This window comes from Aphelocoma coerulescens, chromosome 2 (genome assembly GCF_041296385.1).
Source record: "Aphelocoma coerulescens isolate FSJ_1873_10779 chromosome 2, UR_Acoe_1.0, whole genome shotgun sequence".
Classification (NCBI taxonomy): Eukaryota; Metazoa; Chordata; class Aves; order Passeriformes; family Corvidae; genus Aphelocoma; species Aphelocoma coerulescens.
In genome coordinates this window covers 39,648,549-39,720,637 of record NC_091015.1, presented here as the reverse complement: position 1 = coordinate 39,720,637, position 72,089 = coordinate 39,648,549, and the positions used below count along the sequence as shown (strand labels likewise).

At 38.7% G+C, this 72,089-nt stretch overlaps 2 protein-coding genes across 2 annotated transcripts in view; both read left to right on the top strand.

Annotated features, from left to right (window-relative positions):
- The first annotated feature begins 33,295 nt into the window (after positions 1-33,295).
- Positions 33,296-51,762, top strand: TMEM196 (transmembrane protein 196). Its single transcript, XM_069004743.1, has 4 exons — positions 33,296-33,456; positions 45,291-45,347; positions 47,163-47,417; positions 51,700-51,762. Exons 1-4 carry the CDS (start codon positions 33,310-33,312, stop codon positions 51,760-51,762), a joined length of 522 nt encoding a protein of 173 aa, XP_068860844.1. The 5' UTR covers positions 33,296-33,309.
- A 16,885-nt stretch (positions 51,763-68,647) lies between these two features.
- The window catches only part of POLR1F (RNA polymerase I subunit F), a 3,667-nt gene continuing 225 nt past the window's right edge, over positions 68,648-72,089 (top strand). The window contains exons 1-4 of the mRNA XM_069007081.1: positions 68,648-68,913; positions 68,993-69,134; positions 70,259-70,467; positions 71,846-72,089. The exon at positions 71,846-72,089 is cut by the window's right edge and continues 225 nt beyond it. Of these exons, the coding sequence (XP_068863182.1) occupies positions 68,663-68,913; positions 68,993-69,134; positions 70,259-70,467; positions 71,846-72,089 (846 nt within the window). The 5' untranslated portion in view covers positions 68,648-68,662. The remainder of the gene's footprint in view (positions 68,914-68,992; positions 69,135-70,258; positions 70,468-71,845) is intronic.

Sequence of the window (72,089 nt, the reverse complement as noted above, 5' to 3'; positions counted from 1 at the left end):
CATTATGTAATAGTCACAATGTTAAGCACTAAAGAACATAATACCTTATGGCTTAGATAAATCATCTGGACATTTGCAGTTGAGTTTTTTTTCCTTCAGCTCCTAAAATACCTTTGAAACTTTTGGTTAAACTGTCTGTGTTCTGTACCTATTTCTTTTTTTGTTTTGTTTTGTTTTTGTTTGTTTGTTTGTTTGTTTTTGGTTTTTTGTTTGTTTGTTTGTTTTTTCTAGCACATTTTCTTTTTCTATATTTTACTGGTACAGGTTCATGCTGTTTTCCACTCCTGCCCAGATGCTTGGTTTGACAAAACAGACTTGATTTAGTGTAAGTTATAGGGCTTGTCTGGACTCTGTAAGTCTTGCAGAGCATACTCTGACCAAAGTGTCTCTTTTAGTGAGAGAACTGGGTAATAGAATTGTTTGGTTGTTAATTGAAACTCACATTTCTCATTTAAAGAATGTGAACAAATAGATAGGAACATTCTCAAGAAGTGCATCATTTATGCTAGTGAAGATACAACTGTCATCCCTTTAAAGCATTTCATAGTTTGAATCTGGCTGGTATCTAAGTAATGTCAGGCAAGGACTGAAAATAAGAATGCAATGAAGAAGTATCAAAAACATTTTATTCTTGATACTTAAAAAGAAAACAACTGGATTATTCAGACATGAAACTTATCTGGGACACAGGACTGTTCACTGCAGGAATCTAGAGATGGTCGCCTCCTTAGTCTCAAGGGAAAGACAGATTTATGTTTGGATGTTTGGCAGGCATCACCTGACTCTGTTATTTAGATACAAATCAGAGGAAAACAAGTCAAGAGGAACTGTGAGACCTCTTCTTCATGAGCCTGTTGTTTCCCTGCATAGAAACTTGCAAAATTTTCAGATACACAACAGCACCACCTCAAGAATCCGTTTTGATAATTAGCTATTCAAACCACAAAAAATTTTCTTTAGTGTCTAGGCTAAATATTCCTTGCTGCTTGAATCCAGTGCTTATTTATTTTATTTGCAGCTTATTTCTCTTCCTTTTATGGCTGCTTTTTATTCTGTTGATAACTGTTACTTTGCTAATAGACCTGTGGCAGACAAGGGAGGTACTGTAAGGTATTCTCCACACAGAAGCAGACAGATGACTAAGGAAGAAAGGACAAGCAGAATATAAGAGGGAGCTCTTGGGATGCATGTTGCTGGTTTATATCTTCAAACCTTTTCTACAGACAAGTGGTGTGTGCCACTTTCTATGTGACAGTGGCTCTCGGCTGGCAGTGGGGTTATCTGGAGGGTCTGGACAGGAGCAGGCAGATTATTCTGAGTAACCTGCTTGAAGGCATTAAGGCTCTTCTCTCTCCTTGACTTTGGTGCAAGTGAACGAGCAACATAAACAGGATTAGGGTTAGGTCTAGATATAGGGTTTGCCTGGGAATGCCAGGGAACATGAACTGCAGTTACTGGTGGGTTCCCATAAGTTTTCTTCCTGACTATTACATCTGATTCTGCAAGAGGAAAGACAAACCTGACATGATTTATTCTGGAGAAACTAAGATCTCTCAGTTTGGGACTCAGTAATGCTGAATAGAGGTAGGGCTGAGTCATAGTGTAGGTAGGTTTGCTGACCTGTCTTAAAGGTCCTAAAACTTGATGGACTTAATTTATTTCTCTAGAATTAAATCAAATACTACAACTATAATCCTAGATTAGGATATAAAATTCCAAGGTACAACTTTGGAAGTAAAGCACATGTAGCATTCACTATTTGGATATAGAAGGTCTGAGCAGCTCCTGTTATTTTAAGATCTAGACACATTAATCAACCTAGGCTTATGGCTGGTTCACTTAGGATCCAGAGTAATATTATTTCTGGATATTCCCAGGGTATTTTCACGGTATTCTAACATGTATACAAGATTAGGTTTCTAATGGTGGAGTTAGGATTTCGTTAGGATTCTGAAATGTAGAGAGTTCTAAGCTGCAGTAAATTCTGGGTTTAGAAATGTTCTCTAACATAACCTTTAGGAATTGTACATGAAAGCAAGTAATATGGTAAGTGACTTTCCATCATTTCCATTATACTGTGCCAGAGTTAAATCTGGAGTTTGGGGTAAAGAATACAAAGAGATTAAGATTCATTTTCATATTGTGGTTAAAAAACATGTCAGGGCTAAATTTAGGACAATATTATTTGTACTTATGAGATTTTAGGTTTGTTTATAGTTTTGTGGGGTTTTGTTTTGGTTTGGTTCGGTTTTGTTTGTTTTTGGTTTTTTGAACTACCCTTCAATCTGTGGCATGAGGTAGGATTGGATATAAGAAAAAGTGAGCTACTGTCATTTTGGAACCACTGCTTTTGAGGAAGTACATGGATAGTCCATATAAATTATTTCAGGTAGAACTCAGGATGAAATTAAAATGCCTAATTTATGCATTTAAGCGTTTGTAACTGCTTGTGAGTAAGGTGCCTAAAACACTTTTGTAGTCAGCAGGGCTCCAGTTAATAAATGATTCATCCAAGACAATTCATACTGAATAGTCAAAGAAGTTATTACAATTCTCAGGAACAAGTGACTGCTTGGGTCATTTAGGTTTAGGATTTGATTTGAGTATGTCTAGGGATGGCATACAGCCATGCAGCAACTAATATAATTTCAGCTTGTTCCCTTCATTCAGAACTGAGCTACTGCTTTAGTCGATCATGAGAATTTTTTTCCTTGCACGTTGTGAAACCTGTAACCTATGATTCAATGTTAAGAAGAACTTCAGTGTGTTGATCAGGCAACTAATGCAAATAGTACTAGAACTAGGTTAGCAATGTTTTTCAAATCACAGGCTGACTACTGTTCAGCTTTCCCTGAATGTATAGCAACCAACAATTATAATAGCAATAATATTAGTAGTAGTAATAATAATAATAATAATAGTGCTTTTTTCTTTTTAATTTTTAGCATTAGTGCTTTATCAATAAGCCTCTCTCTTTACTTCCTTCTTCACCTCACCTAGATAACTTGATAACAAAGATGAAGCATTTTAATAGCATCTACCTTGTCTTAATATTCCAGTCAAACCATGCTTTCTGCTAAGTCATTCATACAATAGATATCTGAACGGTTTCATACCTCTGCATAAGGGGAAATCATAATAACCTGAAAATGGTTTTGTAAAAAAAACTTCACAGAATGAGTTACTCATACATTAATGACTCAATCTTCACATTTAACATTATTACATCTGAAAGAATGAATGCTTCTGGACAGGTTTTTAAATCTCTCAGGAATCGATGTCTCGGCTACATTATAATCTCACACTGAATTTTATGAAATTGCTGTTGTGTTCATAAGACTGCAGCTCAGAACTCACTTTTCCATAAAATTATAAAAATTGCCAACCTTGTAATTATGAACTTTTGAGCACAGAAACAAAACAAAAGATAGCATTTACAGATAACCTCACTGTATCAATGAAAAGTGCAGTTCTAAAAGATTTCAAGTTCAACTAGCCCTCTAATTATGTCTCAAGAAAAGGATATTTGCAAACTCTTGAAGACAGAATATCATCATCATAAATACAATAAGACATGATCAGAGAGTGCTCTTTCTGAAAACCTTAATACCTGTTAATGAAGAGCCTTTAGCATGATTTTTAGCTAGGTAGAAGTAGAATATCATTAACTTGCCCTCATATTGAAAGGATTGCAATTATGAAAACATTATCAGTTCATCATTTGTCAGTGTAAAGCAGCATATCACTCCCTGAGCTTTGTTGGGAAGATGTTTGTGTGCTATGACACTGCTTTCAGTGTCACAGCTAAGGCCCAGCTGGTTTTAAACATGCAGCTCTACATTTAAATATGCAGTCAACACTGAGACACCCTTCCAGAGCCCAGTCTTTCCACCTGCATAGTTAGGCTACTTAGATGAGCTTCTGTACAAACTAGACATTTATGTCCTCATAACAAAGTATTAACAGGCTTCAATCTGAAATACTGGTTATGGAATTATGATCAAAACACAGATTACTAGAAGATTAATGTGACAATCATGTACAGCATGTTTTGGTCCTGGGTCACTCTCACAGATACCTGCTGCACTGGATGTCAGTAAGATGAGAGGTAGGAAGAGCATAGTTCAAAATGAAGGTGAAGCAGGTGGTGTCTCTGTGGGTAGTAGCTACTGTGACCCTCGTTTCTCAACAGCTCCACACAGCACATGAGCACGGGTGGGTAACGTACACAGACAGCATCAACACTTGTTTGGTCAGGAGCACAAAAATAGTTTCAGGAACACTGAAGCTAGCACCAAAGGTCTGGTTTCCAGCCTTCACACATCAAACCAACATCTCTGCCTAGAAAAGCTGCAATATTGTGAAAATACATGCATATGGTAAATTTTTGCATGCATCGAGACTTCCCAAATCTATAGAGAGACCAACACTGAGGCAGTAGTTTGAACCAGCTGGGGAGAGCATGCTAGCCTGAAAAGAAATCATCATCAATCCCAACTAAATCAACCTTGAAATATTAATTGCCCTAAATTACATCAAACCATGATGTAGGCAGTGCAGTCACCTATCGTGCCAATGGAAATGCAAGACAAATTTAAGACAACACTGATATAAATGACTGTGTAACTAAAGCTTTTAAAACCAGTTGTATTTAATTCCATCAAACAGTAAACAGCAAAACTGCTTGCTTGCTGTATTTCTCTTAATAAGAATATCCTTTAATGCCAATTTTTCTTCTATTGTTAGCTCACATATTAAATGAAGATTGGGAAGAAAACTATGATGTTTCATAGCACTACTGACTGTGTGCTCTTCTCTAATTCATCTATTCATGCCCGCATATAAAAGAGAGCAAAACAACAGACAAGCAGGCATTACTAGGATCAAAAATAAAGTACTCAACTGGTATCTCTTCAAATATTTGTAAAGAGCATTTACATGCATGGCAATTTGAGGACTCTCCTTAAAAGAAAGTGACTTTTATTTCTACAGAAGTCAAAGACATTCTTTGAAACACTTGAAGCACTGCCTTTGAACTCAGATCTAGAGAAAGTAACCTGTGAGGTTCTGTAGGCCTATTGGTCCTAGGAGACCTGCTCTCTAATCTTTTATTTCTGAACTTCCCTTGTGTAGAAATCATGACTCATACCACATTGTTTTATTTTGGAAGTTGCATGTACAGGAACCAGAATCTTGCAAGTTTATATTTTGAAATATAATTTACTGAAGAGAGTGAAAAAGTGTCACCAAACTGGTGACATGCAGATCATCATTCAGGTTCAAAGTGATTGGCCATTGAGTTTGCTGGTATTTTGGCATAAGTGAATTTTTATGGAGCATTTTGCTGCATTTTTGTAGCAGAACCCAGTTCCAGTTGCTCTCAGAAATCTATACCAACTGCTTTCAGACATTTTATATATATTTCCCTCTTTTTCTGAGGCAGGTCCATGGACTTCTTGTATCACAGGAAGGAATAACCTCTCTTATTTCTCTTGCAGAATGATAACAAAAATTTCTAGGACAGAATTGTTTTGTCATATGGAAAGAGTTCTTTGTTATATATTCATCATTAATCATCTTCTCTCCTTGTGTGAAATTTCTTGCTAAGCTCAAAGCAAGTATATATTCAAAATATGCCTGTTGCACTGACTTAATTTTTTCTGTTTTCTGTAGCAAAGTGTAAGTGTGAAAGATAGGTATCTCACATTTAAACAATTTTATAATTTCTTTTGTTTTTCCTTAGCTTTACAGACTTTTGTCACTCTTGTGATACAACTAGAAAATTGAAGAATTCATGATGCTCCTATTCTTAAAAAAAATAAGCCAAGCCACTCACAAAAGCTGTGAGGCAAAAATACATTTAAATTCAAATCCAGTCATCACAGGTACAACATAGTGCAACAGATAAAATCCCAAACCCACAAGTATCCAAAGACTTCATTGGAATTTCATGTCTCATTCTTGTCTTTCTTTTTTTTTTTTTCTATTTTTCTGGCGTTATGGATGAAATAATTGACAGTGATAGTGTTCCTGTCAGAGCTGTAACCAGTCTGAAAATCTTTACAGTTATGCTGAGCTCATTGTGATGAAATGTAAAACAAATCTCAGCAATACTTCTCACAATGGGGAAACATTTCTCACCCAAGATTTTAGGCAAATATTCTTTCAGTCTTTCCTGAATCTTCATTGCTTAAAAGCCTGTGTCATTTTGGATTCTGCTCTGCTATGTTGCAACATGTTTTAAAGAGTTTACAATTGAGTTCGGCATTGGGTGAAAATTTGCTTAGAACTGTGGAAGTGTAAAACAAAAGTGACCAACATTTTTTTTTACCATTTTCACTGAACTTAGTTGAAAAATACTTTTATTTGCTTAATTGGAAATGAAAATGTAAAATTTAAAAAGATAATCCAAACAAACTAAGCACAAAACTACCATATTAAAATGCTAGTTTGAGGTGTATTGTTAGCTACTTTACTACCATGGAAATAAATGTAGAAGCCTTAAATACAGAGATAGCTGACTTTCTACCTTATATGGTTTAGTATTCAAATAGATTGTGTTGGCCAGAATCAATTGTTTAGATGACAATAGAAGGAAAATTTGAATTGCATGGCACACATTCAGGACGTCAGCACTTATCTCTGTGTTGGTCCCTGAACATCATGCCACAAAGAGATTGTTTATAAATTTAGAATATCTTCCTTTGTCTTCTCTCCTTTCCTCCTTTTATATCCTCCCCATCACACAGCACACTGATACATTTACCTGTTCTGTGCCTCTCTTGAAAGAACTTCTTTTTTATTACGCTTCTCACTTGACTCTTTCTCTAGACTTAAATTTGAAATTTGCAAAGCCCCCCTCAATGTGGTTGAATTAAGGATTTATGAGACAAATTAAATACAAATGGAAAAAGTATTTTCAAATTTTTCAAAAAGTCCAGCTTGTGCTGCTTCAGAAGTGTTTCTTCTGAATGGCTTAAAAGGGATTCCTGTGGAACTGCAGATTTACTTTTTATCTGTGACATCAATTTTATAACTTATATTCTTTTCTTTTTCAGCTTCTGCTCTCCCATAGGGTTTTTTTTGCCACTTCTCTGAAAAATTAGCCATGTCTCAGTAACTAGTAGTATTACAATCACACCATCTGATTAATATTAAAACCTATCCTGCATATTTCATATTGTCCTAAATTCCTGAAGCAAAAGGGCTTGGGGGCAATAATAGAGGTGTTGGTAGAAAGTTTTCTTTCCATCCTTTTATGTATATAGAGAACCAAATCGCACTGGAGTTCATTAGTGAACCATTAATGTAAATGCTTATGCAATGTAACAAAAGAAAAACCTGCTTCTCATTGAACAGGAAGACTAGCAACATCCTAGACAGGACAGCCAAGTATGCAACTATCTACCACCCCTACACGTACATTTGTGAGGAAAATAACAGCATAAAAATGCTCTCTGTGCAATGCTGAAGGCCTGGGTTACTCACAAATCCCTGCTTAGCAGAAGGCCCTCCTCTAGAGGCTCTCATCTATTGGCTGCAGACAGCAAGCCGGCTGCCTCCAACATTCTGCTGGTCTCAAGGGAAAGCATTTAAAGAAACTGCACACTTTGGTGTACAGATCCAGGCAGACCTCTCACAATGAAGGTATTAGATGACCAGAGGAAAAATGCACATGCCTACATGGCATTGTAAACTGAACAGTAGAAGTTTTTGGCTGTTGTTTAAGAACAGTGCCAGCCATACTTAAAAGAATGACAGTGAGAGGATATTAGCTCTAGAGCATAATTTAATGCAGGAGTTCCAGAAACCTTCCAAAAATCAGGAGCTGAATGGGATAGTTGTTTTCATTATTAGAAGAGAGATACATTTATTTCAAAGATTTATTTTTGGTGTAAGAAAGAATGAAATCTGGGCAAAGCTGATGGCTATGTTCCTTTAATGGTGCAAAGCACTGAGAAATCAAATATTTTCAACTGTAGTCTGAAAAAAAATGTTCCCCATAAGTCAAAAATAACCAATGAAAGGATATGGTAGTTAGACAATCAGGAATCTGGAGTGAAGGAACGAAGTTTCCTGCAATCTAAATGTCTGATTCTACTGTAAGTCTAAAAGATGTAATATAAGATGCCATATAAGATATTTAAGACAAAATGCAATTAATTATTCTACCTAAAGGTCTGCTTTTCCACTAGTGTTCCTCTCTATAGCTATTCATTCTGATGAAAAGGGATTGTAAAATTTTTGATGATATAGGACAGCAGGTGTTAATTGAATAACATTTCATATTTACTGTGCATAGGAAGCACACATTTACTGGCAATTCAGAGCAGTTGTTTTTAAGATTTACATCCAAAACTCAAGACATCATGATCACACTTGCTTTTGTTTTTTTAAGGATTTTGTTTCCCCAGTAAAGGCTGTGGGCTGGGTTTTCATTCTACTATAAGAGTGGACAAGAAATTAGGCAACTTTTGTCTTAAAATGATTCACTGCTTTCCTCAGAAGAAGCCAAAACTATCAGGCTCTTTTGCCCTGCTTGTCATATTGGTTCAATTATCACTTCCTGGGCCATGCTGTGGGTTGATCAATGGAGTTATGCAGCTTTGGTTTTCACTCGCTTGGCTGGCTGAATGTTTTCAGTGATTTTAGTACAGTGATGAACAAGTCCCTAAGTAAATTGAAGTATTGTCCTAGCTCTCCTAGAAATGTTCTTCAGCACAGAACTGTTGCCCACCGACCACAAACACAAACCAACAGAGAGTCAGTTTATGCGGTGCTTTATTCAGGGCCCGGGGACCTGGGGACTAGTGTCCCAAATCAGGCTTCCCAAAGGCCTATCGTTTCACTCAGCTCTTTATACAGTTTCAAACATTGGCACACATACAAGATTTAATCTTCAAAGTAAAACATACATCACAAGGATTAACAATTGATAATCATACCCTACGCCATATCTCTCTATGGTTGTCTAGTCTTAGATAATGCTCAACGAGCTCCTACCACTGAAATCCCCCTTGCATGCAACATATATCAACCCAGAACAATTTACTTTTAGACAGGTTCACCGTGCCCAGCTAATTCACTAACGGGTTCACCATGCCCAGCTAATTCACTATTCCTAACCTCCCCACCCAGTACATTCTATTCCTGTTTCCCCAGAGAACTATTTCTACACCTGAGGCCTTACAGCCTAGCAGAGCCTTAGCCTTACTACTTCTAAAATCCAATATCCTATTCTTTTTGTAACAGAACTATTGCAGTATGTTGTGAAAAAGCTTTGTCCTTTCTTATGGCATCTGGGGATTCCCAAATGCTGACTAAACTGGCAGCTGCCTACGTAGAGCAGCTGTACGTAAAATCTTTCAATACCAGCCCAGGAGGAAAACGGAATTTACTGGAACCAAGAATGTCATGGCTTTTATTTGTTTATTCTTACAAATATGGGACCATCCTGCTAGATGGTTCAGCTCAGGTCGTGGCTTCAGAAAACAAACCAAACTTCCTAGGTTATATTCAGGCCATGTTTGTACTTCAGATATTTTGATTTGGTGTTTTTCTATCCCTTGGGTCAGGTTATCTGACCACTTTTAGACAAAATAGCCAATTTAGGCTGCCTCTGTTGGTATGAAGATTATCCCAGATAAGTTTTTTGTTTTCTTTCCTTTGGCTGGGCACAACTGTCTATATTCTATTTATACTTGATCAAGATGAGAAGCAGAAAGGAGCTCTAATTCACTATGTTTGGGTGTTAAGAAATTGCCATAAATTAGAGCAGCCCTGAGGCTGCCCTAGGTTATGTACAGGCAGCTTTTAGCAGCAAACTAAAATGCCTGCAGTATATACAGTTCACTTTCAGGGATAATTAATATCTTCTGCACCAACTGGATGTAGGCTGAGGAGAGAATCTGGCTCAGTGTACTGTAAATTATAGCAGACAACCATGGAATAAATTCTGCTCGGTAACCACAGCACTTCAAGCCCTTTACCTTTTCTGTCCTTGCAGGAATTCAATATGAAAGTCAGGCATCAAAGTCAGTGGGTTGGATTTCCTCACTCTGATGGATCTGATTTTGAAGTCAAATGTTTTTCCTTCATTTTGTTACTTTTTAATATGAAAAACTCAATTGCTTTTCATTTGTGATCAGTAATCAACTTCTAAATAGCCCACCACACTATATTATTCTGCAGAGGAATTGACATGTGGATCAAGTGTTAATAAGATATAGAATTAGCAGATGAAAACTCTGGTAGTAACCATGCTGACATGTCCCTAACCAGTTTGTTCCTCTGACCCCTCCCTATCTTTTAATACACTTGATAAACTTAATATGCCATTTTTGCCATATTGTAACTCACTCTTCCTCTTCTCCACACCTCTTTTATGTTTTATAGCTAGAACATCTGTTTCCATTCTTCCTGTCTTTTTAGATTGTCTTTTGTGGCTTGACTGTAATGGCAACCTGAAAAGAGGAAAATTCCCAAATCCTGAAACTTGCATGGCTGTGCACTGCATTTAGGAAAGAGTGACACTTGCAGTTTAGGCTAACTGACTCTTTATAAATGTTATGTGAATCTTTTACAACTGTAGCCTTAATTTTCCACTTTGAAATATTCATTGCAATGGATTACTCTGCACCATGTGAAATTCTCTAGAGTAGCCCTTCATGTTTTCATATTTGAATTATTCTACTTTTACTTCCCCATTGTAACAGTTCCTATATATTCAATAACCTTCAGGTGAAATTATTATAGGAAAATTACATAAATTTATACCCTTGATGACTTAAAATCATTGGGATTATTAGAATGAAAAGAAAGGCCATATGAGAAAACTGGAAAGAGTAGATGATACAGATAAGAGTTTTCTATGTAGTTTAATCTTATCCAGAGATTTCCTCAACAGTTGACATATTTAAAAGAATAAGCCATTCATCATCAGATTTTTTTCTTTTTCTTCCAGTGATATATATTATATATATTTATAGAAGTGGTAATAAGGCCAGTAAAAGCAGACTGCTAAAGTATTTGACTGTATAGTTCCATCCTTGCCTGTCTCATGACTTTCTGAGCTGAAAGAGCAATGAGCCTTGATCTTCCTGCCATGTGCACAAGTTAACAATCATTGAACACCAACTAAAACTTCTAAAATCAGAATAGTCTGAGGGACTTTAAGAAATTTTTCAACTGTTTCATTTTTCAATGTTTCCATTTTTGTCACTTCTTTGCAAATATTATGATAAATGAATCCAGTTTCATTCTGTTTACCAGAACAGTGACTTCTAAGAGAGGATTAAAAAATATTTTAAAAATGAAAGTTTATCCTTTGTTACTGTAAATATTCATGCCTGACTAAGATTAATGTACTCATCCAGGATTGGGGCAGAATCATACTAGGTGATCTATGTGCTGAATCATCTCAGATTCGACTCTTTCATGGTGAATATTTGTATAATTATATAAAATACTGAGTTGGGTCTGTTTAAACTAATGATGAATCATTTCTAATTCAGTTTGAGGAAGTAAAGCTTGAGTTTTTCAGTTTTATTACTAAGATTTGCTTCCTCAATGGCAGAACTTTCCTCAGGGGAAAAGAAAAGACTAAAATAAATGACACAAGACAGACCAGGGGCCTTTGTGTTGATAAGCAAGAATCTGCAATATTTCCTTCCTCATATTCTCATGAATGCATATTGAAAGCCATCCTAAAATCAAATGGCAATACAAGTCAGGAAGAGACTTCAGGAAGTCTCTTATACAAACTCCTGCTCAGAACTGGACCAGCTCAGTGATCAGACCATGTTGTTCCAGGTCTGTGTCCAGCCTCATATTAAAAACTTCCAGGTGTATTGACAGTACAAATTTTCTAGGCACCCTGTTCCACTGCTCAACTATTTTCATGATCAATCTTTTTTTGTCTGTGTTATATCCAGTCTGAAGAGCTCTCTGAAGCCTCTCATCTTGTGCCTGTTGCCTCCCAGCCTCCCACTATGCACAACTGTACATACAGCTGTGAAGAGCCTGACTTACCTTCTCAATAGCTTCTCTCCAGGCCCAAGTGGGGGCTTCCAGGAGCTATCTCTTCTCCAGATTGGACAAGGCCAGTTCTGTCAGCCTCTCCTAACAAGGCCAAGTCCTGCAGCCTGCAAACATCTTGGTGGCCCTACACTGACCTCATTCCATTTTATCAGCATCTTTCTTGTCATGAGGATCCCAACAGTTGATGCAATATCTAGATCTAATGATTTGTGCTCTAATGAGTGCTAAGTAAAGGGGAGTACTTACTTCCCTCCATCCACTGACTCTACTTGTGTTTATATGCTCCTGGATACTGCTGACCTTCTTTGCTGCCAAGTGAGCACATCTGTCTCATGTTCACAGACTTCCACAAATATCCCCAGAATTACTTTGCAGCCTGGAAGTCTGCAGTCACTGCTCTTGCTTCATCCAAAAATCCAGCCACATCTACTCAAAGCTGTGCATTTTACTTCAGTTCTATGACTTGCATTAATAAAGACCAGAGCAGAAGCAAACTTATACACTTAAATTAGAAACAAATTGCTTAGAATATTCAGCATTGTGATAAATAAAAATGTAGGTCCCTGTGTGGTGTAAATTTATACTTATGGCAGCTAAGCATGCGATCAAAACATTTAGCATTCCATTGTTAGCTACAGACATTAGTGGGATATTGGTTGCATCTTCATCTCTTTCTCTATTAATCTGCTTTAATTAGACACATGCAGGTTTAACATACCTGCACATTTGGTTCTTAAGCTCTCAGTGAATTAGACCTTGTTTTATATTAATCTCTGCTGTAATTGAATTCAGGTAAATATCACAAAGTGGTACAACTTCGTAGACAATAATGTAGTTATATTAACTTTGAATTTGATGCATGTTTCCCCCTCACTTCGTTTTACTGTTAGATATAATTCCTTGTCAATATTTTTATGTGTGCTACATAGACAAGACTTACTATGCACAAATATGTATGTGCACAAATATAGGAGGAACACCTGTCAAGAGTCAAGCTATATCATACAACTCCATCTGGAGTTCTGCTTTGTCTCAGATGAAGCTATTACATATACAAGACTGCATGAAAATGTATATCATGGTTTTGCTTTGTGACCTTTGGAGTGATGATACCAGAAATGCTTTCTGAAATGTTGTCTGCTGTTGTTCAGGATTGATGCATTTAAATATGATTTTATTAGATAGTATTTTATTCTGATACTTACTCTCCTGTTCAGACTTTTTCATTCTTCTGTAAATTATGTTACCTGGAATTCTCCTGCTAGAGACTACAACCTCCTTCTTTTCATCCACCTGCTTAAAATTAGGAGCTTTCTGTTTCATTTTTCTTCCCCAAAATGTAAAATGCTGTAGTTTGTAGCTTTGTTGACAGATTCACTGAGCTGGAGGATGTCCTTGGTGATTGAAGTAATGTTGCAAGTTTTTCATTTTAACAATTGTTTTGTAGTTTAGAAAACTATAGCACAGCTCATACTGTACACCCAGTATCCTTCTCCCAGGGCTCTATTGATTCTTTTGTGGTACCAAACAAAATAAAAACAAAGGGGGATGTTGACTGCTCTAGGCTGAAAATTTTTTTTATTCATCTTTGTATGGAGAAAATTCTGGAAGTTTTTCTTCTTTTATATGTTCGTCCTTATCTTTGAGGGATTGTTCTACTAACAAATACTTTTTCCTCACTTTTTGAACTTGATTAGGACTTCTCAAGATAGGAACTTTAAAAACTGAGGCTGGGTGTTACATAAAATGGTCAGTATGGCCTTGTACACACCATGTGCTTCTTCCTAGCCAGGACACATTTGAAGGAGAGGAATTGAGGAAAGTGCCCCCAACTAGCATTTCATTCTCCCTTCATCTGCAACAAAATATGTTGGATTTATCATTCAAAATCCATTCTTTTGCAGGTATGTTGTGATGGTTGAAATTGTCCAGCTGAATTGGTGTTGCAGGATATGAAGTTCAAATGTTTTCTTAAGGATTGGATTTTAGCCGAACTCTAAACCTAATGTTTAGGAGCTGGCATGATGATTAGAGCTATTTCTTCTGTAGAGACAATGATTAATTTGCAGTATTATTGGGGTCGATAATAGTTGCCTGTTTTGATCATCATTTATTGCAACCTCACTGAGATTTGTGGCAGATCTCACAGTTGATTCTCATCGTCTTTTGCTCAAGCTGCACTTCTGCTTTACATAGTCACTCTAAGAAAACTATAAATACGCTGATGATCCACAAAGGAAGAAGGAGCTAGTAGGAAACTTCTAACACAGTAGCTCTATTTCTCCAGCATTCAAGAGAGTTACCTGCTTCAGAATAAGCAAAGGCTTGCAGAAAACCTTTCGTTAGCTTTCTGTAAGCTGTCAGAGAGAACTGATTGTTTCTCAGGCCAGCCTACAATTACTGATCCCTCTGGCTTATCTCCAGTACTATTTAGAAAGACTTGTTCAGGCAAGAAGACTTCCCAATGTAATTTAAAGCCCAATCTGGCTATCCAGACAGATCTTTGATCTCCTGAGTAATACAGAGAAAAGCCTGTCTCCTTCATTCAGTCTAACTTCTTTTCTGCAGAGGCAACTTTTCTTGGAAGTATTGTCAGACTCTGTCTAAAAATTTTTATGTCTTCTCCAGCTGGATTACCAAAACACTCACCATTGACAAAACAGTCCTTCCACCAAGGCCAGCAGAACCACAGTGAGCCTCTAAAAGGAGAGGTCCTGAAAAATCACATCTCCTGTCAGCCATCTGAGTGCTCTTAGCTATAACAGCAGGTACTGTGGGCAGCTGTCAATGTTTATGATTTTCATTCTGATGTCATCCAAAACACATCCTACTGTGTGTCTACACCCCCATAAAGTCAGGCCTGAAGGACTTTTTTCCCACTTTGGCATTGTTTTAGTACCATCAGAATTTCCCACTGAGTCCTTGACTCAAAGCATTTACTTATGCTACAAAAGCAGAATATTTGTCTGTGTTCAATATAGATAAATAGTTTGTCTTGGGTTGACATATTGAGAATTCCACTTGACTAATTTTTTTTAATAATTATTTTATACTCTGACAACATTGTCAAAGCTCTACTGCTTGTGCATTGTAATGCATGAAGAACTGGAAGTCTGGCAATAAGCCTCCATCATCACGGTAATGTAGAGAAACCATTTATCCCCACAACCACATAGGATTAATACTGTGAATGTTTTACTTCTTGCATTTAAGTAAACAGAAGAAAAATCTACAAAATTATGTGGCCAGGCAAACAAAGAAATTATTTATTGTATTTGTTCATGCTGATTTCATTAATTTTTAATGTGCATTTTGTAGAAAACACTCCATTAACTCTACCAAACTAGAAACCTAGTGTCCAAGAAGAATACAAATAAATGTGATTAGTTAAGTGGACTTGTATTTAAATTAAAAAAGTTACCATGAGAAAATACAGTTTCTTTCTGTTCTTTCAGTTCTGTCACCTGGCAGAAAAACGAATTGCACCGTTGATATGGTTCACTAAACTAGGGAAAAAAAACAGGGAATGGGAGCTTGATGTTTAGCAATTTCACCAAAATAAACAGTGAGCACAGAGTCAAGTGATTTGCAAGGCCAAGAAAATATCCAGAAAATACCAGAGGATGAGCTTTACCAAAGAGGAGAGAATGAAATTCTTGTATCTCAGCACAGCACCAAGCACTCATTCTGTTATTTGGCCAGATCAAGACTAAGCATGTTGCACCCCTTCTGAATCAGCAAGAAATATCCCACAATCTCTTGCTGTGCACACTTTGGATGCTTTGAGGTGAACCACCTTGCCTGAAGACACTGAAAAAAATGACTGGAGCACTTGGTGTGTTTAAAACATTTTTTAAGCCTTATAAAGTATATATAGCTTCTAATTTGCCTTGGAGTTTATTTAAGGCTTTCTAGAAATAACATTGCAAAATATCAGTGTAGGATGTTTAATTACACACATAGCAAACAACATTATTATTACCATCATCACCATCATCAGGTGCCTGAAGCCCATGTGTATTTAGATAGATTTAATTATGAAAAGGAAGAGCTACTTATTAACAGAAACAAAAAAAAAAATTAAACCCTTCCAGTACTTCTCCCTTTTTCACAAAGGTAAGGCAAAATCCTTACTGGCTCCAAACCTTCTTTTTGTCATGTTCTTTGTAACTTTGCCACTCTTTTCAGGAGAGATTTTTATAGTAGATGCCTCTTCTGTCTTTCTGTAGATTTCTAACCCATCAGTTCAACGGTATGGGATCTTGGTGATGAGGAGTGTTCTGTGAAATATAGGGCTCTTTTAAAAAAAGATATTTCTTTGTATTTCAGAGTAACTGCACAACAATGTCTCCAGATGGACAATTACTGATGGAAGACTACTTCTAGGGCTCAGTTTAAAAAAAAAAGAAAAATTAAAAAATTTAGTATTCTCAAAAAAATTGGGCAGGTCATGACTTTCACAAAGTTTTGATTATTACTTTCAGATTACTTCTCCTTACATAATAAAGATGCCATGAGAAGTGAATCCTCAGAATAAGAAAAGTGCAATTACAGAGTGAAATAACTAAAAGGCAAGGATAAACAGAGGCGGAGGACACATCAGAGACAAAGGAAAAGCTTTTCTAATCATATATGAAAAGGAACAAAGAGAGAAAAATACAGAGTTATTCTGGGTCATTGAACAGATTTGCTGCAGCATTTTTGTTTATACTGAATTTTTTCTGAGCCCATAAAGAAAGAGGCTACTATACTGCATAACCCTGGGCATGTGCAGTCTTCAAATAAAAAGTGAGCAAGATCTCACAATTTGTGGTTGGAGGAATTCATCTGTTATTGTATAGAAAATAGGAAGGGCTGGTCAAATTTTGACATGGATTGAAATATTAATATCTTACCCTGATGTTGATAGTTGTCATCCTGCATGTTTGTATGCCACCTGCTCCCAAGAATTAATATCCCTATACTTAGAAGAAAATAACCCCCATAGGTAGCTTTGAATTGAAATGAATGTAACTGAAAACAGAAGAAACAATTGAACATTGTTATTAGGGAAATAATACTTGTCTTTCTGTCAGTAAGTCTCATTTATATGAATGCATCTTTAAGTAGTAAAATTTTCTCTCAGTTTAAGGAACCCTAATATATGTTCATACCTTGAACCTATGTCATTAGGTTCACTCACACACCTGGCAGTATGTAGAACTAACAAGCTATCTACTCTCTCCCTGTTTCTGTCATGAATTACTGTCAAATCTACTTTCTTGCACTTTGAAAGTGTTAAAATATACACAAAGTACAAAAAATAGCCAGGAAAAAATATAGTCCTTAGAAAAAATGAGCATCACATGGTGGGTTGGCCCTGACCTGTGCAGCCAAGCACACAGAGCCACTCACTCATGCACTCACTCACTCACTCCCCACCTTCTAGCAGAACAGAGGAGAAAACAGGCAGTACAAGAGAAAGATTGTGGGTCAAAACAAATCACTCAGCAGTTACTATCATGGGCAAAGCAGACTTGTCTTGGGGAATTTAACTTAATTTGCAATATTTAATTACTTTTTCAGGTATTGGGAAACAATGAAGACAAACATTCAAATGCTGAGGGCTGCAGTGGGCGCATATGCTCTGGTGCAGGTTGTGCATGGGCTTCAGTTACCTTGGGGTGTCCCTGCTCCAGCACAAAGCACCTCCTGCTCCTCTGGCCTTGTGACTTTCTGTAATTTCTGAAATATGATTTCACTGCATCACTGCAACCTTCCCTGGTTTGGAGGCTACATCAGCTCCACTGTGTCTTGGGATGACTTTGTGATGTGTATCCCCTATCGCTGCCCCATGCCCAGAATATTTTTTTTCTTTTTGCCTTTCTATGCCTTTACACTGAGCCTGAGAGGGGGAAAGAAAAACTGAGCAAAATTTTTTCAAAGCAGTTTGTTTTCATGTTCCAAGGTCACACAGAGATAGAGACTTTTTTTTCAGTGTGGCAGGAGAGCGAGAGGGAAGGGAAGCACCCATCTTGCTCTTCCTTCCAGCCATCTTTTGGCAGGTTTTTTTTTCTCAGCTCCTTTTCCTCCAGAAAGTTGAACTTTTGTTTTTCCTGGGACTTCGTTTTGTTCCTTTTCTCTCTTCTGGACTGTTTCAACATCAGAATACACCGGGAGGAATTCCCACCAAGGCCTTGGCCCTGGAGGTGGGCCCACCACCCCGCCCCAGCTCCAAGGAGGGAAAGAGAGATCTATGGAAGAACTCTGAAATTTTCCCAGGTTTCTCTCAGTAGAGCAGTAGGTTTTATCATTTAGCATTATTATCCTTTTCCCGTGTGTTTGTTAAATAAATAGTTTTATCTCCTTCACTTTCCTTCGAGGAAAATTTATTTTTCCCGAACCTGGTGGGGGAGAGGTGATTGTGACCTGCCTTCTCTCAGAGGATATATTTCTAGATTTGGCCAAACTGGCACACACTATCAGACTGAGTTTTGTCCTGCCATGGGTCCATTGAGGTGGCTGGAGCTGACTGTGTCTGGACCAGAGCAGTCCCTAATGTCCTCCCCCAGAGGTCAGTCATTAGGATCCCCCCCAAACAGGCCATTTAGCAACATGATTGCAGAGCATCAGGTTCCATGAAGCCATGCTTTTGGAAACCAATTAATGTGCTTGTGAAAAGGGCACAGCAGCTGTTGCCAGACCAATGTTCTCCTCAAGAATAAAGTTGAACCACAGGGCACAGCTTGCCAGAACATGAGTCTCAGCTCCTTTGGTCTTCGACAAAGTCTCATGCAGGCTACTGTTCTTCAGCAGCGTCCCTGCAGTCCATGAGGACCTGAACATAAGCAGAGGAGTTGAGTGTTAATGGAACTGGAGACACAATGTACTCAGCAGGGCTCAGGAGCTGGCCTGATTGCCAGACAGCCCTGGTTAGCCTGGCTGGCACCAGCGGTGAGGTGGCTTTTGTTCCCCCCTAGTATTAAGACAACCTACAGCTATGCTCAATCTGCCATCGATCTGAAGGTTATGAAGTTCAATGCAAAGCTGTTGGTGGAGGTTGAAGTCTGTTACTGACAAGAAAAACTGGTACAGCCAGCATCGTTAGGGTGATTAGATGCATATTTATACAAACAAATGGCATTTTTGTAACAGTTATGCTATCAGAATTGCTCTGTGCCAACCCATGAGTAGGGACCCATTAATGCTCTGTGGACACAAAGCACATTCCACTGGCCAAAATGAGTTGCAGCACAACAGTGGAGTGCAGGACCCATTTTTCCAAGAAGCTGAGAGATCAAAAATTATTAGCAGCTGCAATAATTAAGTGTTAGCTCTTTAAGACCGCAATCAAATATTCACTCAGGCCTCGAGGATCCACTGAGTCAGTGTAGCTAGGCCAGAACAGACTGCAATGAGTGCTGCATGGGGAGTTGGATCAGCCATCTGTTTCCTACTCCTGGGCTCCAAAGGATCAGGAGGAGCAACGGTGTGTGTCTTTTGGTATGGGTTCAGATCAGTACATGCCATTGCCACATACTTTTGTTGTTTTGTCCCACAGGTTAGTGGAGAAAAGCCCAAGAAGAAACCCCTTAGAAAATCAGCTTCAGAGTAGCTGATTTGAGAGTAATTGGTTTCATAAAAGTGATGAGAAGCAAACTTCTTTATTAAAGATTCTTCCTGACAATTTTAGTATTAAAACTAAAAATTTAAAAACTGAATTCCATCAAAATACATAATAAGTAGTTAATACTGAAACTATGTATAGGAATTTTATTAACTTTCTGTGGAGCTTTAGCTCAAGGTATTCTCCACCTAAAAATTTGTCCTCAAAATAAATAAAAAGTCGCCTGTAATTTGCAGAATCAATATAAAATGTTTTTAAAAAGGAAGTGGCATGTTGAAAAATGCATGTGACTGAAATTTTTTACATACTTAACTGAAGTTTTTCTTAATAAGCACTTTTCCATAGAATGAAAATGTTTAGACAAAGATTAACCAGGAAGACCACAGAATAAAAATTAACAGCATTGGTTTAAATAATTTATTACAGGGAGGGAAAACCTAGTTTAAGATTTAGATGATTGAATCCACCTTTACACTGCCAATGAAAAGAATAAATACAAAATAAGAATATCAATACTATGACTCAGAAAGCAGATTTTGGTCCGCAGTTCCACTGTTCCACTACCTGTTAGCTTTTTTTGTCCATGACACATATTCTTGAGGTGAGATGACTTTATTCCAGTTTTGGGACATTTTAGAATCGCTTCTTACTTTCTACAAGAAAGCATGAGCATGAGCTTGGCAGGTGAAAAGCAGAAAAGAATGAGCTCAAAGACCTATTCTCTGCTGCCAGGCATGAGGCTTTACAAGAGACACCAGACCTAGGAACGTCAGGAGCCTGTCTAAATAATTGACAACTACAATGAAGTGAGGGCAAAAGTCATTCCCAACCAGACTATATTTAAAACTGCTAACCTGAGAAGGATTCATAGTCTAGGGAACGTGTCTGAGACTCATCTTAAAAACCCTGCTGTGCGTTTCCAAGTTCAGTCATCGGCTGTGGAACAACTTTAAATGAGAGATTTACTGAGCCAGTTACTGCACAAAACTGGCATGGAAAGTTGCATTGTACTAATGAAAACACAGTATCCTATGTCACATTATGGGAAAGCTGATTTAGAAACCATCTGCAGTCACACAAAACTTCTAGCTGGACTTACAAATCAAAAAGAATTAGTGTCATTTATGATTCAAGGTTGTGATTTGCTCAGAAATCAATCAAGAGCTAGATTAGCTGAGGATGTAATGTTAAATTACAGTCAATACATAGACAGATGGAACAAGGCCACAAGATCCAAAGGGTCTGGTGGTTGTGTGCCAAACCACTAAATGGGCACCAAGTTCAGGGGCCAAACTCTTCCCATTGTGAGTACGCCCTGCTCCTGACAAAGCTGGTGGGAGCAGCATGTCTACACTGCAGGGCAGAGAGTTTGACAAAGATATATTTCTGCAAAGAAATCTTTCTTGCATTATTTACAAGTATTGTTTGGTACTGTGGGGTTTTTTTCTGTTTTGGGGGTTTTTTTTGTTGCTTGTTTGTTTGGTTGTTTTTTTTTTTTTTTAATAAGCCTGCAAAGCTGTGGGCTGTTGAGAAAAGAGATATTGAATTAATTCCTGGTTCCACTAAAGTATTAGGAAAATTCCTATTGACTTCCCCAGGGTCAGCTTCACTCTACAGTACAGTCCCTTGTATATCCTTGCTTGGTGACACCCAAATAAAATGTGCTTTGCTTACAAATCAAAACATTTTTTTTAAGCTGTTAGCTCTTTCAGCTCAGCATGGTAGATGAAATACAAGCTGTGCTCTTCTCTGCATCTCCTATTATTACCTGTCATAAAGAATCCACAATTAGGGTTTAGCTGGCAATTTTCCTGCTGATATACAAGGCAGACAAAAATCCAGGTTGTTCTTCCAAATCTGGTTTAGCTCTATGTTACTGATAGAATAGCTTGTGGTGGTGGTGGTGGTGGTGAAACAGCAAGCAAATATTTACCTTCATCTACATAGCCAGGTAAGAAGCCCAGCGAAATAGCTGGGATGGACTCCTACCCAGTAGAAAGTTAATATACTCCACAATGTTGCTGTCACTGAATTTTTACAATCTTCCAGTTGGATTTACCACTGCAGCTATTCCAGTGTACCAGATCTCAGCAGACATTTTTAAATTATTTCAGGGACAGCAGGATCAAATCTTTAAGAGCTGACACCACTTCCTGCAGACATACACAGGAAGAAGCTGATAAATTAAAGTATTTTTTCAAACAAATGTGACTTTAAAGAACACAAATCAAAGAGCAGTAGTCTATACCACAGTATTGGCATTTCTAAAATACCACAGTAATCTGTTGAAAGACTTTTACCTACTACGGAGAGAGAAATAGAAGATGAGAGAGGATGAGTAGGAATGAGTAGGGAACCAGATACAGGGTTCTGAATATGAAGAAGAACTATTTTTTTCTTTTGCAGATTGACCAGTGGAGCAGGAAATGTCTTGTACCTGGTTTAGGATTTTAAGTAAGGCAATTTCCTTATGTGTGGAAAACTAGTTTTCAAGTTGTATGCAGAATAGACAAACTAGCTGGCCTACACCTTAATCTTTATAGCTGTGGAATAAAACCAGTATGATAACTTGTGGAAGGTGTAAGAAGCCCCTTCTTTTTTGAAAGGTGTTTCTTTTTTGAGAGAAATGCTTCTAATTTGATTTCTGTCCTATTGGAACAAAGTCAAATTAAAATATTTTCTTTTGCCACAGAACATCATCATCAAGTTAATAGTTATTATTATATGGAGAGTAATTTCACATTGATCCACAAAAAAATGGAAATCAAAATGACTAATAGGAAATAAAGAAAATAGGTCATATTTTTTAATTAAAAATGTTACTGAAATAAAGTAATTCCTATGTAGTTTATATTTTCTCAAAAGAACGGTTCTCTTAAAATTATTTTACCCTGAATATTTATAGAGATTGTTTGTTTTTGCATTAATGTTCAAATAATTTCAAATTGTGATTTATGCTTATATGGCAACACAAAGAGCTGAAGCCAGTAGCATCTATTAAAATAGCCTGTGTCATAGATTATGCTGTATTTCCCTCATCCAGAGGCATTTTCCTCTGATCTCTTTGAATTAAATTAATTTGAAAAATGTTGTTCTGGAGTTAAAGTACAATGAATAATAGTCATTTGTTTTGGAAACTGAAAAACAAGAAATAACTTCAGTCCTTTCTGTTAATATACTAATTGTTTTGTTTATTTAAATTAACAAAACTGTATGCCTACCGACATGTTAGGAATTCTCAGGACTATGCAGCATTTTCTCTGCCCAGCAGCAAAGATTAAAATTATATAATCTGTAATTAATGTTTCTTTTCACACACTTTTGTAAATGGAGAGCAAAGAAATTGAAACCAAAAGTCATTCATTTATTTCCAAATAAGGAAAATCTGATTTAGTGGTTCTCCAGTTAATTGAAGGCCTTTATCCTCTTGAAACAAGAGGGGAAGTCAGGGATATGGCCTGTCCTCAAGAGCCCAGGTGGTTATCCTGAAGCATCTCACAAAGAAACCTTAAAGCTTAAACATTTGGGGACCTTCCCTTTAATGAGGATACTCTCCTACTGACAGGCTCTGGGCTGAAGCATCGCCATGTGTGTCCATAACCACAGAATACTGTGCCTTAGGCTGGCATGACAGCCAAATCCTACTGATTCAGACCCGGAGTGACAACACTTACTGCTCTCTTCCATGACAACAAACGGCACTGGAGTGAGGCACAGTGCTGACATGTAACAAGAACCCGCCTCTGAGAAAGGGCATGCTCTACATCAAATCAGACACAAAGAAAAGCACAAGGATTATTTCTGTCTTACAAATGGGAAAGGCTATTTTCAGGGAACAACAGATTCTTATTTAATAAACTCCAAGCTTAATGGGAAGCAAATATTCTGATTATAATACATATTTAAATCTCTTTATGCTGCTCTGGAAATGCAGGTGTTATGCACGAGCATGTGGTGGAGAAACTACGTACCTGGTCACAGAAGCACTTCCCTTCATTTTTACACCTGCTGATGGCCCACTACTTTCAGCTGTATATTCCTAATTTACAGTGATATAAGGGAATAGGAAATATACCTGGATAAGGCTTTTTTCTTATTTAACTTTAAATGTGACTACGAATTTGGCTTGGTATATCACTAGCCTTGTAGATTTTAATCTGATGAATGTTTTCTGGTTTGGGGTTTTTTTTCCAAGTTGTGATGCCCTTGTATTTGTTTTTTTTCTTTATGAATATTAAATAATATGGCCACATAGAAATAATTTACCTGTGTTTGCATGCTAGAAGTTTTCAGTAAAGTGTTTGTTTAGATCAAGTAATATAATTCAAGTATAATTTCAAGTAATATAATTTGGTTGACATATTTAAATTATTTGAACCAAGGCAATCATATTCTTCTCTGAGAAAATTTTCCTTCTATATCAGTAAAGAGGACTACTAAATAATTTGAAGCACTGATGAAACAAATATAATATAAAAAGAACATCTCCTGTAAAAAACCCGATTTTTTCCTATATATTTCAAATTCCCTGTCTTGGTTTGTAACCTTTATCTACAGTATGTGGAACCACAGATGAATTATGAATGACAGGACAATCTTCCAGGGGTGACAATTTTCCCCAAGGCACTATAGCTCTGAGAAATAGCTGAAAAATAAAAAGTTGTATGTGGTGTGGTAGGAGTTGGTAAATTTAGAAACCTTAATTATTCTGGTGTTAAATATGGGTGAGGATGTTTTTATTCATGTCTATTTCTGCAGGGTAGGTTTTTGGGTGATAATTCATTGGTTCAGCTCCACCAGATTTAAAAATGATTAATGCACTCAATGATTAATATGAAGCCTACTTAAGTCTGTAAATGACAAAAATTTATTTTTTTGACCTATGTTGAGTTGCATTTGACCACAATAGCTAGGAACTGATTAAAATATGCTTATTTCAATAATATTTTATCTTTTCCTTCCGATTCCAAAATATCATGTTGTAAGCAGAAATCTATGCTGTTATTTCTAGAGTGCTATTGGAGGGAGATGAGGTAGCACAGCAAGAGGAAAAACACGTTTTCTGTTTATTATATTGAAGTGGCCTCTCTTTCTTTCTTCAAAATATTTTTTTCATAAAAGCATCTATTTCTGAACTGTCACCATTTTTCATGTAGGCATCTTACAGACATGATATAATTTACATTATTTTTTTCACTTTAATCTTAATAATAACTTCAAGATATTTTTATTAATTATATGTACATTTAGCATTTCGTTTTCAGAAGGAAAATATTGTTTAGGAGGCAATTCATTTAGATCAAGAGTTAATTTTTGGGAAAAATATGCAGTTCAAACATGTTAAAAATTATTCCTGATATGCTTGGGAGGAAAGTTTCATATTGACTGTACATCCTCAAATGGTTGGTAGGTCATAAAAATAGTTTCCTTTTTTTTTTTTTTTATGGTAGTTAAAACAGTCAAAATATGTAAAACATGATCAGTGACTTCTACGAGTATGGTTTAAACTAAGAAAGTTTGGAACAAAGCTGAGGGAAATCACGCTTTCACGAGAGGCAGTCTGTTCAGTCCCAATGGAAAAAGAAATGTGAAAATCAAATGGGAGTGAAGTGTCCTAGAGATGGCTGAGATTACCTAAGGCAGTGCTATTCCTCCCCTACTGAAGGTCTGGTTGACTCTCTCTCTCTCTGAGTAGCTCAGTCCCAGCTCTGAAAGGAAATGTCAGTCCCATGAAAATAACCTGCACCCTTCCAGCAGAGACAGGAGACAATTGGTGGAGGTCTTTTAAATACACACTTCTTAGGTTACCCTTGTTTTATTTTAAGATGTTTTGATTTTCTCTACACACACACACACACAAACCGACCCTCAAAAATTATTATGCAGTAATCAGCAGTTTTAAAAGAGTTTACTGTAATTATCATAGAGAATAGACAATGTAAAAAAATGTATCAGGAACACATATTGGGGTATGAGCTTTGAATCAGAAACCAAAACAGCTGTGTGTTCACCTTTTCAAGGTGAACTCAAAAGTACTAAGCAGAAGTGAAAATACTACTGTAATACAACCCTTAGAAATTATTACAAAATCAGTCTTTACTATTAGCTAGAACTCACTGTTCCGCTGGTTGGGAAGGTATGACATCTTTTTGATTGCTCAACTACAGTAACTGCTGCCAGATGGATGCAATTTTAAGATCATTATTTGTAATCCTTCCTGTGCTCTCAGTACTTTATCTTGAAACAATTGCAATTAATATGTTCCTCAGCAGTTTTTTGCTGAGATACATTCTTTTCTTGCTCACCCAGGATAAAACGCTACGAAATTAATCATCGTACAGTTTAGCTAAGGAATATAGCTTTGTTGATGTGCTGGTTTTTTTAACATTTCATTAGAAGGAGTTGAAGAGCTGATTAGCAGTACAGTATGATAGCACAGACCATAAAGAGTCAGATGCAAACCAAAGCACACTATCTTGTCTCACCAGGTGCAGAGTACTCACCTGGGTGAGCAGAGCTCTCCTGGAGTGAATTATGTCAGTACTTAGGTGAAGGGAGATACTGTCTATGGGACCTGATATTGTTGACAGATATTTGTGAACTGGTCTGACCAAAACATGCGGGAACCAAATGCACCAAGGGCAACCAGCAGCCCAGAGATGTCTCTAGGGATGGCTGTTTCAGACATGCTTGCTTTTCAGAGCTGTAAGGCCAGCATTCTAATTTATAATATTATATCTGTAGCATATATTCTTATATAGTCCAGATGTGATTTTATAAAGTGAAAGAGTGAGCCGGGGTAACTATGGCTTCTTCATGCTGTTAGCATTGGGTATTTCTGCATAAGCCCCTAATTCCCTGACACTGATGTGACTGGATAACTTTCCCAGCAGGTCTGCTGCTGCTAAACTTTCAGCAATCTGCAGATATGATTGGCCAAAAATAATCTGAGTTTTATAGATGGATGTAACAGGACTTTAGTCTAGCAATATACCCTGTGTTTTTTCAGCTGTACAAATTACTTGTAAATGTTGACCAATGAATAGCCATAATACAGCAATACCCAATTCAACTTACATTTCATTCAGTTGTAAGATTTTTACCAACTAGATAAGGAACTGGGTCAGACTACAGGTCTTCCATAAAATCATGTGTTACAGTAACTAACAATTTGCTGGGTATAGTCCAAGAAAAACTATGATTTCCAGACATGTTGACAAATCAGTCTTTCAACTCTGTGCCCTCTGAGCTTACTATTTTGGACTCTTTCTTCACTTTCTTCATAAAGTGTGTTTCTAATAAAAATTATTACAGTTTGGCAGAGAAAAGGGGATGATGGAGGCATGTACAGTTCAAAGGAAATCATTTTGTTAACCATTAATTCCTATTTTTGCTTAACATTGAAAGAATGTGAATAATTAAACTTTAGTCCCTAAATACTTTCATTTTTATTTTAGACTGCTAATGATTTTTTTTTTCTGTACTGTACCTTGGACACAAAAAACTTAACAATTGTTTTGCAAAGAACAATGCCACAAAAGAAAACCTCATTTCAAATCTTCTCAAGTAACAGCTCATATGCCCTATGGTCAAGGACTTTCTTCAACACAATATATCTCATCACTAGAAAAAAAATTACTCTGTGAGAGACAAATTCTGATCTAATTAAAAGAGCTGGTAAAGGAAAAAAACCACACTCCTTACTCAACAGCAAAACTATCCTGAGAGGCTTCAGATTAAGGCTCTTAACAGGGTTCCCGCCAGCTGTTATCTCTTTCATGACTCATCCAAAACCTATGAGCAGCCAACAGCTGGAGCTTGGTCTCTGCCTTTTTCTACAGTGTATTGAATGCTGAAAATGGGAGCAGATACTAGTCCTGAGGTTCTCAAGTGCTAGTTTCTGGGATAGCACTATTCCTGGTCACTGTAGCAGCACAAATTCCTTTCATGCAGGAGTTCTGTGGTGTGTCAGGGCACTTAACATGTGCAGGTCTGCTCTAGCCCTCACTCAGGCTGTGCTCCCACTTAAGCAAATGTGAGCTTTGGGAGTCTACATGATGGAAGCTGTAATGACTCTGATTCAGCAAAGCCCTTCAGTGCATATTTAGCTGTACATGTGTTAGACTCACCCTCATTCAGAAATGTGTTATACATAAGGTGAATTCTGAACTCACTTGAGTGCTGTACTGTATGAGGGCTGACATTACTAAGAAAATTTCTAACCTTACTACTTGAAAGCGCTGCAGTGTTCTAAAGTACAATGGCAGATCTACAATATACTGAGGCGTTACTTAGACACCCATTTCACAGCATTTCAGGTTTGAGAATGCTGTATTACAGTCCTCATTGTAAGAAAATATTTTGACCGCTTTCAGATCAGAAGAATTTAATTAAATCACGATTTAATGGGTTTCTGTGGAATACGAAACTTACCCCAAAAAGGGAAGGCCGGAGACTGAAAGATGGCAGAATGTCAGATAAGTTATGTAAGTCATGCAATTCAAAGCACACGTTAATTTACTATCCTGAAGAGACTGTTTACACATTCTGTTTATATAGCAAGACAGGAATGATGTTATCTCACTTTTGCTTTGTTTTGAACATCCAAGGTTAATAACAGAATCACAGAATAGTCTTAGTTGGAAGGGACCCACAAGTCCAACTCTGAAGTGAATGGCCCATACAGGGATCCAACCTGCAACCTTTGTGTTATTAGCACCATGCTCTAACCAACTGAGATAATAAAACAAAAAAAAGGTAACTAAGTCAGTATTTTTCCTCATCATTGCATTGAATAAATTATTTGGATTAAAGATTTATGTTCCTTTTTTATTTCAGATCCCAATCCTTTTTATTTTCAGTATTCCCAAACAGCAGAGTAAATTGGTGGAGATTCTTGCAAGCAGTGATGACACAAATGTCATTTGAAAACTACTCAGTTTGTTGCAGAGGACAAGATGAAAATGAGATATGTTCAGAAGACGTCAGTGAGATACTCGCGGCATAGCTAGGAACTGTCTGGAACTTTAATATGCTCACACCTACTATGGTAGTGCATTACTGAAAAGAGCAATTGCTTCATGGTTGTAGGCAGGTTTCAGAAATGGTCTGAACAAAATGCTCATTGTCTTGGTAGATTTAATAATTATTGAGTACAGTACAAGAAGGAAGTCCATGGCGATGGCTTTTTCTTTGCAGAGCTGCTATATGCTGATCCTCTGCAACTGTTCATGCTGATCCTCTCTAACATCTCTCCACAGCTTCACAGCTTCAGGAGTGGAACTATGAGATGTACAGAGATGTGGAATAACTTCCTGCAACTGTACAAAGTAGAAGTGAGAATGAAAATATGTGCCAAGTAATTTTAGATTATGTCATCACATTTTTTTGTATGTGTTATAAGCCAATGCCTTAATGACTTGATCAAAAAAAACCCCAGTTTTGACCTAACAAGCTTAACAGTCACTTCAGTGACACAGATCCTAGCTTTACTGGGCCTGAACTACTCATTCAGCGGAAAGTTTGCCTGAGTATTGAACTTTGAACAGACAAAATCAATGACAGTCCCTTATCTTCTGTATAAGATTTACATGGGGTTTGCTTCTCAATTAGAACACCAGCACATATTAATTTAGAGTATGAACAAACCAGGGAGTAAAATTTACTAAGAGCTGGTTCTGCAGAAAAAAAAAAAGAGAAAAGATAAAAAAGAAAAAAAAAAAGGAATGCTCTAAAGACTGTTTTGCACACATTTCTATAGATAGGATGCAGTTAATACAGCTGGTTTTAGAATGAAATCAGTAGGCAACTCTTCATAGAACCCAAGGCAGTGTGGCACTCCAAACGCTTAAAAGCTGTTGGTTAGAGTACTGGTTTTCCTTGGTTTTTCTTCAATCAAACTTAATTGAAGGGATCCAGGTGACAAAACAGTGTAACAAAATGGAATCTGCAAAGTAAGTTGAAAGCATAAGGTACTTGTGAAAAAAAGAGGATTTGCAAGCTGCCCTTGAGGCTGATTTTTTCCATTTCCCAGAGAATGTCCTGGTAGAATTCATTTAGTCTATGTCAAATATTCCAAGATAGCACAACTGATATGCCTTGGTACTGACAAGAAAATAAATCCATAAGGTAAAAGAGTAATCCAGCTTTCAAGATCACTCAAAATTGTGTTTATTTCTCCAAAACTGCTAGCTTATACCTGCATATTAGGAACATCATATTTAGGGAGTATTTCCCCTCTTGGACTGCACAAACTTATTTCTCATTGTCTAAGCAGACACAGGATGGTGTGCAGTTTCAATTTTATTCACAATTTCCTAGGGTGAACTGGATTCAAGGGCCTGAGTTCTGATTTAATGCTATAGGCCCAGTTCTTATTCATAATAAAAATCTATACAGTATTGTTTTTGAGACACATGAAATTAGGAAATCAATAAACTGAACTACTTGAACAGAGTGTATTCAGTTATGAATACATACTCAAGTGTTACATAAAGCTGGTAATTTCCAATGGAGAGGCTATAACCTTCTTAGGGTCTCGGTCATCAGAGACATGTAAAAGGGACTAAGTATAAATGAACCTTTGCGCTCTGATTTCTACTTCTTCATTGCCAGTGCTATGTCATCCAATTACCCTTCATCCTGCTGTGTGACTAGAATATTTTTTTGCCATGAACTGTTTTTAAAGTCTCCAATGACAAAAAAGAGAGAAAAAAGTTTTCCTTCAAAGAAGTCAAGAAGAATAAGATTGATGTCTTTTGTTCATGAACCCAACAGTTTAAATTAAAAGATCCAAACCCCTCATGACTCTAATTAATTTTACTTTGGAGATGGGATTTTAGTATTTAACTTTATGCAGTTATAATGAAAACTTCCCTGCACATTGAAGGATTTTTTCCTTTTTTTTCCTTCGTATTTCATCATAATCTTTTTGTTACTGGAGTCACAAATACAGAAAACATTTTAAAACCAGCCAGCAAGCAGTTGAGACAGCAAGCAGTTAAATAACTTAATGTTGCAAAGATGTAAGCATGTGCTAAAATGTATGCATGAATAGTCCCATATGTAAAGTTAATTGCCTAGATCAGCACATAATGATGATGCAGCACCACAGTACAAATAAACACAAGTGATTACGTGGACAAAGACTGTATCTTTTAATTTTAAAAAGGTAGTGATTAGAACTTTACATTTCCTTCCTGTCTTTATTGGAAAGGGTGCAAAACAGAGATAACTCACACAGCTCCTCCTGAGCAGTCTTATTAACTGTGGCTGAGGTCTTGCTTAGCGCTTCACCTCTCTGTAGCCTGCTGATTGGAAAGCAGGTACCCAGAACACTTGCTCTCCTGATGTTGGACTCCAGTTTTACATCTCTTGTTTTATTAACTGTTGCATGAAATGATCTCCATCTAGGGCACACTTTTTACAAGGTATCTTCCCCCCCATCTTTCTGACAGCTTATTATGACTGAAGTGGAAATGTTACATAAAACAAGCTGTTTATGGAAATCTTATTTCTGTCACATGAGCTCTATTCTGATGTGACAGGCTCTCTATCTGGCTGCAAGCATTAAATATATTAATTATATCTGTCATTATGCAATTCTCCTCTTATCACCACTGTATTTTATAGACCTGGTAAAATATACTCTGAGTGCTAAAATGATTGCACCTTAGCACACTTTAGCGTTTATAACAATCTGACATAATAAGGATACTGTCATTGCAGAAACACCTTCCTACACCCATGTGGGTACTTGAAAATCTGTGCTTTCTCCATCCTCCTACATAAATATAGTAGCTTAGGAACTTTTATGCTGTGCCTTGATTTTTAATGATAAGAGATGCCACGTACCATTTAAAACAAGAGATGAAAAAGGGGCAATTCGGCTTTAACTATAACACAGCTTTCCTTTGGACGTAGTCAACTGTTCTGCTTCTATGAAGTGGGAAAAGTGTGTGAAAATATGAAGCAGATAAAGTTCTAAACTAGAAAGCATAAGATCCTATCTTAGGACCACTTACTCTTACTCTTGGATACCTAAAAAACATAAACACCATAAGGTGACAGACTTTGATGCCCGTCTAACTCCACTAACCACAATTAAGTATTGAGGATTTCCACAAATGAGAACTCTGGACTGCAGTGGTGGATCCAGTCTTCTCAAGTGTATATAATACCTATTCTCTAAACACAAGACAGGTTGTGAAGTCCAGAGAAAAATATTCAGTCAGAGCTTGCTAATCTTATGGTCTTGCTTCCAAATTGCACCATGAAATACTGGACAAGTCTAGACTGCCATTCTGGATTCTGACATCTGAGTGTAAGATTTATACACAGGCTACAAATTGCAGATTTTTTTGATAAAAGGAAAGATTCTATATGAGTTTTTGTTAGAATAAAAAAATAGCATGCATATAGAGGAAATTATTAAATCATGCAGGATGCCAATATTTTTGAATCCTGGTATAGATTTGAGGGATATAATTATCTATGCTGTTCTTTTGCCCTCTTGTTAAGGTAAATATCCAAATGTTGGTGATCTACATTTAGGAAAGCCAAGGCGCAAGATTGAGTGTCTGTGTGTTACCATGTTGTGCAACACATCTGGATTGCAAAACTGTAGTCAGAGTGGCACAGCGTTCTCTGCATCTCAGACACAGTAATAAAGACTGGTACCAAGCAATCCAGTATGTTTTAAGTAGCAGCCCTGAATCTCTTGTTCTATTTTGCTTTATTTCTCATTTGCTTTGGGACTTACACGGTTCCGGCCATTGTCAGTGTCAGGAATGGCTACAGAAATTGCCTATTTTGGCAGTAGGGTTTGCAGAAGACCAGAGTTTTGCAGTGGTGAGACACAGCATGCTCCAGCCCTTTTACTAATACAAGAGGAAGACGGGCTTCCTCCTGAATTTTGTCAGCAGCACCTGGGGGGAGGAGGCCTGCGGACCTCCCACCCATCCCCCGAGAAGGGTCACCTTTCAGACGTCCGCCTGTGGCTGCCATCGGCTCCCGGGTCCCGCCGGCAGCGCGATCGGCGCGGGACGGCGGAGGTGTGCGAGCGACGTGCCGGGGGAGGACCGGGGAAGGTGGCGTGCCTTGTGGCCCCGGGGCGGGGCTGCCGTGCGCCTTGCCCGTGCATTGGGTCTAGATTCATACATAAATATAGCCGGGCTGGGCTCGCCACAGTCCTCTACCCCCCGCCCCCCAGCCCAGGAAGAGAAGGGGGAGAGAAACAAGAAGGGGGGGAAAAATCCCGGTGAGGTCATTCCAATGAGAGCGCAGGAGGCGAGCGGACAAGGTCGACTTTCCCGGCGGAGGCGCAGCCCTTAGGGGCGCGGAGCCGCGCACCCACCGCCGGCCCGGCACCTTGGAGAGCTCCGCCGCGCCGGGGCCGCGCTCGGGGCCGCGCTCGGGGCCGCGCTCGGGGCCGCGCTCGGGGCCGCGCTCGGGGCCGGCCGGCGCTGCCTGCGCGGGGCCCGGTGGCGCCGGGGCCGCCCCGCCGTCCCTGGGCAGCGCCCGCCGGCCGCGGATGCGCCGCTCCGCCCCGGCTGCCGGCGAAGGAAGAAAAGTTTGGGGGCGACTTAGGGCCGCGGGAGCGCCGGAGGAGGAGGAGGATGCGCGGTTTCCCCGGCTGATCGGGAAGGAAGGATGACCGAGGGAGGATGTGCACCAGCAGCCAGATCATCGGGAGCCTCCTGGTGCTCTCCGTGCTGGAGATAGGGTTAGGGGTGTCCAGCGTGGCCGTGGGGGCGGTCAGTTTCAGCCTGGTCCTCACAGAGCATAAACCTCAGCTGGGAGACTCTTCTCCGGTATGGAGCGGGGTGTGTGTACGTTAGCCATTTCACTCTCTCTTTAACTCTTTATGGTGATGATCAGACCGTGCGAAGGCATCCCCTCTTCCCTTCCCTTCCCTCCCGCGAGTGCATGTTGCGCCGATGTCGCCGGGTCCATTTCCGATGTGCTTGGGTACGGTCTGCAGAGTCGTGGGGAGAGGGGAAGGCACGGCGGGGACAGATGAATGTGTGTGTTGGGCGGGGGGAGACCCCTTCTTTCTCGCTCCTTTCCGTTTCTCAGTCTTGCTGTGAACAATTGAACTTTCTCTGAGCCCCTTGTCACACCCGGCAAAGCCCGATGCTTCGCGTGGAACCCGGGCCATAGCTTACAGTCTTTAAATTGACTGTGAGTTTTGCTTTTTAAAAAGAACAGCCCTGTCCATGATGAGGAGACTGTCAAAAGGTGCTTTAAATTAATGTCAGGGGTATGCCAGCTGAGTCCTGAGCTTTTGGAGGAAAAATAGAGGCATTGGGAAGGAAAAGGAGAAAGATGTTCTCATGATCTGGGCACCCTGAGCTTCTGTAAAATGAACAAAAAAATTAAAACCAAATAATGGGTTAATAGAAGTAGCACGTTCATATCACAGAGCATTTCTTACTTCTCAAAAATGCTTCTTATTTTTCCAGTTTGAGATATGCATGTTTCTAGGAAGATTTTTCCTCCAAATGGTTGTTTATATTTATGAAACAAAGAATAGGAAATACAGAGTTTTCAGTCTAAACATGAGTGGGCATTTTTGAAGTCCAAAGCTGGTTTTGGCCAGCTTGTATTGTACAGCAGTATTTCTAATAGGATTGTTTGCTTTGCTTCAGATAATATGATAAATGCAAAACACTCTTGGTTATTCACCAGCATAACCTCCTCTAATTTATAGATTCATCCAGACAAAGTGCTTCATGTAATATTTTCACTGTCAATAATTATTAATTATTGACAACAATGATAAATATTTTTGGCGGTATATAAACACACATATAATTCTGCACTGCAGAACAGGTAGGCAAGAAATGAAAGTGAAGACCAGCTCAGACAGGTAATGATACTACCAGGCCAACAGGTAATGATATTATCAAAATCACTTCAAAAAGGGAGGTTTCTGATCATGGTTGATGAAGAAAAAAATTACTTTAAACCATGTGTCTATCTGAAGATTTAATGGCAAAGGGCAATTTCCTGGGTTTCACTGAAGTCAAAGAGCTTTGATCAGTCAGTGAGATCAGTATTTTATGCAGTGATTGCATTTTGTGACAATGCTATCACAGCTGATATCATTTCATGACGATGCACATTTCCTGCATAACTGCCTCATTCATTTTTATGCTTTCTGTTACCCCAGAGGTTGTACTAGGCATAAATTAAGATTCTGTTATATTAGATGTTGCCTTCCAAGGACCTTATAATTGTAGTAAGAGACAGATACTGTATAAAAGGGTGTAAGTGAGTACGAAGAAACAACAAACCAAAACTGAGTGGTATAACAGGTGGTTGCATTAACACACCAGCAGTCTGGCTGCTTTCAAGCTGTTCATAGATAGAGTTTTAGAGAGGAATAAGACAGAGGACAATGAAGGGGTTTTGCAGATGTTTATAGGAAATTATACTCGTATGTGAGTGCAGAGGCATGGAAGGTAATCCAAAGGGACTTGTTTGCTAATGTAAAAAGTGGACAAAGGATGCCCACAACCAGAGTCAGCAGAGGCTGGCATCAAGTGCTGGGAATTGAGCAAAAAACTGCAAGTTGAATAGGCAGAGAGAGGCCTCAAAGAAAATGCAGAGTGGAAGCAAGAAGCTTATGCTTCATGTAGCAGAGGAAATGAGAAATCAAAGTGACGTGCAGAGTGGGGTGACATTTTTCTAAAGGCTGACTTACTTTTCCTTGGACTAAAGATATGTTGTCTAAATTGTCACCATTATACCACTCTCCTTGTACTACTCCAGCAGTTAAAACTGTTAGGTTGCATTCTTCTGACTAGGGGACCAGCAGGTGAGGCAGGCCAAGAAAGAAGCCAGAGATTTACTGTTCTCCAGGGATGCTTAGGGCCATGGGTAACTAGTTTCAAATTTAAACACCTGGACAAAGGTTTATTTGGACAATCTGCAGGACTGTCCTGCTGCAGAAGTGGCATAAGCCTTCTTCCTGCTCACTGAATCTTACACTGAGCTCATGTTGCCTCTATTAAAGGATATGTCTTGCATAAAATATGTTATTTTTTTCCAATTCACACTCTTGAGTCAGGCTTTTCCTTTGAGAAGTGAACACTAAGGAAAAGAAGGGGACATTAAAGGAAAAACTAATTCTTTGACATGTTAAGATACAAAACACTTAAGTTGAACAGCACCAGTCCTCCTGTTGCAATTTACTTGGAAATACACAGAAAACCTTTGACCCTGTTCTATCCTTTTATGTGGGTGGAACTCAGCAGAGACCCAAGTTCATAAGGAAGTAGATGAAGATAGCATCACCATGGAAACCTTAACCTGAATTCCTAAAATTTGGGCATCTTAAAAATCCTGCACATTCTATCTTCTATGCTTCCCTCCCTATGATGCTTTGCATTTGACAAACATTAGCTTTTCTATTAAAAGAGGTTTTCTTATTGTTCACTGCCTCCATTCAGACAGATGATTTACTAACATAACCTAATTTTAACCATGTGGGTTCCATCCATAGGATTATGGACACAAGTGAAGTTAAGCATGGGCTGAAGTACCCTGATCATTGCATGCCATGCATTATGTATAAGAAGCCAGGGAAAGTAGAGTACACCAGAATGAAGAAATTGAAAGCCTAGGCAATGTCTGTATCAAAAAATGCATAAAAATGGGGAAAAAAAGTTTCAAATCTGTTGTTCTCATTGGAGTTGAATTGGATTAAGATAGTACAAATTGTTTAAAAAGTAGCCAAAAGAAAACAACTGAAGGTGTAACCGTCTTCTCAAATTATCTGGAGCATGTGGAGACAACTAACCAGTTTACATCATCACCAATCTGTTCTTTTTAAAATAGGCCATGGCTGTTAAATTGCAAAAAAATCCCAAAACCAAAACCAAACCCACAATAATGACAGTCCCAAATACCCTAAAGTGCACACGTTCTTGATTTCTGAATTTTCTTTCTATTTGTTACATTTGTTTTGGGATAAACTATTCTACAGGCTATAATCAGTGTCTCCCAGATTTCCTTGTTTCCCAGAACGGAGGTATATTTCTGAAATCCACCATTCCAGTTCAGTTATATGATGTACTAGAGAAATAATTCAACCAATGAGAATGCTGAACCACTAACAATAACATAGTAAGAATGACAGCATCCATAGCAAAGGCTTTTGCACAAACAAAAAAAAAAATCAGTTGATAGTCAACCAAAAAGTATTCACAGATATTTTTTTTTAATGGTCACATACTTCCCCATCTATATTTAGAACATAGTGGTTTCATCACCATCACTATGAGTAGTGAATAGATATTCACACACACACATACCTGTGTATGGGTCTAATCCTCATTTATTTTGCAGTGGTGAATAAATCCTTGTTGTAAGTGAGTCTCCCTCACAGAGAGAGAGAATGAGAGACAAAACCCAAATTTTTAGACAAATATGTCATCTATCTTCATATGCAGGAGAGATACCTGATGATTCACTTATGGCTATACCCCTCAAGAGTAATCATTTTCTCCCTTATAAAGGCAAATATCTGAATTTACTTGAGAGATATGCACTTTCTGTATGGTGGTCTGTTTGCTTGTCTATAGATAGAGGCAGAATTATTGTTTCCATGATTTGGAATTTTATCACAGTGGAAGTCTGCTTGCTTATTAAAAATCTGAATTTTGCTACAGAAATTTGTTCCTAGCTGGTACTTGAAATATTTGATTTAAATTACTTTAATTTTTTATCCAAAATTTGAAGGAAAAGAACAAGTGTCAGTCTGTATGGACTTTCTCAGAGCAAGAAAACCTCTTTATACTGTTAAATCAATGTTGGTGGCCTAAAATTTTAAAACACTAAATTTTGCATCTAGATTTTACTGTTGCCAAGTTTCCTTTGGAAAGAACAGTCAAACTATTTTTTTTTTTTCAAAACAGCACTAAAAAAATCACATTATTGTTTAGCATGCAGACAAAATGCAGATGTGATCCTACTTTATTTTAACATATGCATTGCATTTTCATCAAACTGACCATATTTCTGTCTGGCTCTCACTCGTGATGAAATTAATCACAGGACTTTCAGTGAGCTCAGTGGAAGCTGGAAAGAGTTCTGTACCTACAGATGGGGAAGGACATGCCAAGGGTGGAAGCTCCTTGCCTTGCATGGAGCCAGGACAATTCACTGAATTGAGCTAAAGTCTTTCAGTAGGTTTTCTTTGTCATTCAGAGACTCCATAGGCACAAACCAATCTGGAAGATGGTCCATCTAGTTCCTGGGTTGTATTTAGAGGTTCTGTTGAACAGAGACTGACTTAGGCATATGCTTAAATGTTTTACTACAATAAGACTTCAGTTCACCTGCAGGGAATAATCTTTCATTTACTACTTTTTTGAGATGTAACCAGTCACACTCTAAACCAAATACTTGGTACAAAACAAACAAAAAGCACTATTTTTATTTGTTATTCTAAACAAACAAAAAGTAAATATTATTATTTTGTGCTGAGAATTTAAGTGTTTTTAGAGATGGGTGGAGGTTTTTCGAATCATGGACATTAGGTAAACTTTCAGATTCAGAAACACACTTCTAAATTTCCTTGATTGTTTCTAAAACCCAATTCCCATTTTTAAAGCATCTCTGCAGGTCTGTAACAAGACGAGTGGAAACACTAATCACAGGGACTGGGATGGAGTTTTAACTGCTGGCATATGGCTTGAATCAGTGGGAAGTGTAGCAGCACCTGATCTGATAAGACCCAATAACACACTGCCAGACAAGGTATTGGCTCAGATTAGACACGCTTTAACACCATGCCTCAATTATAACAGAGCCTCCCCTCTCAGCATGACAGATTTGGTGGGACACAAGGTTGGGTTGTAGCAATGCTGTTGCTTCTTGTTCTGTGTCTGGATGACTTTCTGCCAGCTAGACATTCCTGTCCCCACAACCACTTGCATGGGACATCATTAGAAGTTTCCATCCCCCTTTTGCAAAGATTATTGTGTTTCTCTGTGGAGGTAATGGGCAAACCTAGTACCTAAGCTTGATTTTCTGGCCTGTTGTAATTTTTATTTAGTTTGATGTCTTTGTTTTCATGAGTAGATTCTATGCCCTTTATGCCTGTGCTAAGAAAATGTAATCCTTGTTCTGAAATACTGCTTAGGAGAAGGATTACAATTAGAGATATCTATTCTGCTTAGTTCATCCATTAGGGATTTCAGCTTTTTTTCTCATTTGGATGGAGTTGAAACAACACTATTAAATAGAATCTTTCTTTCTTTACATTATTAAATTCAAATTCCTGGTTTTTCTCCTGGAAGTCACATGGTTATGCAGCTTTAGTGTAAAACACAGATTTTTCTAGTTTACTGCCTGACAAGGGTAGATAAAAGTGAAGCTATTAATTCTGTCTTGATGGTTTAGTTTTCCAAGTAGAGCGTTATTTGAATAGGTAGGATACATTGAATAGATATGATGCATTTTCACTGTGTTATATTCCATTTTGGAATACCTTCCCTTCCTCTGTTTCATGAGATACATATGGATGACCCAGAATGGTGGAGGACTTTCCATAGAGTGCATACAGTTTAGCTGTCTTTTTTGTCATGAAGAATGACTAGGGATCAAACTGTCCTTATATTCAACAGGTTTTCTCTACTATTTTGTTCAGCCTGTGTCCAGGAAATTTTTCTATGTGCCATTTTCATTTTTTCAAGGGAATTACACTTACCATTGCTTTTGCCTTTTCAAAACATAAAACAGAAAGGTTTCTTAGCTTCAAGATATAAAACAAAAATAGCTCCTTTTCTTCTGCATGGTGGAAAGAAACAAATCTTTGGCTTCCTGCAGATTAACTAAAACTGAATCTTTTTTTCAGACTACCAGGGAGAAAGTACCCATTTTCCAGAAGAAAGTGAAAGAAGCCAAGTCTTTTGTTCCAGAAAATATGAAATAGGGTTGGATCCAAACCACAGAACTTGAATATAAATTGAGATTTTGGCCTTTGTACCAAAATTTATGGGGTTTTTGATCTGAGGTTTTGTTTCAAGGCAATATTCAATATAAAGTAAATTAAAGCAGTCTCAAAATAAACATTCCACTTTTCTGGGAGGTCTTTGGGGTTTTTGTTCAAAGTTCAACAGACAAAAGGAGAGATTTTCCAATATGCATATAGAACATTAGCAGGTACAGCTGCAGTGTGAATGACAAAACCTCCACAGACAAACAGACACTACTACATCACCTTGCAATCACACTGGTGCTGTCAGAGTGACTCTGACGTTGGTGGGTCCATGGTGAATCATTGCTGAAAGTGGGATTGAGGCACTTGGTTTCTAAGTAGCTTTTGTGCTTTGTAGTATGGATTTTTTACCATTCACCCAAGAGGGTGAATGCCCCTGTCTATTACTTGATGATACAGTCTCATAAACTCGTAGAATCACAGAATCATACAGTAAGGGTACGAAGGGACTTTAAAGATCATCTAGTTCCAACTGTTTCTGCCATAGGTAGGGACACCTCCTACTAGACCTGGTTGCTTAAGGGTTGGGAGGGACCTTAAAGATCATCTAGTCCCAACTGTCCCTGCTATAGGCAGGGACACCTCCTACTACTAGACCTGGTTGCTTAAGGCCTTGTATAACCTGGCTTTGAGCATTGCGATGGTTGGGTCATCCAAAGCCTCTCTGGGCAACCTGTTCCAGTGCCTCACCACCCTCACAGTAATGAATCTCTTCCTAACATCTAGTCTAAATTTCCCCTCTTCCAGTTACCTCATTACTCCTTGTCCTATAACTACAGTTCCTGATGAAGAGTCTCCCAGATATTGCAAGGTTGCTATGAGGTCTCCATGCAAACCCAATGATCCTTGTGGGTTCCTTCTAACTCAGAATATTCTGTCAATCTGTGAATCTCTGAACCTTCTCTTCTTCAGGCAGAACAGCCCAAACTTGCTCTGCCTGCCTTCTTAGGGGAGGTGCTCCTGCCCTCTTACCAACTTTTTGGCCATGCTCTGGACTTGTGCCAACAGTTTCAATAAATGACTTCTCTGCTAGTCTTGACACAAAGCATCATGTATGTATAGGGGGTGTGAATAAGTCTGCAACCAAAAGTAACCCTATAATCAATAGGGACTGAGTGTAATTGTTGATCTTGTAGGTTTTTAAGTGAGTCTTTGGGTCTTTTAGCATTTTTTTTTTTTCTTACGAATCATAATTAAAATGGAAGCCCAACAATGAGACATCTGTTTAAAAAAGTTCCAGCTGAAATTCCCTCTCTGGCTTCCAGGGCATTTTGTAGGGCTTATTAGCTTAGCTTATCCTTAATGAAATGTTTTAGCCTTATTCTCTGCATGAGCTGTGAACACTTTAACAACTGACCATTCTTTACAAGGAGCTTATCTTCAGTAATATATTCCTTTTCCACTCCTGATTTACTGTATTCTCAGTATAAGTCTCTTTGTCTAACCTACCTCAAGACTGACATGGTTAGAAAATATAACTGCATTTAAAGAGTCCATGAGATTGGTTAGAAAAAATTGGTAAGGATAATCAATGATCAAGTAGAAAGGAGCAAGTCCTCACCATGACAGTATTAGTTAGTCAAGGGTAAACTGTAGTCCAGAGTAGCTCAACATTTACAAACCAAGTTTTACTGTTCTGACATATTGACATGAAGTCTTTCAGGATAGCCAAGAATGGGAGAGAGTGTCAAGACAACAGAGCCTCTGATGGCTGTATTCCAGTTGGCAGTACTATAAAATAGAAGATTCTAAGTTAAAGACACTTTCAATCTCATTTTTGCTGCATCCTTTTTCTGGTACAAAGAGCTAGTGTGGTTTTTCCCATCCACTTTTCGCTACTGCTGATGACAACACTGAGACATCAAAAATTTTACAGGAAATTCCTAAAGCACCACCAAAAAAAGAAAAAAATCGTCTCTATGCTATCAAAAAGCAGAGAACAGAGTTAACCACATAATGTCCCACTGAAATCTAGAAGTCTCCACATTGAGAAGCTTAGCTAAAGAAACTACATGAGCGGTGTTCCTGAGCCACAAGTATTACTAATACTCTCTTCATACAGCAGGTTTCCACTGTTTCCAGTGAATCAGCCTTAGAAGAAAGTGGTAAACTTGGCTCATAATATTCAAAGCTTTGCATGAGGTATAATTGCCTGACCCTGTGGCTCAAAGTCATCCATTGGTTTTAATTGCAAAATGCCTGCTGACATAAATAAATAACTATACTGGGTTTTGGGCAAGCCTTTTCTCTCTTAATGCAATACATTGTCATATAAAAAAACCCTCAACCTAAGTAACATTAATCCTTTGCTACTGCCTGAATGCTTTTCTTCCAAGGTTTTTAACATATTCAGGCACTTGAGTGCATTCGGTTTCACAACTTGTTTATCTCATAGCCATACAAATTATAAAACTTCAGCATGACCTCAAGATTAAACAGAAGAATGTGGAGGAAGCATGAATATCCAATTCCTCTGAGTCAGAATACAAAGAACTCTTTTAGTTCTTTAACTATGGAATATGTTATTCCTTGCCTATATGTATAAATACTGTAGATGTAAAGAGAGACAATACATACAGAGTATGCATGTCACAATACAATATTATCATAAAATCATAGAATTTTTCAAGTTGGAAGGGATGCATAAAGATTGCCAAGTCCAACTCCATGCTCCTTGCAGGACTACCTAACACTAAACCATACGACTAAGAGCAGCATCCACGAGTGCTCCTTGACCTCTGACAGACTTGGTGCCATGATCCCTTTCCTGGGGAGCCCATTCCAGTGACTGACCACCCTCTCAGCGAAGAACCTTCTTCTGATGAAACTTCACTCCATTTCCTTGTGCCCTATCATTGATCATCAAAGAGAGGAGATCAGCACCTCTCCCTCCACTGCCTCCCTTGAAGGCTGTAGACTGTGTAGAGGTCACCCCTCAGCCTTCTCTTCTTCAAGCAGAACAAACCAAGTGACCTCAGCTGCTCCTTGTAAGTCTTGCCCTTGAGGCCTTTCACCATCTTGGTCATCCTCCTCTGGACACACTCCGATAGTTTCGTGTTTTTCTTGTACTGAGGCCTCCAACCCAGCACACAGCACTCATCATGGGGCTTCACCAGAGCACAATAGAGCAGGACAGTCACTTCCCTCGACCAGCTGGTGATGCTGTTCTTGATGTACCCCACTACATGGCTGGCCTGTTTTACTGCTAGGGTACTGTTGATTCACATTCAGCTTGGCATCAAGCCAGACCCCAGATCTCTTTCCATGTGGCTGGTTTCCAATGTCTTGATCCCCAATACTTATGTATAACCAGGATTATGCTGTCCTAGGTGCAGAATACGGCACTAGCTCTTGTTAAATTTCATGCGGTTGGTGATTGCCCAGCTTTCAGGTCTATTCACATCTCTCTGTAAGGCCTCTCTACACTTAACAGAGCCCACGGTATCTCCTAGTTTAGTATCATTAGCAAACTTAATGTGCATTTAACTACTGCATCCAGATCTTTACTCCAGGTAGTCAGATACTTTAAATGGAATAGTCACCCCTTGTTTTGAGAAGGTGGTGCCTTAGGGCTCATAGATTAGCTTCATTGACTCAAACTGGAGCAGAATTAAAGCATTCCTGAAAAAATGGGTGACCTCTTTCATATTCTTTCAGCTTTGAAGGTAAATTGTCAAACCCACAGTTTTTTAAACTAGTTAACAAGTTAAAATTATCTATGATGGTATCTTCCAACACTAATTAATTTTTCTATATACAAAAATTTCCTTTCAATCCTATTCAATCACTACAGAGAGAAAATATATTATTAATCCAGTTTATCAAGTCTGACTGAATAGAACTTAATTACAAAGATGTCTTCAACAAATTTCATTTGCAGTTTCTGCATTTTGAGGAATACAAAACACTACATGTGAAAATCTGAAGCATGCCTTCAGTTGAAGGCAATCTGCAATGGCAGGACTGGGAGTGAAACCCCAAAACTTCACAGAAAGCCTGAGTGAACACTTATAAAGCAGAGGTGATGAGCTGAAATCTTCTTTGCATGTGGGAAAGGTGCAGAGGGAGCATTGCCCCTGGTGATTTGTTTTGTTTTATTGTTATTCCAGTCAGTGGGTTCTAGTAGCAATTACCAGTTGTGTGTTCTGGGATGTCCTGAGCCATTCAGCACCATGGTCTACATGACCCAGCCCTCTCCATAATCAGAGTAGTATTAAATTCACATCCCATGCTTAGTGTGAAGGTAAATAATATACAAAATTTATCCACATTCATTATGGGGAACTGATTTCATGGGTCTAACTCAGAGTAGAAAGATACCTCAAGGTTTATACTTATACACATGAACTGCTTTAGTTAGAGGGAGATAAACTATGAGTTAAAGCAACTCCTCAACTGAAATAGTGATGTTGCAAAATTTTAGAGTGTGAATAAGAAGTACCTGCAATATATTACAGAGACTCTGAATGCTGTATAGAAACTCTCAGTTTTTTCATTTGTTTGTTTTTTTTTAATTTCTTCTGTAACAGCCAGGTCTGTTTTGTGATTTAATTCCAAATCAGGGTCAAGCAGAGCCTTTTGCTAGAAATACCATCTCAAAGGAAAAAGGATGTGGAAAAATCCAGGTTTAAAACTATAAAATTACTTCCCAATAGGGATATAGGGTTTGTTTGATTGAAATAAATAGCACAGATTTCTTAACAAAGGAGTTTATGAGGTATCAAGGAAATCTTTTGACAGTATTGCTAACACCTGGAGAAGGCCTTATTGCTTTCATACAACTACTGTAGTTCCTACCATGACTGCTTCCTTTGGGGACTATTCATTGTTTTCCTCGTTAAACTTTTCTGTAGGAGGAAAAAGACATCAGAGGACATCACTGGTCTTTGACAGAGGTCACTATTAAGCATTACCATCTATTTTTATCAGCTGGTAGGCATTTTTTTCTGGTTTTGTTAATTAATTTTTGCCTGATGCTTGATGCTGCAATTAGCAGATCAGTTTGTGTGATGGAATGGCTTAAAAAAAAGTATAGATACCTTCACACTATCTCTTGCAAATTCATCTGTCAAGAGTTTGAAACAGATCTTTCTGCATGCCCAGAGTAGGCACACCAACAGATGTACTCATATTTACACCTGCACCCACGGACATGACTGAATTACATTCTTGCCCAGAGTTCCACTGTCCTGAAGACAAAGATCCATATGTGATCCTTCAGTGGCTCAGATGGTAGGATCAGGGCATTAAGTCCCTATGCTATGCTTAGAAGTAGATGATTTGGATCACTGACTAGTACCTTGCTAAACTTTTCTAAGAGAAAAACAGTAAAAAGGCATTTTTATGCTTGCAACACTGGGGATTTTTTTTCCAACTTGTTTACCTAAGCAGCTTAAAATTCAGATTTTCTTTCTTTTCTCATGAGTTATCATGGTCACTCTGACTTCTCATTCCAGTTTCTTATCAGATAAGAGTGTTTATGGTTGAGTTATAACCTCCTGAAACATAAGGTTTGTGGCAAAAATGCTGACAAATGTAACCATTGCCTAAACTGTGGTCACCACCACAGCAACACAGCGGGATTTGAACTTCATACCTTAAATGATGAAGTAATTGTTTGTTTTTTGTTTTTTGCAGTTCCTGCTTTGCGGCATATGTGGAATATTGTGTGCCAAAAAAAAATCTGGACTTGTTGTAAGTTTTTCCACTGCATCTATAACATAAAGTATTTGAAAGGCTTATTTATCTAATTTGAACTCTTTACTGGGGGCTTTCTGTATCCAAGTGTTTTTTGATAAACAATTAGAAAAATTGTGAGTCAGCAATCCAGAAAAAGAAATCAGCACTTTGGAATAATCATAAAAACAAGGCAGTTCTGAAATGGCCCATGGAGGTCATGCTGTTTAAGCCATACATCCCTATTTATCCATGTCTGGATAAACTTTGATGGGAAACCACTTCACATAGATTTATGCCAAGTCAATAAATGCTTTTCAGTAATGTCACTGGAATGTATCTTCTCTCCTTCAGAAACACAACACTGGGTTGCCATCTCAATAAGGCTGCTGACCAAGTTTGTTTCTAGATATCATAGCTGTTAAGTGTTTTAATAAGTTTGTTTAGCAATCTGAAACACGTGTAAGTAAGTTTTAAAACGATGGAAGATGTCTCTTTGGATACAGTCATTTTCTGACTGTAGAAAAATGGTGTTATTACTCAACAAGTCACAGCAGAACTTTACGTTAAAGACATTATCCTATTGTAAGTGGTAATGCTAGTCCTAAATTTGCCGTCAGCTTGATTATTCTGCCACATACAGATGGAAGTCACATAAAACCAGTATAAGTGTGATGGGAACCAAGAGTTCTCTCTGATTACTTTTTAATATCAATGAGTTATCCTAAACCCTGTTAAAATGACAGTTCCATTTCTTACAATGTGTACCATAACCAGTTTCTAAAAGCCATCTGTTCCAGAGGTCTCATGGAATAGTCACTTGCCAGTGGACTGCAATATACATCCTCAATGCAACATTCCTGATGAAATTCTCATCCCAGTTGTGTGCAGAAGTAGTCTGTAAGACTCCATAAGTTTTTGCCACCACAGTAGATAAGTACATATACAAGACTGTATCGAGAAACATCAAAAGCCCATCTAGATCATCATCTGACAGGGCAGCAGTATCAAGGGAAGTGAATAAGATAGTCATTTAGCACTGTCCCCATAATAAGGTCTTTTGCTTGTGAGTCATTTGTGATTAAAGCGCATCCTGAACCAGCATAACATCTTTGCAGTTAAAAGCAATAGGAGGTCCTTAAATATTTCTCATTGATTGCAGCCTGTTTCACAGCCTTCTAAAATTCCCAGGAACATTTTAGTCAAGTTAAAATCAAGCAAACCAACCAACCATATAGTCACCGAACTGACCCTCTGTAAAGCAGTATCACAGATTTCTTTGTTGTTTCTTTTGCTTCTTTGACCAGCACACTCACCTTGAACACTTTCAAAGACCCCACAAAAGCTGCAGAAAACCTCCAATCTGCTGTCTGACTGAATAAATTATAATTGAGCAGGAGGCAGAGTCAGATGGCACACAAAGCAAGAGAGATTCACTACAAATACATGAGGCATTCACTCCTGAGGCAGGAGTGATAAACTGCACAATAGAAAATTACGACACATTCTGTCATGTTACTGTTCTGCATGAACAGCTGGAAATCACATTTGTGTCCTAGCAGTCCTTCCATTGAATAGGTTTTAGCTTTACCTACTCATTTTACCCGACTTGTCCTTACATGCAACATCAATCTTAACTCTTGTATACCAGAAGGTAATGTATTCCCTGGGAGCAATGTGGGAGATAAGGGAGTTAAATAAGTGTCTGTGCAGTGTTTTGCAGTCAATGATGCTATCAAAGAATTGAAAAATGGTTAGTCTCATATTTTGTAAGCATGAAGCCATCTCTGAAAAATATCACTGTGACATAACCTCTCTTGTCTCTCCTGACAGATGATACTTTTTTCTGCCTGTTGCATCTGTGGACTAATAGGAGGAATCTTAAATTTTCAATTTCTTCGTGCTCTGACAAAGAAGTCATCTGCTCTCTATTCTTTGCATCTTGCCTCCATGTCTCTTGCATGCATTGGAATTGGTGGTTGCACCCTTTCTTCATGGCTCACTTGTCGGCTAGCCAGCTATGAACAAAGGCGAATGTTCTCAGAAAGGGAACATTCATTGCATCACTCCCATGAAATGGCAGAAAAAGTGAGTTGTGTGTCCTCCCTTATTTGTTCTGCTTCTCCTGAAATGTTACTGTATGTGTTAACGTTTACAATTGGCAAGAGATGTGTTCAGTTTTCAGTTTTATATGAGAAAGAGCTTCTGGAAAATGAAATGCTGCCATTCTGCGTAAGCTTTATTATGTTGCACATTATATGGAGCTATTTTTAGGTACTGTATATTTGCAGTACATCCATTTCAATGAAGTACATCCATTTTCAACATAATTCCATTGTATAGCTATTCAGGGGCTTAGCTGCTAAATATAGCACCTCATAAATAATTGGAAGCCTTATTAATATGGATTATCATGTATTGTACTGTGAAAAAAAGCACAGAAAGCTTTCTGTAACCACATCATTGCATGCTTCCAGGATTTAATCAATTTCTTCCTCTCCCAAGTACTCAGCATATAAATTTGGTTATTTAAACAGAAAAGCCACAGTTCACAAACCTAGATGACTTAACCTAAGCATCTAAGGGCATATTTAGACACCTAAATGAAACTGGTCTCATTTGCAGCAGCACTGAGCATTTACTTCTGTTCTGTATTAACAGGAAGCCTACCAAGGTGTGTAGGAACATATTTAGGTGCTTGAAACTGAAGCTCCCAAAACTGAGAACACAGGATCAAAACGATTGAATGGAATTCTTGAGATCACTTCCTTGACTTAACAGATCTGAATAATATTTGAGGAGTTAAGTGTTCGCTGTAACCCTGTGCTTTGCATTTGGACTCAGTATCTATCCAATGCCTTTCATTTGAGAAATGAGCAGAAAAAAGAAAAAAAGTCAAGGGGACTGTCCACCTAAACCTTCACATGCAAGTTTTCATGACTGTTAAGTTCAAGAGTCTGTTGTCTACTGAAACCTCTGAGGAGCAGAGCAAGGATTAATTTGCTCAGACTGTAGAATTGTTTTCAGATTCCATGACAAAATATGATATAGCAGTTATAAATGACTCGTCACTATTCTTTGGTTTCTTAACTGAGATGAGACTCCAAGTAGAAAAATAGACTGAATTAATCTTAGATGTTTGAAACATGTTTTAAAAAGAGGATGCTTGAAACGTTTTAAAAAGAGGATGTTTGAAACATTTTAAAAAGATGATGATTTAAACATGTTTTAAAAAATTCAGTAGTAGAGGTTACAACAGCAACATAAAGCAGGGTGGTAAAATCAACAGAAGAGATACATTTCTCCATCTCATTTTAAAATGAAGAAGAATTCTGATGAGCTATTAGGCAAGTATGTTGGTCTTGCTGATGGAAGGCTAGATCTTGGCTTTCAGAGAGATTCTTGCCTCAACAAGGACAAAGATGGGAGAAAAGAAGAGAGGGAAAGGAAGAAGAAATGGCTTGGAAAGAAAAACCTTTCAAAATAAAAAAAAACTGCCAACCCAATCAGTTTGGGGTGAAGATGACCATGTATAGCCATAGTTCATTGCCTGCCTTCCTGGCCTGTTGACCTACTGAGCTTTTTGACACTGAGCAGCAAGAACTGCCAGGTGTCCACTTATCTTGGGCTATGATGCATGTGCAGAGCTACCCTATTGCACACGCTCAGTGGATGTGGGATGTGCCCCACAGATGGCAGACTTCCCACATGTCTGCTATAGGGTCAAGTATCCACATACACGTGGCCTCACTTGGGACTTCTTAGACCCATAGACTGCCTGCTGATGGCAGGGCTGAGTACACTAGCTCACAGCATGCCCCTAAAAATAATGAAGTCTACTTAAAACTTACATTAAATTAGACCCTAATTTAGAAAATAGCTTAAAAGTGTTTTATATATAAGACTATATTGTATATTTATACTGATATACAGTAATATAGACATGTACTGCATGTGCATTTGTTTGTGCTATATTTATTGTATAATTGTTATATTTATATTAGAGATTGAGGGGTATTGAAATAACCGACCTGCCCAGCTGTCCGGTGATTCCCCCGACACCAGAGTTACCTCCAAGGTACGCTGAACACTAGGGAGCTACCATGTTGTTATGTCACTTCAGGAAGGGCCACCTCTACGAGGAAGTCATAGTTTCAGCTAAGCAAAGTTGGCTGATGCTGTGATGTCACTCTGAGGCAGGAATGGTGCTTCCAGGTAGTGACATAACTCTACGTGGTGAATGCTGCAATCTGGAAGTAAGTTGAGTATTTAAAATATTCACCCTAGTTATAGGCATCCAAATACTCTTATTTGGATGTAGCCACCATTGATTCACTCTGCTTCTAATCTCTGTGCTCCTTCATTCCCTGAATTCAGCAACTTTTTTTTAATTTTTTTTTTTTTTAAATAGAAATATTGGGGAAAATAAATGAGTTTTGATATTTTCTGAAATCATGATGATATTTTAATAGCTGATGTCTGCGGATGATTCAAGTGATGAAGCTGACAAAAGGAAACTCATGAGTAGCCTTCTGACAGATCATTACTATCAAAATTTGGTTGACTGATAGCTGCTATTAAATGGCTTTGGTATTCTTGGTCCCTTTCCCAGCTGACAGATATCTTCAGTGTAGATCCAAGAAAGGCTTTAGGCACCCACAAATAAGGATATTACAGTGCCTTGTTTCAGAGCAGACAACCCCCAAACTGGGATCCATAGTCCAGTGTTAGGCATGCATGTTCCTCTTCAGTCTGTAAGGAGAATAAGGGACAATACCAAAACATCCAACACCATCATCTGCAAATGGAGACCTGGGTGGTAGAAAATACTCAAAATTAGTTTCATGCCTGATTTTCTCTGAAGCTTATGATTGATTCAGGAGTATTAATTGGCAAGGCTACTTGGTTTGATGACCCTAAGCTTACACTGTAGAGAAGAATAGAACATCCCTTCTTTCAAAAACTGTGGAGGGAATTATTAAGTCCTGTGATTTACTTTAAAATGTAGCTGGGAACACCTGAGAAAGGAGGCATCAGTGCTTTTAAACTTTATGTTACTCTGAGTTCTGGTCTCTGCTTGCCAAATATTATGAATTAAAATAAGAGAGAGACAGAGTAAGACTAGTAATAAAGACCAGGTTGTATAATTTTCTTCTCTTTACCATGAACCTCAGCTACTATGCTATAGAGTCGGGCTCTTTCTTTCTGTCTTTTTCTCTCTCTCTCTGTCTAGCCCAATGAATCTTGCTTCACTTTTTTTGCAGAAGCTTCCACAGAAAGGGAGACAAACAAATCCCTTTTATTCCACATTTTCTCCAAGTGTACCTAGGAGGAAGAAGAGATGAATTCAATCTTTCCATGCAGAGAAGAGCCTCTGGTCATCATGCGACTGACTATTTTAGAACTAGTCCAACACTGGCACCTCCACCTCATCTACCAGAATTTTAGAAATACCCCAAGCTGCATTTTTACCTGTACCCATTCCTCTTCCCATAGCTGAATGTTCTCTTATCACTGGAAGAAAGCAGATCACTTATTTCTGCATCCAGATTCAATTAGGTATGACACAGGCCTGGGACTGCTCAGAATGAGTTAGTTCTGACCATAAACTCAATGTGGCTTTGCAGCCTTGAAGATCAGGGAACTGTTTAATTAATGTAGCCATGTCTATGCTTAGACAGCTGCTAAGGGGGTATTGTTTGGATTTCAATTTGAGAATTAGAAAATCTATCTCCGAACAAATCTTGGTTTAGGTGCTTTATGATTCTGACTCATGAGCTGGTCAGCTTACTCTGGGATGATTCACCTGCCACTGGAGAAGCAATCTCCAAACTGCTAAAAAGTGTAGACTGGCATATTAAGGGAAAACTAAAATCAGTCCCATCCCAAGGGAAAACAAACAGTTAAAAACCTTAGATCCTGTTTGGATGTAGATCTACTTCCCAAATGTCTATTTCAGCAAGCATTGTGGCATCTGTTTGTAGCATGTCAGCACAGATAGAGGTTTGAATGGAAACAGTGACTTCACCATTTCGTTCTTTTGTAGATCAGCACACAAGCTTGATGAGATTCAAAGGACAACATCACAAACTTGTACAGATGCCATCAATGCTGTATGTGTGGTCTGAGTGTAATGTCCAACTCAATCACTATCAATGAGTCTATCAGCTTTCAAATGTACTTAATTTATGTAGGAAGAAATCTAATTTTTTTTAATGATGAGATTTATTAAGCTAAATAAAAATGTAAAGTGCTTCTGAATGTTTGAAATTCAGAGTTTGTTCAAATTTCATCACAACCTTAGATAACTGAATTTTGAACACCTTACAATAATTCTAATTTTAATTAATGTTTTCTATTCTTGTTCTAGGAAATGACAGACAACCTAAGCAACGGTGGCCCACACCTGATTTATAATGGAGGTGTATATTAAGAAATTTTTAAAAGTTCCATGGAAGGAAGTGGTTTTAGAATTTTCTTCAGGAAAAAAATAGACTCCAAGAAATTAAAAAATGAAACTATCTTAGCTTTTATGGCTCAAATGTCACAACTGCAGACCAGCACAGTTGCAATTCCCTTTTAGAACCATGTTCAAAATTTGTCTCCTAAACATTTTGCGGATATACAATATTTATTCACTTCCTGGCTACTCTCTTTCAGTTTTTTGTCTGAATAATCTTTCTGAATTGTGATAGTATTTGAAATAGACTTCTCAAGACTCTTATTCTCATGAAGACTCGAAAATCAGAAAAAAATTAAACTGAACTGCATTTAGCCCACTCAAAGGAGAAGGCAGAGGAAGAATGGCTCAGGGGAATCTTTTTCTCCTCTCCACTTAGCAGCATCTGGTGTAATACAATGGCTTCAGATCATGGCATGGTACAGCAACACATCTGCACAGTCCCTCTCCTCCCATTTTGAATGCATCCTGCCTCAGTTTTCCCAGTAGATCATATCAAAAAAGAGTGCAAACTCCTCTTCCAAAAAGCTCCTATTTCACATCCAGAGTGTAAATGAACAGTGTGCTGAAAACAACACCAATGTCTTTGTTTTGAAAGACAGAATGCTCTAAGAATGCCATAAATCAAAACCTCAATAATGCCTTGTTGTAAAGAAATTGTAAATATTTCCAATTTGTGAATGAAGTATATTTCGTAATTTGTTCATAAAAGATGACAAATAAAATGAAATCTAAACCAGAGATTTAAGAGAGATTTTTGGGTTTTTTTCTTGTTAGAAAGATCTCACAAAGCTGAACTGTCATGCTTGCAGTTTAGCACAATATATTGAAAAGTTTCTAAAACAGTGAATCAAGCTCAGAAAGGAGAAAAATGAAGGCTGAACAGAATCATGGTCAAGGTCAGAAGTTACTGGCAATTCTCCACACCTACAATAAAGTTTGCAGGTATGTTAAGGTAGCAGCTTTAACTTTATTGTAGAACCTAGTGGTTTGTATAGCCATGAAAAATGGAAGGTATGATCTGTAACAGAACAATTACAGCATAATATTAGTATAAAATATTCATATAAAATCACTCATATGTTACATAGTGAGTCTATGACTTTGCAGTATTGCCCAGCACAGCAACCTAAGTTTCAGATGTGAGCATCAATGATGACTGGCAACATTTGGTGATTCATACCCATGTTCCCAGACAGGAATGAATAGAACCTTATTACTGTTCAAACCACGCCCTAAAAACCTCTGTAAATTACATTAAATTGTTCTGTGAATCTATATGGTATAAAATAATCTTTAAATCAACTATCTTAGAATTTCTTAAGTCCATAAGGGAGTTTCCCATCTAATTACAACATGGGGAATATCTTCACTGCAATTTAAGTCTCTCACTTAAACTCCATGCTAATTAGTTGGATGGCTAAGCTTGTGAGTCAAAAAACGGTCCACTTTAGAAGGCTTCTCTTCACTTACTTACTGTCCCAAAGAGCTTTTGAATTTCCTCAGAGGCCCTGATATACCAGTATTTATTGCATACCTTGGAAATTGCTAATGAGACTGTTCAGGTTCATAAAGAATACAGATATTGTCATAGCAAAACAACTAGATGTTAAGGTATGTCTGCTCAAGGAGGTGCCCCCCTTTCCAGGCACTGCCAGTCTTTAACCTGTCTCCTTCACTACGTTACAGATTGTTTGTGCTCTTTACAGGTGGCATTGTCCCTTCAGTTTGATACTCCTCTTCCTTTGCAGCAGGAAGCATGAGATATATTTGTCCCCAGTATGTGCCCCTTATGGGAGCATTTTTGCTGCAGCTCTGGACACAACCTGCCAAGGCAGGACCACGGTATAAATGGGTGCAGAGATTCACATATGTTGAAAAATGCACATTGAACATACAACCTGAGGAGGTGGTTCTGTAACATTCCTTTCCTCACTGTCTCAGCAAAAAACATGTAACAGGGCCTTATCAAATAAAATCAAGAGTAAATTTAAAAATTACTCAGAAATCCACCTTGGAACTACCTGGCTGAGGTTCATCACTACCTCCATAGCACAACTATAATATCACAGTTCACCAGAGTCTCTTGTGACACCTCAGGACTTGGAATGGTAGCTTCAGATCCTGGAGCAGTTTGGAGTTGCAGTTCAGAATCTGCTCAGGAATGACATGAAAGTACTGACCATAACACCACCCAGTTATTTATCACAAACACTTTCCTGGCATGGTCGTGAGAGTATGGGATAGTGCAGAGAAATATGTGGTTCTTCTGCATCCAACACAGTAGTGCAGTACAACAGGCACTTTGGAAAGGAAAGGAGGATCCATTCTCTAATCTCCTAATGTTTGAAGCTCTGCTGTAAATTATGAAATAGCACCACACCATTTCTGCTGCATTCACAGATGTGCTGGAAGGAGAGAAAAGAGATCTGGGCCCCAAATTCAATTGGTAGGGTTCTTTTCCCTTCTTTTGGGGCCAAGCCTTTAGAATGTAGAAAAACTGGCTGGTCCCTACATTAATAAAAGCCTTGAAAATGCAAATCTGGAATTTAAAAGACTTGGGAACAAATGTGACAAAGAGCACTGCTACTTGAGACATAAAAAGAGGATCAGAATTCTTAAATTCAAAGTAAATTACCACAATATGTGTGTGGTAGGGGAATTCTGGGAAAAGTTTCACTTTGTTTAATGGCTTTGTTCCATAATTGCATACAGAATTCAACTGTAATGGAAGCATTCTGTGTATGTTTTCATTACTGGTACAGATGAAAGGACATTCATTCCACTTATCCAACTGCATGAAAAACAAAACTTTCACTTTTCAAAATGTGACCAGCCAGTGTATCTACACCAATAGCTTGAAGGCTGGGCACCAAAGTCTTTTTCAATCTAAATAGGATGAAACATGTATTGCCGTTGACACAGTTGTCGGATTCATGCTGCTGTAAAATCAGATGCTGGCTCAGATTCTCTCTGAGATATTCAGCTGTTATTTACTAGGTCAAGCAACACTCTTCCTGAAGGAACTTACTTACTGGACTTTGTGCAGAGGACTTAGCTGGTAAGTCCTTGATATATGCTATACCTTAGGCTATATTTTATACTATAGCTTGCATTTCATTGAACCTCAGCTGATAAGAAACACACACGTTTTGAATTTACAACAATCAGCAGTGCTTATTGAAAACTGTGCAGAAAAGTGCATATAATATGTTTTAAATCTCTTTCTTGCACAATCTTCAATATATATTTGTTGTATTAGGACATACAAATTTCCCTTCAGATGGTCTGGAGAGGTGTGAAGAACAGTGGAGCAGGCCACATTCAATAGGAAATTGCTATACATTAAGCTGTAATCACAAATAATCATGCTTATATCTAATTTTTCCCTGACAGTGTGATTTTAAAGATACAGTGAAAAGAGAGTCTAGTGGTTTAAGCCGTTTTTAATCCTTTCAGATCCCAGTCCCAGGCAGGTTAAGGAGTTAAAATAAGACTTTTATAATTAAATGCTTAGAAACAGCTAAACGCAGACTGGTATTAGGCTACCATATCACTGTAGATGTTACTGCATAATCTTCCTGCCTAAAATGATTCTGCCTAGCTTTCCTTTTCTGTATCAAAGTGACATCTTTAGCTCCACCATAAACCTCCAACATAAACAACCAAAGCTGCTGTACATGCATCTGGAGACAGATTTTGAGGAATATTTTTAGAACTTGTCCAAAGGCTAACCAGACAGACTCAGAGTTGCCAAGGGGGTAGAAAAAAAATAATAAGAAGAAAATGGCAGAATATTTTTGGTAAAACATAATTTGACTGAAGACGCTAAACCCATCCTAGTTTAATATCACCAACCTGAGGAGCTCTAAATGACCTTGGGAAGCTTGCTTGGAAAGGCCTTTTTACTCCTAATTATAAAATTATAAGAATGCAATTTGATGTTCTGAAGGAAAAAAAAGAAATGGGATGAGATTAATCAGTAGCTGGAATTTCAGCAGAAGGTGTGTGCCTGGAGAGACTTGCTTGGCTATGAAAGTGTTGTTCTGCTACAGAAAGAAGCACCTTTGACTTGGAGCAGAAAGTCCAGAGAGCTGCACCAGGGTCTCTCCTGCCACTTCTCATCAAAGCCAAGAAACACTGAAGACACAGCACAGACACACCTAGCTCTGCCAGAGAACCAACAACAAGCTGTGCAGAGCACCCTCACAGTTGCTCTATGGTTCCCTCAAATGAGTTCCGAGCATATACAGAAGTGGCAGATTTTTTGTTTTTTCCCCTTACGTTACATTTGATTTGCTGTAAGGTACTTTTTATGTCCTTTAACCACCAGTCATAGCAGGCTGCTTTAGTGACTTCCACATCAGTGCAATTTTGCTTCATAATCAGTGGAAGGTTTGGTTTTTTTTTTCTCAGAGATCACTGACATTAATTTAAAATCCTGCCATAAACTGCAAAATGTGTCTTTCCAAAAATACATGCAGTTATCACTTCTTGAACTGGTTGACCAGGTACATTAATTAAAAATTACTTCATCTGCATATTGAAAATAGCTGTTTAAATGAACTGGCATAATGTGCAATGGGAACATGGTAGGAAGGCAGGGACAAAGAGGCACCATAAGCACAACTGAAAAGCTGTATATGATTCTGCTGATATAAACCAGGTATAGGAGTCAACAAAACTTCCTTCTGCATCCTTAAGAAATCATACATACATTAAAAGAGATCTAAGAACCATTAGGACTTCTTACCCTCTTTCCTGCATCCCATGGCTAGTAGCCAGTGTGAGACAAATCAAATTATGTTACCAGGACCACAAACTTGTTCAGCTCCTCTCCCACATCATTAGGAGAACCCTTTTTTCTCTCCTTCCCACTTCATGCTAGTTCAAGTTAGGAGATCTCTTCTGTTAAAATGCAGCTGTATCCTTTAAAGTGTTTAGCATCGAATCAATTCTTACCTTTCTTGCCCAGAGAAAGGAAACACTGATCATTGCCTTCATTTTACAGTGAGATTGCAAACAAGGCAAATCTAAATCTAAACCATGAAGTCCAAACATGCAGACTGACAGTATTAAATGCCTGTGGTTTGCTACATTACTGATATCGTTGTTCTCTTCCCCCCTTAACCCAGAAATAAACTCCAGTAATGCTGATAGCTAATATTTTTCTGGGGACTATCCATTGTAGCACTGTGTAGCACCCTGGAAAAGTATGTGTCAGAGCTCCTTTTTTAACTAGTACACATGAAGAACAGTAGGCTAATATTTATACCCACACTGTGGTGGCAGCAGCAGAGATCTTGAAATGGTCCAGGAGTTCTGGACCTAAAAGGAACGGGATTCTGCATGATTCTATTTATGCAATGGATTGTTTTGTTTCTATTTTACACTTGCTAAAAATAATGTATAAAACTATGAAGAAAACTGTTGAGTTTGTAAATTAAGATATTCAAACATGATGAAATACCTGAATGGATTTTATGATTAACTTTTCCTTCTGTATAGCACAAGACAGGACACTTAATCTGATAATCCTTTTATCAATCATAAAACATCTTTGGAAGCAATATATATTTTTCCCTCAGAAGATGTAATCTATCACCTCACTTATTCCAATGAGCACAAACTTACCCACTTTAAAGTGATTTGTTCTATGAAGATTTCCCAGGCACTGGCTCTCACTATGCTATTGTCTGCTAAATTAAGGAGCCTGGGACAAAATGGGATCGAGTAATTTCTTAACCTTCTCTTGGGTTAGCTTCTTAAATTCCCTCACCCTGGGGCAGATTTCCAGAATATATATATACACACACATAACTTCTTTCCTGAATCCTTTAAAATTTTCCCATGTAAACTTATTCTTTCTGTCCTGTGCATAGGAATTATGTCAGTATCTTTACTTTGCCTAACCAAACTTACATTGGACCAACAGGTAGTAGGCTGAGTTCGCATCTCATCTCTCCTTGATTGCTTTGAACTAATCTTTATCCTACAAGGATATTAAAATTGAATAAAATTTCATACTGTCTAAGCTTTCTCTGCCCAGTTTCTTGTCAGACAAACAGCTTACTTTACCCATAGGAGTAATGAGGAAAATAAGGAATTATTTTATATTTTAGAATATGTCTCCTTCCCTGATTTCCATCAATGGATAGACAGATCTCTTATGTGAAATTGTCGCAGGCTGGCAAGTTTAATACTGATGCCTATATACCTAGGATCTTAAAACATTTACACTGTGCCAAAAGGAATTCTGCAGAACAGAGATGCAGAGTGAGTCATGGTAAAGTTATTACCAAATACCCACCTTTCGGGAAATTTAAAAATATCCACGTATCAGTGGATACCTTTTCAGGTGCAGTCGTTGCTTCAGTACACACAGGTGAGACAGCCAGTCATGCCTATCAGCATTTTTTGCAAGCATTTGCTTCGTTAGGCACCCCTGACCTGAGCTTCTGGGGCCTGCTGGGAGGTGGGGCTGACGCACCAGAACACAGACCCCACACGCGCGGACGCGCTGCTCCTGCACGCTGCAGGTCACGTACAGGACGCACTGTGCGCCACAGGCACGCCTACACTGCCTCAAACCCAGCTGTCAAACACAGCTGAAAGACTAGGCAGGGATTACATTCCCATCTGTCAAAAGAAAGATGTTTCCCTTATGTTAAATGGTTTGCTCAAGAGGGAATGACCTTTCTTCCCCCTCTTAGGATACACGTTAGCTTTTTCAGAGTCTACGCTATGTACTTGAGTCACAACAGTCTCTTGGCAAGTGATGGAGCCAGAATGAGCATCCAACAAAACAGCTTCAAGGATATATAAATATTAATTTGTTGCAATTTGTCTTTCAAGAAAATGTTGCAACAGTCTTAACTCTGTGGTTATTCTATGACTGCAGTGATGAGATTTTGTAGGCATAAAGGAGCCAGTTGCAGATCTGTTGCAAGACTGGAAAATTTGGAAAAAAAACCTCTAAGAAGAAGGGCTTAAGAGTTTAGTGATGTATTGGCACATCATACATTTAATGGCTGACAAAAAAAAAAACAACAAAACCAACACCCAAAATAAATAACAAAACAAATCCAAAAGCAAAACCAAAACAAAAAAATCCCACTAATATACGTCTATTCAATATATCTTTAAGTTCTTCACTTTCATTGTAACAATTTTTTTGTGTATTCAGTTTATTCTTTTATGTTATGCTTGTGACTCCCCAATGCTCTATAGTACTATATTTAATATCTGGTTTGAAAAATCCCACAAACAGAAAAAATATTGAAAAATATTTGAAAGTAATTGTTCATGCTTTATGAACAAAAGGTAGCATGTTCACGTACCTTGGGGTTCAGCTTCTCAAATGCTAAGTTAATGTCTCTTTTGAGGTCTGTATTTAAAGATATGCTTAAGAAACTGCTTTTACTGAGAGTAACTGGACTAAGATTTATGTTTAAAGTTAAGCCTGGACAACTGTCTCAAACAAGGATTCCTTTTTAATGGCAGCCTAACACTCAGACACGTCCAATGATTAGTAACTATTTTTGTAGTGGTGTTAGTGTGAGAATCAGGGCCTTAATCTGCATTGCCCTGAACACTGCAAAAAATAGTAAGTGGATGTGCAGGCACAGAACTGATCAATCAGAATAAATGAATTTTATAAGTACAGATTTACTGAAGGATAAAAAAAAGGAAAGGGATAAACAAAGGGATTTTTTCTGCTTTCTCCCCACCTTTCCATTAGCACCCAATAGTGAAAAATGCCCATTTCCATCAGTCAGTGCAATCACAGCTGCCTTGCCTGCACACTCCTACAAGATAGACTGCACCATCCTTCACCCCTCACGACACCTACATTTACAGTCTGCAATACCTGCAAGCCTTTAAAATGACTCCTTTTAATGGTTTCCTCAAATACACTGCTCTTAACCCCCCAAAAAGGTTCATGCTTGAACACTGCAGGTTTGTTTGGAAGAATTTACTTTTGATTTCAAGTAAATGTACATTCTGGGGACTTCCAGGATATATACTGTTTCTATCAAGGAATGGAAACATTACAGATGCCCCCCCCAGCTTACTGGCAAAGACAGGACATTCTGTCAAAACAGCACATTTTTTTGGGAACTAAGAATTTAATTTAAAATCTCCTTCTTTGATGGCACTCATATCTTTGGCATTTACATTTCCAATGTTTATACTGATGTCTTAAGAACACTTAAGTAGAATATTTATTTGCAAATAAAGTTTCATAACTTGGCAGACTCGGGTTGTCTTTATAAATATAAGAACTATAAATCCTTTTTCATATAAACGTATGCATTATTTCTTACCAAAAGTGTGTGAAAACCATGAAGTTTAATTATTCTCAATCTATAAACCTGCACGAGAGAGCTCATCCAACATAATGAGTTTGCACAGGCATAATTAAAAATATACATCTCCAGTAAAGGTAAATAATTAAATAAAAAGTATGAAAAAGCAGTGACTTGCCAGGAAAAATATAATTGCACTGTATGTTAGAATAACCCATAGGTTCAGTTGAATGCAGTTGTGGCGGAAAATTACAGGAAACGTTTTTCATCATTCTCTGCTGAGCTGAAAACTTGCAAAAAGTGAAGAAGACGAAGACACCCCAAGTTGTCCTTTTTGCTGGGATGCACACAGCTGAGCAGTGAGGAGGCTGCCAGGGAGATCTGTTCAGTTCCTCCTGTCTGCAAGTATCTGTAGAGATGGTCCAAAGATCTGCAACACTAATGTGGGCATCTTGCCTTCTGCTCTGAGACACAGAATGAAACCAGAATAAAAATGAAAACAGAATTTTAAAAAACAGTGTATTTTTCCAAATGACGACCGCATATGCCACATCAGCTGCCCCACTGACTGCAGTGGGGGTCACTGCAGAAGTGACACTACTTACCGAGAAAGAGCTCAGTACTGCTTTAGCCAGATGACTTAACTTTTTGGGTAGCTCATCAGCAGGAGACTAGGAACAGGCCTAAGCATGGGTTTAAGTGTGCTGAACCCCGTGGCCTGCATGGTCTGTAGCTCCCTCCAGCTGGCCAGCCTGGCTGCCACCACTGTACAGCCTCGGAGCTGCTGGCCCTGGGCTCCTGCGAGCGAGCCCAGCCACACCACACCTGGCTCATCCAGCCATGGACAACGTGGGAGCACTCCAAGGCATGGGATGTCCTCACACCACTTCTCTGGAATTCAGCTTGGGCCTGGCTGTGCTAGTGAACTACAGTTTGACAACAGGTCTGCATTTTCTTAGAGACCCTCCAATGGAGATAGTGAACATGGTCTCAAACTCAGAGTAAGTACAGTTTAGGACCATGTAATGTTAAATCCCACTGATGAGTCCAGCATTAAAAAGCATTAGATTCTGATAAGTGCTTTGAGGAGCTTCAAACAAGGTCTTGTAAGCCTGATATCTTATGTCCCTTACTCTCAGAGTGGAATATCCAAAGTTTATTTAGATATTTGGATAGTTGTGGAGAAAGGGGTGAGCTTTGGCTCTCCAGAGGAAGATTTCTCCTAATTTCTCCTAATCCAGAGCTCATAAATTTTACCATAAATCAGTAACCTGTTAAAAAACTGGGCACTTAAAAACTCAGGCTGCCTCAAGAGGACTTCAGGGTCCTACCTCCTGAACCACACCTGGACAGCAAGAGCCTATTTTGCTCAGTCTGAAAGCATCCAAGCTCCCATTCCGATTTCTGAGCAGCATCCACAGTCTCGCTAAAGGTTACACTGGGAGGCCCTCTTCTGTTGGAATGAAGTAAGAATGATTTACTGCACAGAGGAGCACGAACAGAAGCACTGCTCAGGAAACCACTGACTAGACAGTCAGCTGCAGGCCTTGAATTTGCTGTCAGCTTGTTGCAGTTTCTCTCAGGTTTGGGTGTTGGACTTTCCTTCCTCCATCACCGCCTAAGCAGAAAAATGCTCGTAAGTGATTTGGGTGAGAAGAGAATCTGATATGAGAGCAGGATTTTGTCCACACCTCATTTATTTTTTTCCTACTTTCACCAGTGTAGGGAACATTAAAATTGTTTCTCACAGAAGAGTCCCTGACACTCGTGTTTTGTTTTGCCTTGGTTGTTGGGGGACTGGTTGCTTTGGGGTTTTGTTTTCTTGGTTGGTTTTGGTTTGGGGGTTGGGGTTTTTTTGGGGGAGGGTGTTGGGTGGTTTTTTTTTTGTTGGTTGGTTTCAGTTTTTTTACTATTACCATGACTTCTGAAATCTTGGGATTTTTACATGTAGGAGGGTAGATGTAATAGTAAGCACTTGAACCAGGTCACTGAGAATGTGACATACCAAACTAAACCATGAACTCAGAAAGAAGTCAAATGAGAATGGAAAATTTTCTCTTTAATTAAGAACAACTTGGCAATTGCCTAAAAATTATGCTACCTTGTCTTCAACCCTGACATTCAGTTATCATTCAGGCATCAAGTGATACCTAGCACTGATTCATTCAGAGGTGACTAATGCTCTAACAGTTTTCAAGATAAGGCACAGCACATCGGAGATTACCTAATCTATTGAAGGTGCATTTGCTTCAGCACCTCCAGCTTCTGTACTCAAATGCAAATAGTGACCTCAAGCTCTTCAGCCTTCACTCAATGACTACTACCCTTTATTTTCCTGAAGATAGATAATGCTGCTATTGATAGTCAGAGGCTCAGCTCCTCTAAGAAAATCAATTATATTACAGACTTTCTGAAGTAGTATACACTACCTGAGAAGGGCAGCAAAAAAATAATAAATCTAGAATTGTTTTACACTGATGTAATTTCTTTTATGCTCATCTTCAAGCAGAGATTTAGGAAGAATTTCTTTATCATTTAGGCATATTTTCATATACAAAATACTGATTAAAATAATTAAAAACTTATCTTTGAGTTATCAAAAAGTATTCCTGAAAAATGAATCTCAGTGGTTCCTGGATATAAACAGGATAAACAGGAAAATGCTATAATGATTACTCAGCCTCTTTGGCTTGCAATATGAAAACAGAATCCCCATTAGATTTGAGATTTTATTTTTCATTCTCGTAGGATGGAAATACAACAAGAACAATTGTTTTGATATTATCTAAGCAAGTCCATATTTGATCCAAAACAAAACCATACATTTAGGAGACTAAAACTAATCACATTTTTTAACTTCAAAAAGAATTGTCTCTCATCTCCATTACATTTTGGGCAAAGGCTTCCAATCTATCAATGCAAAAGTACATTTAACTGCAGAAGAAAATACAGAAAAAAAACCCCAGATTAATTTGCTACCCTAAACACAGTTGATAACACATCTACCTGCTAAAGTCTGCAGATAAAATGAAAAAAAAAATCCACATAACTGAATTCTTCACCCTTCTCAAGTGTCAACCCTCCTGAAACTCACTTGTAAAAATCAGATTGCAGTACAGGGGCTTGAAAGTAGCCTAGGAGATATAATCAGCTATCTTTCTATCAAATGGATGGTTACTTTGGACCTCTCTTGAATGGCAAACTCCTCAGATCTGGGACCTGTTTTCCAGGCCAGAAGGATTAACAGGTTTTTATTAAAAAAAAAAAAAAAATTAAAAAAATAGGAATAGCACTGTGCAAGAAAGGATTAAAGTATAAATGCCTCAATGTTCTACATTACATTTACAAATGTCTTAACAATTCTATTTTCAACAGTGCTCAGGATATGAGGAGCACTGAAAAGACAGAGTAGGCTACTACTAGTAGAACCAGAAGATTATTTTGTCTTTTGCAGTATCTGGAAGAAGTATATGAGTCATTAAACAGGATGACAAAAAGACATTTTCTACTCTTAAAATGAGCAGCAGCTGACTTTTCTGGAGGCAATCCCCAGTGGATCCTTAATTCCCATCTTTCCTGACAATTTTAAAAACACAGGAGTAAACGGTTGCTAGAAGTTTCTCAGAATATAAACTGCAAAATAGCACAGACAGACTGTCAAGAGACACCTCATTTACCCCATTTACAACCTGTGCATCCATCTCATTTGTTAGCATCATTCATCAGAAGCATTCACAGTGCTGTACAAAAGCCTTACTGTTCCTACAGTGGCACAGGCTGCTTTCCTCCCTTGTTTCTGTGGCAACTTCACCTGTTGTATATATGAGAAAAGTCACGTTATCACATTATTTAATCCACTATCTGAACACACTTCACTCACTGGCTGGAAACACTCAAGAGTGTCTCAGCATTAGACCAAGAGCCAGATCTCCACAGGCCATGATTTCTCTGCTACTGCAACTATGCCTTCAAGCACCAGTAGAGCTGGTCAGGGGCACCACAGTCAGCACCAGGCATCCTACATCAGGTTCCTTCATTTCTACAGATATAAGGCCAGGGAGCTACTTGAACACAGGTCTCTCAGTAGTATACCTATAAACAAGATATTTTCTCTCCACAAGAGTGATCACTAGCCATATCAGACATTTCCCAGCAGGCAATAACCTACTCAAGAGAATCAAGGGAAAAGGCAAATCTAGTCAGTCCCCAACTGTTCAAAGATGTCCATCCCAGGCATAGAATCATGGAATTGTTTGGATGGAAGAGACCTGAAACGTTGTCTAGGTCCAACTCCTCCTGCTGCGGGGAGGGATTCCTTCCATTGGCTCAAAGTCCCATCCAATCTGGCCTTGAACACTTCCAGGGAAGGGACATTCACAACTTTTGTGGGCACCATGTTTCAGTGCCTCATCACCCTAACAAGGAAGAACTTCTTCCTCATATCTAATCTAAGCTCATCCCTTTTTAGTTTGAAGCCACTCCCCCTTTGCCCCATCACTCCATGCCCTCATAAAAAGTCTCTCTTCAGCTCTCTTGTAGGTCCCCTTCAGGTAATGGAAGGTGCTGTAAGGTCTCACTGGAGTCCTCTTTTCTCCAGCCTGCACAACCCCAGCTCTCTCAGTCTGTCTTCACAGAGAGGTGCTCCAGCCCCCTGATCATCTTTGTGCCGCTCCTCTGGACTCACTCCAACCGCTCCCTGTCCTTACATCATGAATGTCACTACAAATCAAGATAAATTATTAGCTGAAAGAAATTAACATAATTGCTGTCTTATCGCATTCTTTCCCTTAATGTTTTTCTAAGTCATTTCCTAGCTATTAGAGATTGACCTACTAATTGCTGACAAAACAGAGTCTGCATAGTGTAACGCAGATTAAATTTTCAGCCAGGCATGCAGTTCCCCTCGTTCTCCTGGATGACGGCACTTTTCTGTATCAAGGCTTTTGTGTGCCATCTGGTGGACTTTCAGCATTTGGTGCATTTCATTTAAGTACAAATAAAGAGAGTCCTGGTTCATTGTCAGGACTATCTACCTTCTTTGGCCATTGACAGTATTCGTCTTATCATCCTGCATTTGCTCAAATTAATGTTTGCCTTACAGTAATAACTTCATTCCTCTCACATTTGCAGTCAAAAGAGCCTTTACTATGGTAACTGTTGTTAACTTTAGCTAACCCTTTGCACTGATACATTTTATACATAATTGAATGTTGGCCCTCTCAAAAATAACTTCCACAAAACCAGCGTAACAGAATTCCATATTTAGGACCACAAGTTGACATCCTCAATGGCATTTAGATGCTTAGCTCTCAATGACCAAACATGCTAGGATTAGTCTCTATTTGAGATGAGGGTCAAAGATACTGAAGCAAACCTATTACCACACAACTTCGAAAACAAAACTGAGCGTTTGAGTACTGATCCTTCCTTCTAAGTATGACAGCAACAACTGTCATTAGAAGTGCTGTAGGGTTAAAAATGAAAAATGAGAAGCCAGCTAAAATGTTTGAAAAAAAATTCAGAGCACAAGTTTTGTATCGTATCCACCCTTCCTATGCAACTGAGGCATTTCTTCATTTATCTTTTTTATAGAGTGCAAGCTGTGGCATAAGGAACCTACAGTGGGATAAATTTCAAAATGCACTGAGTCCTTTGAGCACACAGTCCTAAGGGGGACAGTATTTCCTACTCCAGCACACTGCCACAGGCATTCTTCCACTCCGCATAAGATGCACTGTATTCTGTCACAGCTATGACTTCCAGGATTTTAAGGCTGGATGAGGGCTGCCCTCTGAATGAATGCACCTGCCACAACAGAGCATCAATTAGCAACTGGATTAGCTTTCTACCCAACATATATTGTCAATTCAGAAACCTGGATACAAGATGGCAATAACAGCATGGGTAGAAAAGACTAGCTGGAAAGTGCTGAATTTGAGGTTGTCCAGGAATCTCCTTTTTGTAATCTGGCCTTTGTTTCACAGAGAAAATAAGACAAACCCAGATAAAATAGGAAGGAAAAGAACAGCAGTGATTGCAAATGCAGCTTTTGGGTTTGGTCCCCATTGTTACTGGCAACCTGACCTCTAGCGAAAAACAGGCTCAGAACAGTCTTATCAGCCACTGTGGGACTTGGCAAACATACCAACAAGCTGTGCTGTTTTAGACATTGGTTTCAGCTGCCTTTTTGGACATAGGCTCACTGCAGTGCTGTTGAAAAGTCAGCTCAGACAGGTTCTTTAAGCTGGAAGCCAACATCAAGAAGTGAAAAGGGAAGAAAAATTCAAGAAATGAATGTGGGGATATCAGAATTTAAGTCTTATGGTCCAGATGGTTTTAAGAACTGATCTGTGGCTGGGGGAGGTGGCAGTCAGATTGAGATTCCTTCTTTTATCAGAATATCTTTTACAGAGAGGTAGTGAAAGTCCAAGTCACACCATGGGTCTGAAGTCTCTACAAGACTGCAAGACAACACTGCTTTTGGTACAGATAGTCTATGCTGCATCAGCAAGCAGTGTGACCTGACAGGTGTGGACTTGCAGAGAAAACAGCTGGTGCTGAGGCCAGGTATCCACAGTTAGAGGATTTCATATAGGCTACTTTTAATTATCTCTGGCCTGCCACATAGCCTTAATGACAATAGGATTTAAAGTTCATTCTTCTGATTACTTTATCCTGAAAGGAAATCTGGAAGTCTCAAGAGCACTGTGCAATGAAAACCAGGCACAGTAGCAGGGATAAATGGAGGTTCAATAAGAAAGTACAGACTTGATCTCTATAGGGATTTTTCTGGTGACAGAAGTCCATGGGGATAACCTCGGATAGCTGCAGGCCCTGAGAGACAGAGCCTTTCTGACACCATCTTGTCCAACCTGACTACAGGGTGAAAGACAAAGGTCCACATTTTGTTCATGTTGCCTTTCCATCTTAGTTTTTATTTTAAGAGAAGAGGTAGGTTTTTATTGTCCTCGATAAAATTGAACAGAGCCCTTAGTGTATTATATGTTCTCACTGCAAACTAAATCCACTCATAAATAAGAGTTATAAAACATATATTTCTTTTAGAAATAGAAGGGCATGCAGTTATTGTTTAAGGTCTTTAACCAAGATTGAAAGCACATTGCAAGGTTTAAATATGATCCAAATAGATGAAATAAAAAATACGGTATTTTTTCCAGAAAGCTGAGACCACGTAACATAAAATTAATTTCAACAGACGTTAAATACCTTGGAGGACTAAAGCCACATAGGAATACAGATTACAGTAGTTCAAGACATTTTCAAATTTGGAGTTTGGTATGACATCTGAAAGCCATTTTTATGTCAGTTCTTTCACACTAATGCAACTTTACTTGCAGTAAAGTACTGCAAATTATACCACTTGTTTTACTTGTGAAAGCTAACAATATCCTGTCTTCACAGTAAGTTCAGTCAAAGAAAACTTTCTGGTGACGTAGTATTTGAGTAGTTTCAAAGGTTTTTGCATCACTTAACGTTTTACAGGGAGTTCAAGGATTTCTGGTATCTGACGTAAGGCTTGTTTTCACAAAACAAGTGTTTCTGAGCCTTCCACAGCATAAAAGGAGTTTTAACACCTTTAATGAAACTGATACATCAACTCCTATTTTTTTTATAACTCCTCATGTGGATTCAATAAGTTTGAAAGTGTACATTTACTGTAACAAATTAAATTGATATAAATTAGATTTAAATCAATGCGAGAACACCTTTTCAACGTTTTGCATGAGTTCAGTTCAATCAGTTTAAAGTAAAATCATAAGGCAATACTGTGCCATTTAGAGAGGATATAAAGTCTAAATGACTTTTCTGGACAAAGTCTTCACTAACCAGACACAAATTCCATCATTTACAGCAGGACAAGGTTTCTATTTGTAGTACTGCACCTCACTTTGTAAGTCACTGCAGTGCACAGTGCACCAGCAACGCTTTTGGGGACTTTTTTTTTTTTTTTCTCCTCGGTCTGTGGTTATTAAACGCATTTCAACATTTCTCACCATATGCACGAACGAGATCTGGGGTCTAGCAACAGGAAACAAATCCTGTATTCTCAAAATTGCTGTATATGAAGAGTGCCACTAAGGTAATTTGTCATTGCGTCTTTTGTCCAAATCACCAAATGTTCAACTTAAATTCAGAAGGCCACCGTAACACATCTCCTGTCCCAAGGACCGCGCGTTTCGGTTCCCGGGGCGAACGGGTGCGCGACGGGGCTCCCGCCGGGCTGGTCCGAGCGTGCCGCCCACAGCAGGCTGCGGGTTCGATCCCCCCGTGGGCCATTCACGTCAGCGCTGGGCTCGATGATCCTTCTGGGTCCCTTCCAACTCAGAACATGCCGTGATTGCGAGATGTAAAATTTGGTTGGAAAGAGGAAATAAATCACGCCGTCCTCGCCGGCACGATCCCACCGCGCACGAAACGGGCCGCCTCACTGCGAACACATCCCCCCCTGCCCGCACGGAAGTCCGTCACTGCCCGCGGCCGGGCCCGCCCCGCGGAGGGCAGGCGCCTGACGCCATCGCGCGGCGCGGGCGGAACGCCGGGACATGGCCGTGCCGCGGGAGCCGCCGCCCGCCCCGGCGCTGCCGCCCGCCCCCGCCGCCCCCTCCCCCGCCGCCGCCGCCGCCGCCGCCGCCCCGTCGTTCGCCGCGGCCCGCGCGCTCGTGGCGCGCCGCTACTCGTGCCTGGTGGCGGCGCCGCACCGGCGGCACGTGGCGCTGCCGCCGCGCTTCCTGGGCCGCAAGCGCTCCGGCATCCGCGCGCAGCTGGACGCCGAGCTCCTGCGCTACTCGGAGAGGTGCGGCCGCGGGGTCCGGCGCGGGGGGGCTGGCGCGGCCTGGCAGCTAACGGAGCCCCCCTCCTCCTTGTCCTTCCAGCCTGCAGGGTGTGCCGGTGGCTTACGACAACATCAAAGTGGTGGGGGAGCTCGGCGACATCTACGACGACCAAGGATTCATCCACCTGAACATCGAGGCGGACTTCATCATCTTCAGCCCCAAGAAAGGGAAGAAGCTGGTGGTATGTGAACGCCTTGGCGTCTCATGGGGCGGGCTTTTTTGCTAAGTGGTCAAAGCTTGATTTATCTCCAGCATGAGGTGGTCTGGAGCTTAGGTGGAGACATATTTTAGTTTATGTTAGCTTATTCATTTATGAGTAGTTCATAGCAATTTATTAGCAGTTTGGACTACTCTAATTTGTCTGTTTTGTCCATCCCTAGGTTTATTGAGTTTATGTACAACTATATATTACTAAAGCATTGTATCATAAGGATTACTTATTAAATAGCGTATCATAACTGCATACATCGTACCGGTGCTTCTTTCTGAAGAGTTGGTGGTTCTCAAACGGGTGCATTTGTTACAGTGACAGGAGTGTTTAAGATGCTCTCGTGAGTTCGGTTCCTTCAAGCACAGGAGCAGTACATCGAGTTGGAGCCTGCTGCTCAGTAAAGGAAGCGTATGGCTCACGGAACAGCTTTAAGCTTGTCAGGGCCCTTGCTCAGCACTTGTGGGTAAAGTGTCTTGAGAGCTGGCTTACATTCGTTGTTGTGCCACACCTTTTGCAGCATAGCTGATGTCTTTGTAATTGTGTTTAAGGATGAATGTGCCATCTTCCTAGGAAGAGAATAAAAAAAATTTCAATGTCTGTCGTTCATTCTGTGATTAAAACAAAGGTGGGTATGGTTTCACATGCAGATGTGTCAGAAACCCACTGAATGGAGTATTTAAAAGCTTTTTATGTGTCTTACCTATCTTCAGCTGCTAAGTAGTGCTGTGCCAGCTTGAAGGCCATTTTTAGGCAAGTAAATCAGACTTAAAATGGCTTCAAAGCAAAGTTGATCACTGTAGTGTAAGGAAAGAGTTACCTTCTCTATTCAGGTATTCACTGTAGTTAAATCCCATGTTTTGACTTCTTCTCTTGCAGTTCAGCTCTATTTTCAGAGGAATTATATGAAGAGTTTACAAGAATAGCTTTGATTTTAATGAAGGAGAATTAACTTATTGCTAGATAAACTGATTTCATACCTTGTACATAAACTCTTACTGAAAACTTTCCATATAGGAAACTAAATATTTAAAGGGTGTGCATTGAAAGGGCTGATTTTTGCTACAGACTTGCATGACATTCTTTTTCTTTTTTAGGGTGTAATTAATAAAGTGGCCCCTAGTCATATTGGCTGCCTGATACATGGATGCTTCAATGCATCTATCCCTAAGCCTGAACAAATGTCCATTGTACAGTGGCAAGAGCTGGGGTTAAAAATAGGGGATGAACTGAAATTTCAAGTGTTGCACTTGGATTCTGATGCAGCTGGGGTGTTCTTCATTCGAGGAGGACTCACTAAAAGCAGGTATGGTGCCCTAATGGAGAATATTTTTAATGGGTTAATAGGTTTTTTACAAGCTAAGTGATTTTTAATTACATCTTAATCTTTAAGCTTTCTTATTTTCACACAGATCCCTATATATATAATTATATATATATATATATATGTTGTCTTAAACTAAACTTTCCACTGTTAAAGACTCCCAGGGAAGTTTTCTCTAGAAAAAGTAAAACTAGGTGTCTCTTGATCTATAAAAATCTGAGTTTGCTGACCTATGAATTGTTGCTTGCATATGTAATACATGCTCAAAACAGTACATGCAGGTGTCTGAAAGTAGCTTTGTGCATTGGCTTTTCAAGTGCAAGCGGCCCCGGGGTCCTGAACACAGTGGTTACATTGACGTTTACACACAAACAAGTGCAAACAAATATGTATTGTATAATTTTACACACAAACAAGTATGTGTTGTATAATGACAAATAGATGTGGATGACTTAAATACTTGCTTAAACATAGAATTTCAGAGACGAGCAAATGTGTCAACTTCCTCCTTAGGCCTTTGTAAATTTACAGGGCACCTTGCAAGAAATCTTATCTTCAGAAGAGTTCATTCACTTTTTTTGTAAAAACAGTCATTTACTGAGCAATATTTTTCTTCCAACATGGTTTTGGTTTTAATTAAATGTATACTATGACTCCTCCTGGCAAATTCATAGCATTTTTTGTTTGTTTTTTCTTTTTTGAATCTGGAAGGATTCTCTGAATCGTTTCAGTGAATTTACAATGAAGGTTAGCAATTTTATCTTCAGTGCCTTTGGGGACATAAAAACCTCCATGGTTTTTAACTGCATTCTTTCCATATTTGTCTTCCTAGATATTTTCTCTGGTGCTCTTGGTTGCAAGGTATCTGCTGGGGTTTTTTTTTTGGTGTTTTTTGTGAAGGTTTTTTTCTTCTTTTTTTTTAACTTTTCTGGCATTACCTTTGTTTTAATTAGAGTAGGGTAATTGCTTGGTAAAATCAGCTGTGTGCCTCATGTATGACTGAATAGGCCACTAGCTGTGTGTGTTTGTGAATGACTTAAAAAAAAAAGCTTTACTACACAATGTGTAGTAATGAATTTGGGGATAAAGGAGCACAAGAAAAGAGGAAATACCAAATGGTCTGTATGGCACTTTAGAGAATAAATTTAGGCTAAGATTTGACAGAGAATATTTTTATGTTGTAAGAAGGAAGCTAGTAAGGTAATAGAAATTACCCTGAGAGTATTAAACTTTATGATTCTCTATAACACAGAGTATTGTGTTATCCATTTGTTGTTGTTTTTAGCAAATATTTATCTTTTATCTACTTGATGTAAATGCTGTGTCTCTAATTCAGTTTGTTTTGTATATTTCTTCACAGCATGAAACCCAAAAAATCTGACACAGTCACTGAAAGTACAAATGGGGACAAAATTCAAAAGCTTGGCCACCAGGAAAACGGCTTGAATAACTGTGGGGAAGATACTGTCACAGAAGAGCCTTTAAATGAGACAGATAACCTTGGGAGGGAAAATGAAGAAGAGCCAAGTGTTGATGCTGTGAATGGATTATGTGATGATAAAAACAAGAAGAAAAAGAAAAAGAAAAAGGACAAGCAAGAAGAA

Bases quoted from the DNA above. Each gene is read 5' to 3' on its own strand.
- TMEM196 (XM_069004743.1), top strand. From the start codon at position 33,310: ATGTGCACCAGCAGCCAGATCATCGGGAGCCTCCTGGTGCTCTCCGTG. The intron at 33,457-45,290 runs GTATGGAGCGGG...TGTTTTTTGCAG, and splicing joins AGCTGGGAGACTCTTCTCCG to TTCCTGCTTTGCGGCATATG. The intron at 47,418-51,699 runs GTGAGTTGTGTG...TTCTTGTTCTAG, and splicing joins CCCATGAAATGGCAGAAAAA to GAAATGACAGACAACCTAAG.